Source organism: Diceros bicornis, chromosome 30 (genome assembly GCF_020826845.1).
Source record: "Diceros bicornis minor isolate mBicDic1 chromosome 30, mDicBic1.mat.cur, whole genome shotgun sequence".
NCBI classification, from domain to species: Eukaryota; Metazoa; Chordata; class Mammalia; order Perissodactyla; family Rhinocerotidae; genus Diceros; species Diceros bicornis.
This window is the reverse complement of record NC_080769.1, coordinates 11,921,905-11,993,993: the sequence shown is the minus strand read 5'-3', so window position 1 is coordinate 11,993,993 and position 72,089 is coordinate 11,921,905. Positions and strand designations below refer to the sequence as shown.

The following is a 72,089-nucleotide window of genomic DNA, read 5'->3' as shown; positions in this document are numbered from 1 at the left end:
CTATTTCTTAATATACATTTAAGGATTTCCATCCTGCTAGGTTGAGTCCCGGTAGTCTCTCCTCATTCATTAATCTATCATCTTAACCTTGTTCGCTACTTGTCATTTTAGCACAAGTGTTTCCTTTGATATTGGCCCGGAGACAAGCAGCTGTACCTCAGACCAGCCTATATCCAAACTCAGCCCAGCATCAGGATCAGCCCCAACTTCTCCAGCCTTTTGGGACACCTCACGAAGAACCCAATTTGGTTTTACACCACTCAGGCTGGCAAAGCTGAGATATATAGAGGTGGCTAGGAATAAGGAAGAAAAGCAGAGGCTACTAGTAGTAGCCACACATCAGAAGCGATCATAGTTCTGTAAGGGAGGAAGATAATTCCTCCACCCACTCTAGGTCTTTCTGGCTGAACTATGAATTAAATTGACATGAGACAGAATAACAGGAGAAAATCAAACAAAGCCTTACAACTTGTATACATAGGAGAAACCCAAAAAAACTGAATAACTCGTCAAAATGGTGGAGGCTGTTACTTTAAATACTACCTTCAGCTAGGACAAAGGAGGATGTTGGGGGTGTGGAGAGTCAGTTATGGGAGATTACCAGAAAAGCACAGTAAACAAGAGTAAGGTTATTATGCAGATTTAAGTCCTTGCCTTCCACATTGATAAGAGTTTCTAGACATAAGGTCATCCCCCCTTCTTCCTGCTGCAGAGAGGGAGACATCTTTACAACAAGAGATTTCCCTTACCAAAGAAAATGTCTCTTACAAAGGGCAACTTCCACTTCTGCTTGGTTTTCAGAGCTTTTCCCATGTCGGCAGTTTTTAAAAGTAACCAGCCCAAAATAATCCTTATACCAAAGAGACACATTTTGGGGCGGCCAATTCTGATCCACCACAGTTCCCAGTGACCTTGTCTGCAGATGAACTCAGGAGGTTTCAGCACTGAAGAAGGAACCAACAGTCAGTACAACTGCTGAGACCACATCCCTGCCCCCACAACTTCATGGGCAGCCAGGTCAGACCGCTGGTGCTGCATGAGTGTAAGATGCCTGCTAGACACCACTACCGCCGCCACCACCACCACCACAACCACAACCAACACCACCGTGCACATGCTCAGGGCTAGCCACTCCAACTGTGCACCTGCATGGTCCCTGGCCAAACGCTTGTTATTAGCCTCCAGTCCAGTGCACACACTTCAGGGGAGAGTGAGCAGCCACACGAAGGCATGCCAACAGCCTGGGCCCCTGCAGCTCCTTGGGGCCTCAGATCAGACCCTGTCTTTTGTCATTGGCCAGCACCACCGTGCTCACCTGTAGCTAGCACACCCAACTGTGCACCTGCACACCCCTGGCCTGACCCCTGTCACTGGCCTCCATTGCAGTGCACTCACCCAGGGGGAGATTGTGCAGCCATGAGAGAGCATGCTGATAGGCAGGGCCCTCACTTCTGTCAATGAGTCCCTGTCAGCCCCAGCCCTTGCAGCTGTGAGTCTGCAACAGGCCCCTACCACTACATAGGCACCTTTAGCTGGTCCTCCCTGCCAAGTGTGTGCACACCACCAACTCCAGCCACCACTACTGCCTGCCCTGGTCCCTAGCCGATGGACCCGGAGGCACCACTGATGACCCCAACAACCCTCGCAGCCACTATGGACCCCTGCAGTGCTCACCAAGAAACGCATAGTTATCAATGCTGTGCATCCCAGCAGCGTGACCCAAGAGACATCACATCCGCCTGGGCCTGGTGCCACCATAAGCCTCTGCACTTGGTGCCCTGCACCACTAGCCAAGGGGTCACAGCATGCTCTAGCATGCCCCCACCCACAAGTGAAAGTCTTTCCTTACCGTAATTAGTCCATCAAGTCTGGAAGAGGTGACTGCTTTTTCCAAGCAATAGGCACTTATGCAAATCTATACTTCTTGCTTTATTTACTACTGCCATCCTATAGTATGTTTTATACCAAATTTTTGGGGAAATATGCCAATCCTCCCCACAACCCATCCTTCTCTGTCATTTCCTGTCTCAGTGCTTCTTCATACTTCATATTCCTTAATAAATTCCTAGTATGTGCCAAGTGACATAATAGACACTTTACATATATGACATATGATCCTAACAACACATTGTGAGGTAGGGTTATAATTCTCGTTTTACAGATGAGATGACTGAGGCTCAAAAAGGAGAAAGGATGTATAGCTCCCACAGCCATTAAATGGTGAGCTTGGTTCCAAATGCGTGCCTTGCCTGAGTCCAAAGCTCACAGCCTTTTCACTGAGACATGCTGCTCTTCTGCATTCTCTCTTTCTGGAGCTCCCTGGCCCCCTTACCAGCCTCCACCTAATTCCACCTCTACAGACCCCCCGTGTCAAAGGCGGTTTCTTACTCTGTGTCCCGACATCAGATTAGAGGTTTATGTCACTCTGTGGCACTGACAACATTCTACCTCATAGTACCATAATTTGGCCAAAAGACTCAGATTTTTTTTTTTAACCCAAAAGGAGCTGGTGAGTGTCCTATTGATTAAATTACTAACTGAATCAATGAGCTTGTTTCAAACATCCTCTTGCCTTGAACACCTAAACTTCCACTCACTTATTTTCTCACTCCTTATCCTATCACAGCTCTTGGGAAAAGTTTAAGTCTCAGCAACTGAGCAAGTCATGTTCCCTTAATCTTCTTGGTCAGGCTGTGCTAAAAGAAGCACAACTCCTACCCTAGATGAATCTCTGGACTCTGTTTCTTGGTCTCTCAGCTTGAAAAGATCAGGAAATCCAAGGGCTTCAGGGAATCCACAGTGGGAATTATCCAAACTTATTGGGGGGAACACCTTTGTTCTTTGAGGTGCTCAAGTGGGCTTGGAAAAGCAAGTCCAGATACTCAGAACTGTGATATAAATCATGGGCTTTGCAAAGGGCTTGGTGGCATCACATTTGGACTAGGTTGAACTAGGTAGATAAGTGTGGTTATTAGATTCTGGTCTGGGAACTGAGTGCTGAATTGAGCCAGGTAGAATCTCCCAGTGTCTCCAAGAACATAAAGGCTGCCACCTACTTATTTTGCCAACATTAATCCTCTCTCTACCTCTCTCCTTCTTTCCCTCCTTCTCTCCTTGTCCTCAAAGTCCGCTTACTGGGCTATCTTTCCTCTTCTTGACTGCATTGCTGGGACATGAGTCTAACTCGAGGCTCAGTTCTCCTCCTGGAGATGGACAATAAAGATGCCCGCTCTACTTCCAAGAAAAGACAAGAATGATGAAGTTAGATGTTAGAGACAGAAGGATGCCTCACAGAGGTACAGGTAGGTATCCTCCAGGCCCAAAGAAGAAAATCTGGAGTGAAGGATAAATTGTAGGAACAGAGGGAATATTTACAATTTCTGGGCCAATAAGAAATCAATTCCCAAGTCTCCTTGTTAGACAAATTGTCCAACTTCACCTCTATTCCCTGAATAGTTCAGTTTCATATGAGGGATGGGCCATGGCAGTAAGAAACCTGTATTGACTGTTTTAGGTCTTCAGGAGGCAACTTGGGGTAAGTTGTATGTTTCCCAAATTGCTCTGTGCCCTCTCCTTGGGGAACAAACTTCTTACTCTCCTAAATTCTGTCTCTTGAAGGTCCAGGACTTCTCATGGAGGAAGTTTCTGTTCTTCTTTGAAGCCAATGTTCCCCATCACTTTAAGAGCCAAGAAATATCTCCCTCCATTCACCCAGTGATGTCACACCAGGAAACGAGGCTGCTTCCAACCCCAATTACTCTCAAGAGAGCCACTCTCTGTAAAGACATCATGGCTTCCTTCTGGTTCTGCTAATGGAGAATCTAACCTGATGGGCATACACAAAGAGAGAGGCTAGATGAATGGATCTGCAGCCAGATCCTTGCTCTGAGTATTGGTACCAAGGTGGCATCAGTGAGAGTCCCTACCTTTGCATTTTTAGGAATTCAATTTTATGAAGTGACTGCCAGAGTATCAGGTCATACATCTACCCAATAAACACTCATGGAACTGATTGACATGTTAAGTGCCATTTTTTTTGAAAACTTTTAAAAAAAGTCAGCCTGGCTCTGGTGCCCAGCCAATGCTGGAGTACATGGTAAAGCTGGGCACTCACTTCACTCTCCCTCTGCCACATGGAGGGTGTCTGTTCAGGCTGAGATGCCTGGTCTTCAGGCAACATTGATAGGGGTAATGCAAAACTGTCTTTGCCACGTTCTTCAATGCATCTTTTCTTATCTCTGTGCTCTACTTCAGTGCTGTAATCCCTCACCTGGAATCCTTAGCTCTCATGAGGGTATTTTTGTGCATGGATAGTTGTTTAAACAAATGTTTCTAGGAAGGGACAAGTGCTGGAAATTCTTATACCGCCATCTTGCTGACATCATTCCCTGCTATGAGGATTTTTTTTAAATTATTTTATTGAGGTTACATTGGACTACAACATTGCGTAAATTTCAGGTGTACATCACTATATTTCAGTTTCTGCATAGACTGCATTGTGTTCACAGCCAACAGTCCAGTTTTTGTCTGTCACCTTACATGTGTGCCCGTTTATCCCTTGCACCATCCCCCTACTCTCTTCTCTGGCAACCACTAATCTGTTCTCTTTATCTATATGTTTGTTTGCTTATCTTCCACATATGAGTGAAATCATATGGTGTCTTTCTCTGTCTGACTTAGCTCAAAATAATACTCTCAATGTCCACCCATGTTGTCACAAATGGCACAATTTTGTCTTTTTTTATGGCTGAGTAGTATTCTATTGTGTATATATACCAATTACTCTTTATCCATTCATCTGTTAATGGGCACTTGGGTTGCTTTGATGTATTGGCTATTGTGAATAATGCTGCAATGAACACAGGGGTGCATATATCTTTTTGAATTGTTGATTTCATGTTTTGGATAAATACCCAGTAATGGAATAGCCGGATCATATGGTATTTGTGTTTTTAATTTTTAAAGGAATCTCCATACTGTTTTCCATAGTGCTGCACCAGTTTGCACTCCCACCAGTAGTGTATGAGGGTTCCCTTCTCTCCACATCTTCTCCAACACTTGTTGTTTCATGTCTTGTTAATTATAGCCATTTTGATAGGAGTGAGGTGACATCTCATTGTAGTTTTGATCTGCAATTCTCCTGAAAGTTAATGACGTTGAACATTTTTTCATGTGCCTGTTGGCCAGCTGTATATCTTCTTTGGAGAATGTCTGTTCATATCTTTTTCCCATTTTTAAATTGGATTGTCAGTTTTTTTGTTGTTAAGATATATAAGTTCTTTATATATTTTGGATATTAACTTCTTATCAGATATATGGTTTGCAAATATATTTTCCCAATTTTCAGATTGTCTTTGCATTTTTTGATGGTTTCCTTTGCTGTGCAGAAGCTTTTTAGTTTGATGTAGTCCCATTTGGTTATTTTTTCTATTGTTTCCCTTGCCCAGTCAGACATGGTACTTGAAAATATGTTGCTAAGACCGATGTCAAAGAACATACTGCCTATGTTTTCTTCTAGAAGTTTCAGGTTTTCAGGCCTTACATTCAAGTCTTTAAGCCATTTTGAGTCAATTTTTGTGTATAGTGTAAGATAATGATTTACTTTCATTCTTTTGTGTGTGGCTGTCCAGTTTTCCCAACACCATTTATTGAAGATACTTTCCTTTCTCCATTGTATGTTCTTGCATCCCTTGTCAAAAATTAGCTGTCCATAGATGTGTGGGTTGGGTTGTTCATTTTGTTGTTGTTGAGTTGTATGAGTTCTTTATGTGTTTTGGAAACTAACCCCTTGTCAGATATATGATCTGCAAATATTTTCTCCCAGTTGGTGAGTTGTCTTTTTATTTTGCTCATGGTTTCTTTTGCTGTGCAGAAGCTTTTTAGTTTGATGAAGTCTCATTTGTTTATTTTTTCTTTTGTTTCCTTTGCCTAAGTAAGCACATCATTTAAAAAGATACTGCAAAAACAGATGTCAAAGAGTGTACTGCCTATATTTTCTTCTAAGAGTTTTATGGTTTCAGGTCTTGTATTCCAGTCTTTAATCCAGTTTGCATTAATTTTTGTATATGGTCTGAAATAATGGTCTACTTCTATCTTTTGCACATCACTGTCAAGTTTTCCCAATGCCACTTATTGAAGAGACTTTCCTTTCTCCATTGTATGTTCTTGGCTCCTTTGTTGAAGATTAGCTGTCTGTAGATGTGTGGTTTTATTTCTGGGCTCTCAATTCAGTTCTGATCTATCTGTCTGTTTTTGTATCATACCATGCTGTTTTGATTACTATAGGGTTGTAGTATATTTTGAAGTTGGAGAGTGTCATACCTCTAGTTTTTTCTTTTTTTCAGGATTGCTTTGGCTATTTGGGGTCTTTTGTCATTCCATACAAATTTTAGTATTCTTTGTTCAGTTTCCACGAAGAATGCAATTGGGATTCTGATTGAGATTGCATTGAATCTGTAGATGGCTTTACATAACATGGACATCTTAACTATGCTTATTCTTCCAATCCATTTGCATGGAATATCATTCCTTTATGTCTTTTTCGGTTTCTTTCAATATTTTATAGTTTTCAGTGTATAGGTCTTTCACCTCCTTGGTTAAATTTATTCCTAGATATTTTATTCTTTTTGTTGCGATTGTAAATGGCATTGTGTTTTTGATTTCTCTTTTCTGTGAGTTCGTTATTAATGCATAGAAATGCAAAATATTTTTGTATGTTGATTTTGTACCCTGCAACTTTATTGTATTCATTGATTATTTCTAATGTTTATTTTGTGGATTCTTTAGGGTTTTCTATAGATAGAATCATGTTATTCACAAATAGTGACAGTTTTACTTCTTTGTTTCCAATTTGAATTCCTTTTATTTATTTTTCTTGCCTAATTGCGCTGGCTAAAGCTTCCAGTACTATGCTGAATAAGAGTGGTGAGAGTGGGCATCCTTGTCGTGTTCCTGTTTTCAGAGGAATAGTTTTCAGTTTTTCACCATTGAGTATAATGTTGACTGTGGGTTTGTCATATATGGCCTTTACTATGTTGAGGTACTTTCCTTTCATAGCCATTTTACTGAGAGTTTTTACCATAAATCATTGTTGGATCTTGTCAAATGCTTTCTTTGCAACAATTGAGATTATTGTGTGTTTGCTATTCTTCATTTTGTTAATGTGATGTATCATATTGGTTGATTTGTGGATTTTGAACCATCCCTGCATGCCTGGAATAAATCCCACTTGATCATGGTGTTTTATCCTTTTAATGTATCGTTGTACTCAATTTGCTAATACTGTGGTGAGGTTTTTTGCTTCTATGTTCATCAGCAACATGGACCTGTAATTTTCCTTTTTTTGTGTTGTCCTTGTCTGACTTTGGTATCAAGGCAATGTGGGCCTTGTAAGATGAGTTAGGAAGCATCCTATCCTCTTCAATTTTTTGCAATAGTTTGAGAAGTTTAGGTGTTAAATCTTCTTTGAATGTTTGGTAGACTTCACCAGAACACCATCTTGTCTGGAATTTTTGTTTTTTGGGAGGTTTTTTGTTACTGCTTCAATCTCTTTACTTGTGATTGGTCTGTTCAGATTCTCTATTTCTTCTTGATTTATTTTTGGGAGGTTTTAGGAGTCTAAGAATTTATCCTTTTCTTCTAGGTTGCCCAGTTTGTTGGCATATAGCTTTTCATAGTATTCTCTTATACTCCTTTGCATTTCTGTGGTGTCAATTGTAATTTCTCCTCTTTCATTTCCGATTTTATTTACTTGAGTCTTCTCTCTTTTTTTCTTAGTGGGTTCTGGCTAAGGGTTTGTCAATTTTATTTGTCTTCTCAAAGAACCACCTCTTAGTTTCATTGATACATTCTATTGTTTTTCAGTCTCTATTCCATTTATTTCTACTCTGATTTTTATCATTTCCTTCCTTCTATTGACTTTGGGCTTTGTTTGTTCTTTTTATACCTCTTTTAGGTGTAGTATAAGCTTGTTTATTTGAGATGTTTCTTGTTTGTTGAGGTAGGGCTGTGCTGCTATAAATTTTCCTCTCAGTACCACTTTTGCTGCATCCCATAAGAGTTGGTTTGCTGTGTTTTCGTTTTATTTATTTATTTATTTTTGTGAGGAAGATCAGCCCTGAGCCATCATCTGCCAATCTTCCTCTTTTTGCAGAGGAAGACTGGCCCTGGGCTAACATCTGTGCCCATCTTCCTCCACTTTATATGGGACGCCGCCGCAGCATGGCTTGACAAGTGGTGCATTGGTGCACACCCGGAATCTGAACCGGCAAACCCCGGGCCGCTGCAGCGGAGTGTGCACACTTAACCGTTTTTGCCACTGAGCCAACCCCATGTTTTGTTTTCATTTTCATTTGTCTCCAGGTATTTTTTTGTTTTCTCCATTGATCCAATAATTGTTCAGTAGCATGTTGTTTAATCTCCATGTATTTGTGACTTTTACAGCTTTTTTCTTGTATTTGATTTCTAGTTTCATAGCATTGTGGTCAGAAAAGGTGCTTGATATTATTTCAAACTTCTTTAATTTATTCAGGCTTGCTTTGTTTCCCAACATATGGTCTATCTTTGAGAATGTTCCATGTGCATTTGAGAATAATGTGTATACTGCTGTTTTTGGATAGAATGTTCTATATATGTCTATTATGCCCATCTAGTCTAGTGTTTCACTTAAGGGCACTGTTTCTTTGTTGACTTTCTGTCTGGAGGATCTACCCATTGACGTAAGTGGGGTGTTAATGTCCCTTAGTGTTATTGTGTGGCTGTCAATTTCTCCCTTTAGATCAGTTAATAGTTTCTTTGTATACTTTGGTGCTCCTATGTGAGGTGCATATATATATTAATAAGTATTATGTCTTCTTGGTGGAATGTTGCTTTTATCTTTATATAAAGGTCATCTTTGTCTCTTATCTTTCTTATCTTGAAGTCTGTTTTAGCTGATACCAGTATGACTACATCTATTTTCTTTTGCTTGCCATTTACTTGGAATATTGTCTTCCATCCCTTTGCTCTGAGCCTATGTTTGTCTTTAGAGCTGATATGTGTTTCCTGGAGGCCACATATTGTTGGGTCTTATTTTTTAATCCATCCAGCCACTCTATATCTTCTGATTGGTGAATTCAATCCACTTGCGTTTGGATTGATTATTAATATGTGAGGGCTTGACACTGCCATTTTATTTTTTGTTTTCCAGTTGTTCTACATTTCCAGTGTTTCTTTTTTCTTATATTTCTCTCTGCCATTTCCGTTTGATGATTTTCTGTGATGATTTTCTCAGTTTTCTCTTTATTTATGATTTGTGACTCTGCTTTGATTTTTTTTGTTTTGTGGTTACCATGAAGTTTGTATAAAAGATCTCATAGATGAGATAGTCCTTTTGCTATTAGCTTCTTATCTCCATTAGCCTATGCAGGTTCTGGGCCTGTGCTCTTCCTCTTCTATTTTTTGTTACCACAAACTATCCTTTTTTTGTGTTGTAATTTTGTGATGAAATTGTAATGGTTAATGTAATAGTTATTTTTGTTGTTTTCTTTCCTCTTATCTTTTTTGTTATAATTGTTTACTTACCTATTCTGATATAGAGCTGTAATTTTCTGATTCTATCTATCTGTTTATTGCCTTGCTCAAGGTTTTATAAACCTTTGCTTTTTTGTTTCAGATAAGAGGGCTGTTTTCAATGTTTCTTATGAGGCAGGTCTAGTGGCAATGAAATCCCTCAGTTTTTGTTTCTCTGAGAAAGTTTTTATTTCCCCATCTTATCTGAAGGGTAGCTTTGCTGGATAGAGTATATTCTTGGCTGATAGTTTTTGTTTTCAGTATTTTGAATACATCATTCCTCTCTCTCCTAACCTGTAGGGTTTCTGCTGAGAAATCCACTGAAAGCCTGATGGGGATTCTTTTGTAGATTATTTTCTTCTGTCTTGTTGCTATTAATATTTTTCCTTTGTCATTGACTTTTGAAAGTTTTAATATTGTACACCTTGGAGAAAGTCTTTTTATCTTGAGGTAATTAGGAGTTCTTATTTGCTTCATGTACTTGCATGCCCAGTTCCTCCTCCAGGTTTGGGATGTTCTCAGCTATTATTTCTTTGAATAAGCCCTCTGCTCCTTTCTCCCTCTGTTCTCCTTCTGGGATACTTATAATCCTTGAGTTACTTTTCCTAATTGGGTAGGGTATTTCTCACAAATTCCTTCATTTTTAAAATATCTTAGTTCTCAGTTCTCCTCCACCTGAATTATTTCTAGGTTTCTATCTTTGAGCTTGCTAATTCTCTCCACCTTATGGTCTATTTTTAATGCTTTGTACATTACTTTTCTTCTTGTTAATTGTTTTATTCATCTCCAGAGTTTCCACTTTTTTTTTAAGAGTTTCAATATCTTTGATGACATACTCCTTCTGTTCATTAATTTTATTCCTGAGATCATTGACCTGTATTTCGGAGTTTTCTTTTAAGTCATTGAGTTTCTTTATGACAGCTATTTTGAATTCTCTATCAGTTAGATTGTAGTCTTCTGTGGCTTCAAGTTTGGTTTTTGGAGAGCTGTCCTTCTCCTTCTGTTCTGCCATGTTACTGTAGTTCTTCATGGTGTATGATGAATTGATCCTCTCCAGGTGCATTTGTCGTAGGAACTACCTTTCTTATCTGGGTATGGCTTTGGTTGCTTTGGTTCTGAGATGATCCTGGTTTTATTTGAGAGCCTGCATTTTCCACCCTCCATTGCTTCTTCCAGGGGCATTGTCAGTGACCTCCTTGTGTCACTTGTGTCTCTGAGATTCCTGTTGCCTTGCTGCTTATGATGTCACTGCTGTCTCATGTGTTGCCAGCATGGTCACCAGCTGCAAGCACTTCTGCTTCTTCCATGGTCGCCTGGGTCTCATGTTCCTCCACTGGCTCTCCATGGGCTCTCTATGGGCTTGGATGATGCTGTCCTGTGCAGCAACTGCGTTGCTGCTCCTGGATTTTCTGGGGGTTCCGGTTCACTGATGCCAGGGATACTGGGTTGATGGCCCCCTTTAATTCTTTTTTATTAAGAACAATATATATGTGTATATATGTAAACTAGAGAGCACAGATTCTAAATCACATTTGGAAAGATATTATGATAGATGTAAAATTACCTGGTAGAAACTACTTCCTCTTAATCTGATTACTCGAAGTTTTATTCTAACAGTGTTGTGATAAAAAATACATTTTAATAAAATTAAATATAAAATATTGGGTATTCCATATATATTTCTCTCCATTTAAATTGTCAACTCACCTGTGGGACTCATGGTTGTCATCTTAAATTTGAAATTCCAGTCTCCAAATTCTAGGCACCCATTTTTCTCCTGACACAACTTGTCATTTGAAAACAGTCCCTCCTCCAGCAATCTATTCCTCTAATTGTGACTGTGATTTTAACTTTTATAAACTCTGGAAACTAAACAAAGCATGTGGCATTATTAAAGAAGATAGCAAAAAGGATATCAGAACTTACCATTTGCAGAGCTGTTCAAATCCATCTTAGGAAGAAGTAGCTGCATTCTGCAGAGATGAGTGGACAGCTCATCAATTCCCCAAGACACATGGCTTATCAATGCCCAGGGTAACTCATCCATTTCTTAAATATTTTTCTATTTAATCTCTTCATTAATTATTTAACACTCCATAATTTTTATGAAACGTTCATGCATACAAAAAATCACAGAGAAAGCAATAAAGTCCTTGATATCCACTACTAAGCACCATCAAATTAAAATATATTGCCATATTTGCATTAAATTTCTTGAAAGAAATAAAGTAATATGTATTTATTTCTCCATAACCTCAATCACTTTTCCTTCCTCAAAGAAATCACTATACTGAACTTGCTATGCATTATTCCCCTGTGGTTGTAGTAATTGAGCATGATTATATCCATAAACCATGTTCTTGTTTTGCATTTTAAACTTATTGTACATGGCATTTTGCATTTCATGTTTAAAAGTAATTCATTTGAATTAGTAGGGAGGCGGAGTCAAGATGGCTGCGTAGGCAGACTCTGAACTCACCTCCTCCCGTGGACACAGCCAATTTACAACTACTCGTGGAAAAATTACCCCTGAGACAGAACTGAAAACTGGATAAGAGGAACTCCTGCAACAATGGACAATCCTAACTGGGGTAGAAGAGGCAGAGACTCCCTTCCAGAGAGGAAAATGCCGCCTTCACAAGCCGTCAGCTTCACGGCCGCCGGGAGCAGCTCACAGGTGCGCACCCTCCCTGGAGGCGCGGGGTCCTGAGCCGGGGAGCGCCCCCACTGTGGGCATTTTGTGGACCCAGCACAATCAACACCAGTGGCATAATATCTGACTTTGCCTGGTACTAAAGCATTGGGGAGCACCCCCAGAAAACCCGGTTCACAAAGAAACTAAAACTGGCTCTTAAAGGTCCCACGCACAAACTCACCCGTTCCAGAAAGCATCCTAAAATCACCAGAAAGAAAGGTGCACAGTGCTTTGGTGACAAGAGACTCACCTAATAGGCCCTGAGTGCATCTCGGTGAGGGGTGAGACCTCTCCAGGGACTGGGACATTGGCGGTGGCCATTGTTGTGGCCTGGTGTGAGCGTGCTGACACAGACGCTATTGGAGTTCTCCCTGAGGCCTGCTAGCCCAGGGTCTGCTCCACCCGCTAGAGCACTGATTTAATCCAGCTCAGCCAGGGCAGGCAGCCCACCCTAGAGACTGGCCCCACCCAACAACAAGCCCTCAGGCAACGTGTGGGCCTGCATAGATTGGTGACTGGATTCTCTGCAGCCTGGCAACTGAGCCGACTTAAGCGGGCAGGGTGTGCACAAGGAGCAGGTGGAGAGTGTGGGGCGGTGGCAGAGTGTGTGGGGCTCCCGCCGTGGAGAGACTGGGTCCGCTTGGGGAGGTCGGGGCACTCACACGGGGCAGGACTGTGTTGACTGTGTGTGTGGACCTGTGGGCAACAGGGCTTGTCAGCTGCAGAAGACTTGTGCTTCTCAAAGACACACATAGGAGGTTTGCCCCACCTTCCAAAGCCTGAAACAATTGGGTGCTCCTGTGCCTGAGGCCAGCCCCACCCAGCTGCAATCCTAAGAGAGCTGACAAGAGACCTAATAGGCTAGAGGCTTACAGCAATTGTAAGGCCCTGAACCTAACAACCTGCCACGCTGGGGGCCTACTCAGTTAAAAGAAATACTGCAACACAAATGTGGTATTAGAACTTACAGCCAACCGTGCTGGGGCTCCCCACACCTGATAAAGAGACGGAAGGGCCCACAACAACTACAAGCAGCTGAGCATAACAACAGCTGGCCAGGAGCATAACTCAGCCTCCCTCGGTGCCTATAGGGAGAGCTAATAGGCCACAATAGAAGGACACACGTAGCCCACATAGGGGTCACCCCTGGAACGTTGAGAACTGAGGGAAGCACACTGGAAGCCTCCTAAGGCATCACTTACATAAGGTCACCTATCCAAGAGCAGGAGACGTAGCTGACCTACCTAATACGTAGACACAAGCACAGGGAAAGAGGCAAAACGAGGAGGCAAAAGAATACATTCCAAGTAAGGGAACAGGACAAAACCCCAGAAAAGGAACTAAGTGAAACAGAAATGAGCAACCTACCCGACAGAGAGTTCAAACTAAGAGTGTTAAGGATGCTCACTGATCTGGGGAGAAGAATAGATGAACTCAGTGAGAATGTCAACAAAGAAATGGAAGATATAAAAAAGAACCAATCAGAAATGACGAATACAATACTGGAAATGAAAAATTCATTAGAGGGACTCAAAAGCAGAGTAGAGGATACAGAAGAACGGATCTGTGAGCTGGAAGAAAGACTAGAAGAAATTACCCAAAGTGAACAGGTAAAAGAGAAAAGAATTAAAAAGAGTGAGGACAGTCTAAGGGACCTCTGGGACAACATCAAGCGCACTAACATCCGTGTTATAGGTGTCCCGGAAGGAGAAGAGCGAGACAAGGGGGCAGAGAATCTATTTCAAGAAATAATAGATGAAAACTTCCCTAACCTAAGGAAGGAAACAGACATCCAGGTACAGGAATCACAGAGAGCCCCAAACAAGATAAACCCAAAGAGGCCCACACCAAGACACATCATAATCAAAATGTCCAGAATTAAAGATAAAGAGAGAATCCTAAAAGCCGCAAGAGAATGTCAAGTTACATACAAAGGAAACCCCATAAGGCTATCAGCTGACTTCTCAGCAGAAACCTGACAGGCTAGAAGAGAATGGCACGATATATTTAAAATGCTAAAAGGAAAAACCTTACAGCCAAGAATACTCTACCCAGCAAGGTTATCATTCAAAATGGAAGGAGAGATCAAAATTTTCCCAGATAAGCAAAAATTAAAGGAGTTTGTCACCAAGAAACCAATGCTACAAGAAATGTTAAAGGGACTGATTTAAGGGGAAAAGAGAAGACCACAAATAGGAAAAATTATCTGTTTCCATGATTAGAACGTAATGGATACAAATGCACAAAAAAGAGGTTAGATATGATATCAAAAACATAAAAGGAGGGAGGAGGGGAGTTAAAGAGTACAGCTTTCAGACAGAGGTCAAACTAAAGTGACCATCAATTCTGTATAGAAGAAGTAAGGAACAGAGAAGGACTACTAAAACACTGAGAAAAAAAAAAGTTAAAAAATGGCAGTAAGTACATACTTATCAATAGCTACTTTAAACGCCAATGGACTAAATGCTCCAATTAAAAGGCATAGGGTGGCTGACTGGGTAAAAAAACAAGACCCATATATATGCTGCATACAAGAGACACACTTCAGACCTAAAGACACTCACAAACTGAAAGTGAAGGGATGGAAAAAGATACTCCACGCAAATGTCAATGAAAAGAAAGCTGGGGTAGCAGTACTCATCTCAGACAAAATAGACTTTAAAACAAAAACTGTAAAAAGAGACAAAGAAGGGCGTTACATAATGATCAAGGGAACAATCCAACAAGAGGATACAACACTTGTAAATATCTACGCACCCAATGTAGGTGCACCTAAATATATAAAGCAATTATTAACAGGCATAAAAACAGAAATAGACAGTAACACAATAATAGTAGGGGACTTTAACACTTCATTTACACCAACGGATAGATCATCCAAACAGAAGATCAATAAGGAAACATTGGCCTTAAACGACACACTAGAACAGATGGACCTAGTAGATATATACAGAGCATTCCATCCAAAAACCGAAGAATACACATTCTTTTCAAATGCACATGGAACATTCTCCAGGATTGCTCACATATTAGGCCACAAAACAAGTCTTCATAAATTTAAGAAGATTGAAATAATACCAAGCATCTTTTCTGACCACAACGGTATGAAACTAGAAATCAACTATAGGAAGAAAATCAGAAAAGCCACAAATACATGGAGATTAAACAAAATGCTACTGAACAACGACTGGGTTAACGAAGAAATCAAAGAAGAAATCAAAAAATACCTGGAGAGAAATGAAAATGAAAATACAAGACGCCAGAATTTATGGGATACAGCAAAACCTGTTCTAAGGGGGAAGTTTAGAGCGATACAGGCCTATCTCAACAAACAAGAAAAATCTCAAATAAACAATCTAACGATGCACCTAAAGGAACTGGAAAAAGAAGAACAAACAAAGCCCAAAATCAGTAGAAGAAGGGAAATAACAAAAATCAGAGCAGAAATAAATGAAATAGAGACCAAAAAAACAATAGAAAAAATTAGTAAAACCAAGAGCTGGTTCTTTGAAAAGATCAACAAAATACACAAACCTTTAGCTAGACTCACCAAGAAAAAAAGAGAGAAGGCACAAATAAGTAAAATCAGAAATGAAAGAGGAGAGGTTACAACAGACACCTCAGAAATACAAAAGATTATAAGAGAATACTATGAAAAGCTATATACCAACCAATTCGACAATCTGGAAGAAATGGATAAATTCTTAGAATCATACAACCTTTCAAAACTGGATCAAGAAGAAGTAGAGAATTTGAATAGATCAATCACCAGTAAGGAGATCGAAACAGTAATCAAAAACCTCCCCAAAAATAAAAGTCCAGGACCAGACGGCTTCCCTGGTGAATTCTACCAAACATTCAAAGAAGACTTAATACCTATCCTTCTCAAACTCTTCCAAAAAATTGAGGAGAGGGGGAAGCTCCCTAACTCATTCTACGAAGCTGACATTACCCTGAGACCAAAACCAGACAAGAACAACACAAAAAAAGAAAATTACAGGCCAATATCAATGATGAACATCGATGCGAAAATCCTCAACAAAATACTAGCAAATCGCATACAACAATACGTTAAAAAGATTATACACCATGATCAAGTGGGATTTATTCCAGGTATGCAGGGATGGTTTAACATTCGCAAATCAATCAACGTAATACACCACGTTAATAAAATGAAGAACAAAAATCACATGATCATCTCAATAGATGCAGAGAAAGCATTTGACAAGATACAGCATCCATTTATGATAAAAACTCTGAATAAAATGCGTATAGAAGGAAAGTACCTCAACATAATAAAGACCATATATGAGAAACCCACAGCTAATATCATCCTCAATGGTGAAAAACTGAAAGCTATCCCTCTAAGAACAGGAACCAGACAAGGATGCCCACTGTCACCACTCCTATTTAACATAGTGTTGGAAGTCCTAGCCAGAGCAATCAGGCAAGAGAAAGAAATAAAAGGGATCCAAATTGGAAAGGAAGAAGTGAAACTGTCACTATTTGCAGATGACATGATTTTATATATAGAAAACCCTAAAGAATCCACCAGAAAACTTTTAGAAGTAATAAACGAATATGGTAAAGTTGCAGGATACAAAATCAACATACAAAAATCAGTTGCATTTCTGTACACTAACAACGAAGTAGCAGAAAGAGAAATTAAGAATACCATCCCATTTACAATTGCAACAAAAAGAATAAAATACCTAGGAATAAACTTAACCAAAGAGGTGAAAGATCTGTACACCGAAAACTATAAAACATTTCTGAAAGAAATTGAAGAAGACACAAAGAAATGGAAAGATATTCCGTGCTCTTGGATTGGAAGAATTAACATAGTTAAGATGTCCATACTTCCTAAAGCCATCTATAGATTCAATGCAATCCCTATCAAAGTTCCAACAACATTTTTCACAGAAATAGAACAAAGAATCCTAAAATTTATATGGAACAACAAAAGACCCCGAATAGCTAAAGGAATCCTGAGAAAAAAGAACAAAGCTGGAGGTATCACACTCCCTGATTTCAAAATATACTACAAAGCTATAGTAACCAAAACAGCATGGTACTGGCACAAAAACAGACACACAGATCAATGGAATAGAATCGAAAGCCCAGAAATAAACCCACACATCTATGGACAGCTAATCTTTGACAAAGGAGCCAAGAACATACAATGGGGAAAAGAAAGTCTCTTCAACAAATGGTGTTGGGAAAACTGGATAGCCACATGCAAAAAAATGAAAGTAGACCCTTACCTTACACCATGCACAAAAATTAACTCCAAATGGATTAAAGACTTGAATGTAAGACCTGAAACTATGAAACTTCTAGAAGAAAACATAGGCAATACGCTCTTCCACATCGGTCTTAGCAACATCTTTTCAAACACCACATCTGACCGGGCAAGAGAAACAATAGAAAAAATAAACAAATGGGACTACATCAAACTAAAAGGCTTCTGCACAGCAAAGGAAACCATCAACAAAACGAAAAGACAACCTAACAATTGGGAGAAGATATTTGCAAACCATACATCTGATAAGGGCTTAATCTCCAAAATATATAAAGAACTCATGCATCTCAACAACAAAAAAAACTACCAACCCAATTAAAAAATGGGAAAAAGACCTGAACAGACATTTCTCCAAAGAAGATAGACAGATGGCCAACAGGCACATGAAAAGATGTTCAAAATCACTAACTATCAGGGAAATGCAAATCAAAACTACAATGAGATATCACCTCACGCCCGTCAGAATGGCTATAATTAACAAGACAGGAAACAACATGTGTTGGAAAGGATGTGGAGAAAAGGGAACTCTCATACACTGCTGGTGGGAGTGCAAACTGGTGCAGCCACTATGGAAAACAGTATGGAGATTCCTCAAAAAATCAAGGATAGAACTACCATATGATCCAGCTATTCCACTGTTGGGTATTTATCCACAGAACTTGAAAACACCAATTTGCAAAGGTATATGCACCCCTGTGTTCATTGCAGCGTTATTGACAATAGCCAAGACTTGGAAGCAACCTAAGTGCCCATCAAGGGACGAATGGATAAAGAAGCTGTGGTATATATACACAATGGAATACTACTCAGCCATAAGAAACGATGAAATCCAGCCATTTGTGACAACGTGGATGGACATTGAAGGTATAATGCAAAGTGAAATAAGTCAGAGGGAGAAGGTCAAATACCGTATGATTTCCTTCATTAAGTAGTAGATAATAACAACAATAAACAAACACATAGAGACAGAGATTGGATTGGTGGTTACCAGGGGGGAGGGGGAAGGGAGGAGGGCGAAAGGGGTAATTCAGCACATGTGTGTGGTGAGAGGTTGTGATTAGTATTTTGGTGGTGAACATGAATCTATGCAGAAATAGAAGTATAATGACGTACACCTGAAATTTATATAATGTTATAAACCAATGTTACTGCAATACACAAAAAATTTAAAAAAAAAAGAATTCTATGGAAGGCTTGATAAAACACAAATTGGCTGACACCCACGATTTCCACATCTGTAGGTCTAAGGTCTGCAGGGATTTGGTATTTTGGACAAGTTTTCAAATGACGCTGCTGTGCTGACTTGGGGACCCATTTTTGAGAACTACTAACTTAAAATTAAAATTAAAAAAATTTAAATTAAATTGGATGAGATGATAAGAGAATGATTAGCTAAAGCACTACTATAGCTAAGAGTCAAGCTTCTTCCTGAAGAAGTGGTATCTTAGTGGTCCTTTAGAAGCCCCATAACGTGATGGGGAAAGCATATACCAGGCAGGGCTATACTTAACGCAAAGACCTTGAGGTGTAAACCAGCTTGGCTTTTGTGAGAAATAGGAAGAAGGTCAGTATTCTGGGTGAGTGAGCAAATGGTAAGAGACAAATTTTAGAGTGGCAGGCAGAGCCAGATCATTTAGAGTCTTAAAGGCCACGATAAGAACTTGGAGGTCTTTAAGCAGAGAAAGGCACAACCTGAGTCAGGCTAAAATGACTCGCTCGTTCCATAGGTATTGAATAAGTATATAAAAGTGAGCATACACACACATAAACACCAATTTCAAAAATTTTGACCTTTAAATAAGTGTTTTCACCTAGTTTATTTAGCATATGAGTGAGAACATACAAATTAATACACCGGCCAAAATTGTGCCTTTACCACTGATACTTTAAGGATATTACTATGTATTATAAACATGGGCAACTCAATTAATAATTCGGGGGAAAATCATATGGAAATTGCTAACAAACTCATTAGAGTGTGCTTAATTATTGCAGTGAAGGGGTAGCAAGAGGATTGGAGCTTACCAAATAAATCTGTTTGCACATGGGAAAAAATAATATTTCATAGATAACTAAGGAGAGACAGGTAGACTAGGGTGTGCTTTTGGGATCTGCCTCATTCTCTACCTCCTCTCTTTCAGAATGCTCATAACCAGGACACAGTGTCAAAATCAGAGATCTCTTCTAGAAAGTGGAATCATGAGCCAGGAATTGAAAGGAAAGGAGAAGATGACAACACACCTCTGCCCCTTGCCAAAGAAATTAAAGAAAATGTTAGGGAATTCTAAAATATTCTTCAAAATTGAGCAAGAGTGGATTGCTCTTGAGGATGGAAAAAGTCTCAGGACTTTAGGATCAGAGTAGGAGATTAATAGCATGAGAGATGCTGAAGTATTGCTACAAAAGTACAAGCAAAGAAGTTCAGGAGAAGATGATGAACCATTGGGCATGCACCTCAAAGATGACCTAGTTCTGCTCATCTTCTGCATGCCCTCTCCTCACAGCTGCCCCCAGAAGGACTGGTCAAAAAGACATGTCCCTATTTGCAAAACATAAACTAGGGGGACTTCAGATTACCAGGGAACCAACACTAAGGAATGACATTCTGTTCCTCCCCGGATGCAAAGGAAAAAAAAAAGAAAGTTCTGAACTCAGAGAGCACAGAAAAACAGTAAAACACTGGGCTTCAGTGCAGAAATGATGGTCCCTGGGATGAGGCTTAGGTGTGCTGCATACTGATCTGGGCATACGTAGTTGTTGAGGAGGGTGGTCACAAGCAGATTATTTACAGTCTCTGTGTACCCTGGGGGTTCAATATCCTGAGCTCCTCATTAGTAAAACTCTTTTCCTCTCCCATGATCACAGGGCAGCAAAAATCCTTGTGGAGTAAGGTTCAGAAATGACGAATTTTGCTTTGGCTGATTCTCTCACCTTGAGACATCAAAAGTGTGACATTTTCTTCCCTACATCTTTTTGGCTAACATCCATTTCAAGTACCTTGTACATCTCAACACATCATCCTTTTGTTATTGGTTTCTAGGCTTCTTTTTTTAGATATATTTAAAGGCAATCATATCCTAACAACAATATCAGGAAGACTGATAGATACTACATTTAAGCTCATAAATACAGTTTCTCTAGTATAAATACATGTGATAAGATATGAATGTACTCTAAAAACGCAACACGGAGGGATAATTTTGTGTATAGCTCATTGAATGTTGATGCTTGTGTATATTATATTTAGCAGCTTCTAATATATTCCGCATACCCAAGTGTAGCAGACATTTATTTTCTTTATAGAATTTCACTACCAACTTTTCTCAGTTTAATATTAGTAGCTTCAAAATCCTTTTTTTCACATTCTTGGCCATGGCTTGAAATTATGGTTCTTGGATATCAATATTGTTTCAGTAAATTACAAATGATCAGAGTAGCATTCAATCTGTGACACAACATACCTTTGAGGATGTAACCATATATTTGGGGCTTGTTTGTTATAACAACAAATTTTATTTTATCTGACTGTTATGATGCAACTATTAAGACAAGGACAGATACACTAGACTTATTTATCAGAAAGAGGAGCCCAGAGAAAAAGCAAGACATAAATGGACAGTTTATTTATTGCAGAAGTGGGATTACAATGACTGGATAGACTAATAAAAAGGTACATGGACATGAAATGAATTTAAATTCCTATCTCTTATCATAGTCAAAATTAAACTTCATGTGGGTTTATGCCTCAAATGTACTAGGTAAAAGTATAAATCCTTTATTTCAAGGAAATTATGGGTTACAGAAACAAGATCTATTGGGAACAAACCCCTAAAATATTCACAAATTCAATTCTATTAAAACTAAGCATCTATGTTCACTCAAAACAGATTACAAATGATAAGCAAAACAAATCACACACCTATTAAATAAATTTCAATGCACATAACTGACAAAACATTATGATCCCAATTAAGTAAAGAACCGTTATGAAGTGGCAGCTCAATAGAAATACCATAAACAGATATTTCACAAAAGAGGAAAAATAAATGTTGATAATATGTGGGAAGACTCTCAATCTCATAATAAGAGAAATGTAATTTTTTTCTTTCTTCATTTTTTCATTGAAGTATTATTGACATACAATATTACATTAGTTTCAGGTGTATAACTTCGTGATTCAATATTTATAAACATTACGAAATGATCATCACAATAAATCTAGTTGCCTTCTGTCCCCCTATAAAGTTTTTACAATATTATTGACTATATTCCCTGTGCTTTATATTACGTCCCATGGCATATTTGTTTTATAACTGGAAGTTTGTACCTCTTAATCCCCTTCACCTATTTTGCCCGACCCCCACCCCCTCTCCTCTGGTGACTGCCAGTTTCTTCTCAGTATCTATGAGTCTGTTTCTGTTTTGTGTGTTCATTTGTTTTGTTTTTTAGATTCCACATATAAGTGGAATTATACAGTATTTGTCTTTATCTGACAGAGCAATGCAAATTATTTAAATGATATTTTATACCCATTCAGTTGTCAGAGTAAATGAAAATATGTTGGAGATGATGTGGATCTGAGAAAACTTCGTATGGGAATGAAAATTGGTAAAACCACTTTGGAAAACTCTTTGGAACTACTCAAAGGAGTTTTGGCACTCCCTTATACCAGTAACTCAATTCTCAATCTAAAATTTTCCCTCATTTCTGCCAGGAGACATGTATGAGATTATTCAAACAACTGTATTCATAGTAGCACAAAACTAGCTATCAAAAGTTCCATCCACATCAGAAAGAATAACTATTTTGTGATATCACCATACACCATATAAAATCACACGGCATAGAAAGTGAATGAATTAGTGCTACACCCAATAGCAGATTTAAATTCCAAAAACACAATGCCGCAAAAAATAACCCAGGCATAGAATTCATATATTAAGATTAAACTTTTAGCAAGTTCAAAAACAAGCAAATTTAAGAAATACATACAGTTAATAAATCGTATAGGGACACATACAGTGGTGACAAAAGGATGCAAATAAATCCTGTTAAAATGCCAGTGTGTAGAGCAAACATGATCAAATACTGGCAATTTCATAGTACTCAACATAAGAACATCAAAATGATTGATAAATATAGAACTCAGGTTACCAGTTACCACTGGGATGAGAGATGTGATGTGAGTGGGACACTCTTCCAGCATAATTATACTTTATTCTTACCTGGTAACAGATATATGTGTTTTCATCATATTATTACTCTTTAAGAACTGCACATACAATTTATACACCATTTATTCCATGATATTTTAACAAGTAAAATTGAGGTAAGGACTTCCATATTCCAAAATACAAATACATTCTCCCATGTTCTTTAAATATAAAAGCCTTGTTGTTTTAGACTTCAGCGTGCATCAGAAACTCATAAAGTGCTTATTTATACAACCCTTCCTCGGAGTGTCTCCCGAAGATTCAAAGTCAGTAGTTCCCAGTTGAGATTCAGAAATTTGCAGTATGGGCCGGCCCCGTGGCTTAGCGGTTAAGTGCGCGCGCTCCGCTGCTGGCGGCCTGGGTTCGGATCCCGGGCGCGCACCGACGCACCGCTTCTCCGGCCATGCTGAGGCCGCGTCCCACATACAGCAACTAGAAGGATGTGCAACTATGACGTACAACAATCTATTGGGGCTTTGGGGGGAAAAAATAAATAAATAAAATCTTTAAAAAAAAAAAAAGAAATTTGCAGTATGAACAAGGGCCTCCGGTGATCCATGTCTGCGAGTGTTCTGTGGACTTCAATGGAGGATGCTCTACATAGAAGGCACCATGGGAAGCGGGCAGGGAGCTGTCCTCCAGTTGTGGTGCTGACACAATACATTCCCTCCAAGCTGATGAAGGACACTTCCTTGATTCTCCTGTGAGACCTCCATCGTTCCCCCCAACACACACGTCCAAATAGATTCTTTTGTCTGATGACCCCACATTTTTGTACTTGTGGAGAAAGTGATGGCCCTTAACCCTATCAGCTTCTCTTTTCTCCTATTTTATTTTACACTATACCTGTCCTCCCCAGAAACACTGTTTCCTTTATAAAGCCACATTATAAAGTGTTGCATAAGAACCCTAATTATGCAGACAACTCTTTAAGACTTCAGCCAATCAATAAATTGGCTGTTTCTCTGTGTGGACCCCACCTAAGATGAGTAAGAAATAATAGCAAGAAGAGGTAACTAAAGAGATAAGTAAAAACTCAGAATCATTCTAGTCAATAAATTAATGAGAAGGAATCATAGCAATGAAGTGTCAGAAAAGATTAAGGGCCATTACTCCGTTTACCTAATAATTGTGATTTGATTCTATTACTCAGATCAGAAGAAGCTGCTGATAGATATTACAATAAAGGTAAACAAATATAAATGCTAAGCAGGTGGTAAAAATATGTGAGTGCAAAAGGATTATAAGACTTATGAGTATATGCAAGATGTGGAATATTATGATACCAGTTAAATGTTATTGAGTACTAATATATGTCAGACATTGTATTAAGTGTTTGTAGTGCTTATGAGAATTGACTGCCCAATGGGAATTAACTCTAAATGGTCAGTCTAAGGCTTTTATAGTAATCATTTTACCCACATAAGTAATTAGATTAAGAAGGGGCATACGATCCTATTCTCAGTGATGAGAGTAAGGAGATATATTCTGGATGACACCATGAAAAGGCCAATTACCAGCCTATCAAGCGAAGAACAGTCAATTCTTGGTCTCTGGGAATGATGACCAAGTATGATACCTGCATCTGCTGCAGCCACCTGTCCTAGGGCGAATAAATCCCCATTCCCTTATCCACATACATTATCTACCTCTGCAGTCCCTATAGTGAAAGACAACTCTCTTTCCTGTTTGAGACTATAAGAGGCAGAATTTTATTTTCTTATATAATCTATAACTTCTTCAAATTCAAGTTCACATATCTCAAGATCATCTCAAACCACTCGGATAATCTAATTATGCCAATATTATAGATGATGAAACTGAGCATGGTGGATTCCAATATTGCTCCAGAGAGATACACTTTACTAAAGACAGCTCTCAGCAATTACCATGTTGGAATGAGAAAGGTCAGCTTCTTTTCCTCACAGGAGGCCTAAGGCTGGGGTAAAAGTCACATGGTCCTAACCAACGGACAAAGTGGGAGCTAGTCTCTACCTATAACCATGGACTTGCTTAACTTCTTTTCCTGCCACATCCACCTTCTCCAGCTTTGTTCTGAGAATCCCATGCTCCAAAATCACTCAAAAAAAATCCCAGGGGTCAGGTTCTCCTTCTATGGAACATGACCCCAAAAAGCTGAGGTGAGACAGTTGAAATCATTTGTCAAACATCCCAAATTTAGACAAACAGCAAAATCAGATTTCAAGCCCATGTTGAAATGCACTTAGCCATCAGGTTATCTAGTCATTTTAGAAGACCTTGATGATGGAAGAGTTAGGTATTCTGAAACAACAGAACACTTTTCACTTTGCTTCATTCTAGAAACCTGATCCAAATTTGATGACAAATTCATTAAAGAAAAGTTATTCTACTGATTATTTTTCTCAAGGCTCCCTTCATGTCCCTGTTCCTCAGGCTATAGATAAAAGGGTTCACCATTTGAGGAACAACAGTGTACATCACCGAAGCTACTGCAGTCTTCCTGGAAGAGTCAGTAACTGCAGAACTAATGTACACACCAACAGCTGTCCCGTAGAACAAGGAAACAACAGAGAGGTGAGACCCACAAGTGGAAAAAGCTTTATATTTTCTGCCAACTGTTGGCATTCGCAAAAGAGAAGAGACAATTTGAATATAAGAAAAAATAATTCCAGAGAGAGAAATACCACTCAATACACTAGCCATAAAATTAGCCAGGAAGGTATTGATGAAGGAATCAGAACAAGCGAGCTTGATGACCTCAGCAAGTTCACAGAAGAAGTGCAGGATTTCCAGGTCAGTGCAGAAGGACAGCTGCAAAGCCATCAGACTGTGGAGCAGGGCATCCACAATGCTAATGCTCAAGGAGAGTAGAATCAACAGTCCACAGAGACGGGGGTTCATGATGTTTGTGTACATCAGGGGGTGACAAATGGCCACATAGCGGTCATAGGCCATTGCTGCAAGCAGACCATTTTCAAAACAAGCAAAAACCAGGACAAAGCAGACCTGGCTGAGGCAGCCTGTGTAAGTGATGTGTTGATCCTGTGCTTGGATATTCATCAGCATCTTTGGGATTGTGGTTGTGCTCAAACAGATGTCAGTAAAGGACAGATTGCAGAGAAAGAAGTACATTGGAGTGTGGAGGTGGGAATCAGAGAGGACAGTCAGGATGATGAGAAGGTTTCCCAGGATGGTGACAAGGTACATGGACAGGAACAGGCAGAAGAGGAGAGGCTGCAATTCTGGATCATCTGTCAATCCCAGGAGAAGGAATTCTGAAACATCTGTTTGGTTTCTGTTGTTTATGAATCTGATGGAAAACACGGATGACAAGAAAATAAAATGAGTGGTCCCAGGACCAGCAGCATCAGTATCTGTGAACTTGTTAGAAATGCCTATTCTGGCTCCCTAGTCCAGACTTCCTGATGGTAAAAGCCCCAGGAGTAATTACCACCGATCTTTTTCAACAAGCTCTCCAGATGATTGTGATCTACACTAAAGTGTGAAAACTGCTGCACTAGAAAAACGCTCATCTATATTGTGAACCCAAGTGAATATCCAAATCTTTCCCTCTGCTTATTTCTCCCTCCATCCTTCTTCTCTCCGAACTCCTCTTCCCTCTTCTCATTTAATCAGCTCGTATTTTATTGAGCAATGCCTTTCTAACACATTAGGCAAACCCTGAGAATGAAATAAAGAAGACACGGCTTTAGTCCTTCAAAATTATTCCACGTCTTCAAACAATCAGAAATATAAGAATAAAATTACTATATCTTTCTCATCTTTAGGGATGTTCTTCCTCTATTGTGAAAAGTGACATATGATCGAAAATAAAATATCAAACAAACAAAAATCCCAGCTGAATGGGAGAAAGGATGAAATGCATTGGATAGTTAAAAGACAGGTAAACGTAACAATTTATTTGTCTTCAGAAGACAGAGACTTGTAAGATAACACCAAAACGATGTGTCCTAACAGATGTGTCTATACGCAGTCGTGGTCTTCCCTCCCTCAAGGGACTAACAAATGGCCATCAGAGGATCAATTATTTGGTGTAATACTAGACTCAGACACTCTGAATTTAGTCCAGGCTACAGCACTTGCTTTATGAATGGGGAAACTCTTTAACTGTATGGGACGCCCAGTGTTCTTGTTTGCATATTGGGAACTATCATAAAACTTGATGTGTTGTTGCAATGATGAGAAAAGAATAGGTTTAAAGCAGCCAGCACAATGTTCAGCATATGGGAACCTCATTGTGACATTTCCCAGTGTGATTTTTTTTCTGCCATGAACAACAGTTTCTGCCACATTTCACTCCTAGGAGTGAAGTGGTTCAGTGGGGTAAGTTGATCAAAGAGGAAAGAATATCCTTAGCATGATAATTGCAAATTTCAGGGATCTTAGAAAGACCGATGATATCAATATTCATTTGGCATGGATGTAAAGCAATTAAAATGAATTAAATAATAAAATAAATTAGATATGTGAATCAATACAAGCGATGAAAACCTATGGGAGAAAATATTGTTTGATATAAAGTCTACAGCATGAGAAATTTTAAATTACTTTTTAACCTACATAGGTATATTTATTTTTATTATGGATTATTCTAGCATAAGAAAAGCATGGAGAACAATAATGAAGGACTGGGTAGCCCCCAGTTAATATTATCAAATTCACACCCCTCGCCATCCTTTCTTTAAGTATTTTCATTGAGATAATACATATTACTGAAGACTCCATCAGATATTTGTACAATTTTGATTCTTTTAGTTCCCTGAGGAAACCACTACATTGACTTCACATACATTATCTACTTGAATTTTTTTTGTGTGTGTGAGGAAGATTAGCCCTGAGCTAACATCCGATGCCAATCCTCCTCTTTTTGCTGAGGAATATTGGCCCTGGGCTAACATCCATGCCCATTTTCCTCTATTTTATATGGGACACCACCACTGCATGGCTTGACAAACGGTGCAGCAATGTGCGCCCAGGATCTGAACCTGTGAATCCCGGGGCGCCGAAGTGGAGTGCGCGCACCTAACTGCTATACTACCCGGCTGGCCCCTGCAATTTTCTTATATTTGCTGTTATGCTTTCATAAACAAATGATTGCTTTTCATTTCAAAATTGGCATATATAAGCGCAATCATACTGTGCAAGGCATTTTACAAATGGATTTGGTACTTCATATATTTTTGTTAATGTTGATCATTCAGTTCTGCTTCATTCATTTTAACTACCATAATCTGTTTCACTATATGTTACATCACGGTTTATTTCTCCATTTACTAGCTGATAGATATTTATCAATACAAATACAATATGAAACCATGCCTGGAGGACACCATCACATTGGTGTTGCCTCTGTGAAGAGAATGCGGGGAATGAAGGTGAATACAAAAAAAGCAGCTTTCTGCATGTATACTATTTTGGAACTTTATACAAAAAATGTATAGTAGAATGCCAATATGTGTTAATTTTGGAAATGGGTTGATGGTGGCAATTTAAAATTATTATTACTATATTTATACTCTTCTTATAATTTAAAATATTCATTTTTTTTATAAATAGATATACATAGATAAAGGAAGCAGTCTGCTCTGTCTGTCTAGGGCTACAACTCCTTCTCCAGAGGCCTTACAGCCAGGCAAGAAAGAGGACATTAAATCTCTTCTGTATAAAGATATATGGGAAGATGATGGTAAGATGTATGGGAAGATAGGGTGAAGCTGACTAACACCTTTCCCCTCCACCATCACAAGGATACAAGTAAGTGTCAGAGAATTTTATAGCGGTCATCATACTTGAGAAGGAGAGGATTTAAGCTCAAAAGTAAAAGATTCCTCCCATTATACAGACAGAATAGAAGACTAAAAATAGCTGTGTGAATATTGTTGCAAAGGTACAAAAGGACATGACAAGTGATGACATTCAGGTAAGAATCCCATGGGGGACTCAGTGAGCATCTTAGGAATGGATTCTTTTCACAGCTGTGCAGGGATGATACTGTAGTAAACACCTGCGCTCAAGTCCAAAGCATCGTCTAAGGGACGTTAGGTTACCTGGCTGACATCATTGTGGGACGATACTTGGAATTTTCCCTGGATATTCAATGATGGAGACAGCAGGCCTGTGTCTGAGAAGAGCAGAGAGACTGAGTGAAGTCCCAGGCTTCTAGGCAAGAGGGATCATCTCTGGGCGGTGGCTCAACTGTTGCTTCCTGACTAGGCAGGGCTGTTGAGTGAGGTGGAGACTCACAGACTCTTTGCAGTCTCTGTATCCCTGGAGGTTCAACATCCAAATCTCCTCATTAGACAAACACTTTTATTGTTATTTGGATCCCAAGGCAGTGTAAATCCTTACAGACCAAGACTATAGAGGGAGGAATTCAGATGGCTGATTCCCTGAACGTGCAAGGCCAGGTGTACGCCATCCAGCTCTCTCCAAGTGTTTCTGCTCACCTCCATGTCACATACCTTACACACATGGACACACCATTCTTCTCTAATTGGATACCAATCTTCATTTTTTAGATATAAGCAATAGCATGTCTATGTAATTAATGATATCAGGAAATTGGATTCTAACTTTCAGTGTGAAAACATAGTTTATATATTTGGATATAAAAATATATTTATAAATACAGCTAAGCTATTGTAAAATGCAAACACTCAAAGATGTTTCTTTCTAAGTGTCAATGAATGTTTTCTGAACCTTAATCTTCATTCTGTATATTTTATACAGCAGATTCTAATCTATAATCTATAATTAATTCTGTGATCAATATAGACAGACTTTAGAATTTTATAAATATCTTTTCTGATGTCATCACGATAGTTTCAGTGTACATTTTAATTTCACATTAGCTGATCATAGGTTGAAATTATGACACTTAATTTTTAATAGAGTTATGAGAAATTACAACATCACTGCTAAAGTAATAGTATACTGGTTCATCCATACTCTCAGTAGAATAAGTGAAATTTCACTCCTGCAACATAACTGACAAAATCTCACAAAATTAAATCTAACCAAGAAGGAAAACGGGTAATGGATTCTGCCAAATTCAGTTTTACTCCAGGAATGAAAAGTTGAGTTTTGTTCCACATAACCACGTTGTTCACTCCCATACTTATATCAAGCCTTTATTAGAATGTCAATTTCTCACTGACTCTTCTTGTCCTGCTGTGTAAAATTGAAAACCTTTACATATTCTTGCCTCTTGGAGAGGTATATTCACAATCTATCAGTCAATATTTTTCTTATGGCATCAGATTGGGCCACTGGGAGGTAGACATGGAGGCAGAGATTAGCATGCTGGGGTTAATGAGGGGATATCCCTGGATTAACCCCTGTGGAAGAGGAGAATGTAGGACTGGGCAGAGAGAAAGTGAAATACAATGGAATCCCATTGTCAAACTCCAGTGATCCTGCAGGGGTTCTATAAGCTGGAACGTTTTTCAGAGTTGTTCCAAGTTGGAGCAAGAAGTCCAGGTCTTTAAATACCTGCTCTGATCAGTCACTAGATGTAACTCTGGGAAGGGGGAGTGACCTTAGGTGCAGTGACTCTCATCTAAGAGGTCACCCCAAAGGGGGCTCCCAGTGAGGGGCTGTCTGCCAGCAGCACTCCTAGAAGCTGGGGGTAACAATTTCCTCCTTTCTGAAAAAGATTAGAGATGATGAATCACAGTGTCCCCCAAACCTATCTCTCTTGTATATCACCTGCTTTTCTCACGGATGAGCACTTTCAGAGCACTGGGATTTCTCTGTGCACACTTTCATCAATAGCACTTATGACAGGGCCTGGCAACAGTGTTCTCTCAATTAATATTTGTTGAATAAATAAATGAATGTGTTAGAACTCCTGAATATGATTTGACACTTTTACAGAGTAAAGAGCAAAACATGATTGTTTTCAATAGATGAAGAAAAAGCATTTGCATAAAATGCAACATCCTTTCATGATGATAAAAATCACGATATAAGAATAGAAGAGGCTACCTTCACTCCAAAAAGGATATTTCAGAAATAATCTACAGTAAATGAAATACTCAATGGTCAAATACTCATAACATTCTCTTTAAAATCAAGAACAATACATAATAGTTGCTAACACTGCTTTCATTCAAACAACATAGTGCAGGTTTGAGCTGCATTGAGAACAAATAAACATTAACAGATAATATTAGCATCTAGGTAGAAAATGCCAAAGAATCTATAGATCATATTTTAAAAGAAAAACAGAATGTAGCAAGGTTGCTGGAATCAAAACACTACACAAATATCAATTACGTGTCTCTACAAACAAAAGTTCATTTAGAAAGTGTAATTTCTAAAAGACACTTTTAACAAAACATCAGATAAATACCTGGCAAGAGTTCTAAGAAAGAATGTGAAAGCACATTGTGGAAAAATCTATAATATTTTACTGAACTCTAAAAGACCAAAAAATGGGAAGAATATTCTAATTTTGGACAGATATACACAATATCATAGAGATGTCAATTTTCCCCAAATAGTTTTATTGATTTAAGGCAAATCTGGGATTTTATTGTATTTGAGAAGCTGATTTTAAAATTCATATGAGAGTAATGGAGAAAAATTATTTGACTTGATGGCAAATAAGAACAAAGTGAAGTACTTTCTTTATCGAATATCAGGACATTATGGAGCTATATTAACTAAAACAGTATGGTTCTAAAACACATAGAAAAATAGTACTAATTAAAGCCACACCTATATGAAAATTTTACTGAGGACTGAGCAGGCATTGGACACTTCCTTTATGACAATGTGCCATGTGATTCAGTAATCTTACTTCTGTGTATACATCCAAAGGAATTGAAATCAGGATCTTGTAGAGATACCTGCATTACCATGTTCGTTGCAGCATTATTCACAATAACCAAGTTATGGAAACAAACTAAGCATCTGTCAACACATGAATAGATAAAGAAGATGTGGTATATACACAATGGAATATTATTCAGCCATGGAAAAGAAGGAAATCCTGCCATTTGTGGCAACTTGGATGAAACTTGAAATTATGTTAAGTGAAGTAAATCAGACAGAGAAAGACAAATACTGTATGATATCATTTATATATGGAATCTAAAAGAGACAAACTCATAGAAGCAGAGAGTAGAGTAGTAGTTACTAGGGGTATGATGTGGAGGAAATGGAGAGATGCTGGTCAAAGGGTACAAACTTCCAATTAATAAGATTAAATTCAGAGGATCTAATGTATTACATGATGTTTATAACTAATAAGGCTGTATTATACACTTGAATATTGCTAAGAGAGTAGATCTTAAATGGTCTCACCACTAAAAAGAAAAAGTAAGTACTTAATAGGATGGAGGTTTTAGCTAATGCTATGGTGTTAATGATTTTGCAATATATAAATGTATCAAATCAACATGTTGTACATCTTAATCTTACACAATTTTATATGTCAATTATATTTCAATAAAGCTGGGAAAAATGATCAAATACTGGAAATCAAATACTGGCTGCATTAATCCAATTACTGTTGTCGTGGTTACATTGCCGCCTCCTTTTTTCTGTGTCATTTCCACTTCTGTATATTTTATAAGCATGCATGTGATTATATCTAGGGCCTACCCAGATAATCTGACACAAGTTCATCCTCTACGAAGACCCTAATCCCAACTAAGTAACATTGACTCTTTTATCATATAATATTAATAAGTTAGGGGAAATAGGATATGGACAAATCGTTTCAAGGGCCACTATTCACCCACTACAGAGATATCTTCTGGTTGACACCATGGAAAATTTATAATCATCTGACTCAAAGGACAGTCAGAGTTCTGTCACTGAGAATCATGTCCTGGTATGACATCTCCATCTGGCACCACCACTTTGTGACTCTTATGAGACCCAGTCTAGGACAAGACAACACATGGAAGATTGAATCAATCTCTATTCACCTGTTTCTATACATTCCTTATCTCTCAAGTCTTGTAATGAAAGATAACTCTATTTACTGTTTGGGCATATTAGAATTAGAGATTATTTTTCTTATTAGAACTAAAGCATCCTCACCAATGAAGCTCAAATACCTCAAACCACTGAGATAATCTAATTATGCAAATGTTACAGATAATGAAACTGAGTATGGTAGATGGTAATGTTCTTTAGAAGGATATGGTTTACCAGTGAACAATCTAATTAATTGCTAAATAGCTATGTAAAGGGTTAGTTCCTGTACTCTACTATAGGCCTAATTCCAGGGTGCAATTGACATGGCGCCACCATGGGATCAGGTGGAAGCTAGTCTCTAGATATGAGTGCAGCCTTGCTTCAATACTTTCCCTGTCCAATCCACCTTCTATAACTTTCGTTCTTTTGAACATGATCAAAAAAATCATTAAAACTAGAAACCTTGACTCAGGCTCTGCCTGTATAGAACCTGAGCAAACAAACTGAATTTAGAGAATTGAAATCATGTGTCAAACACTATAGATTTAGACAAAAAGTCTAAAGTCAGATTTCAACCCCAAGTTAAAATTAACTTGGCTATAATGTTGTTCAGCCATTTTAGAAGAATTTGGTGATGAAAGAAACCCAGATTATGGCTCATCCAGGATTCCTATCATGTTGCTTTACTCTAGAAGCCCTAGCCCAAAGTAGATGGCATAATATCGGAAAAGAAGCTATCCCCTTGATGAGTTTCCTCAAGGCTCCCTTTATGTCCCTGTTCCTCAGGCTGTAGATGAAGGGGTTCAGCATTTGAGGAACCACAATGTACATCATTGAAGCCACTGCAGTCATCCTGGAAGAGTCAGTAACTGCAGAACTAATGTACACCCCAAAAACGGTCCCATAGAACAAGGAAACAACTGAAAGATGAGATCCACAGGTAGAAAAAGCTTTAAGCTTTCCCCCTGCTGATGGCATTCTCAAAACAGAGGAGACAATTTGAGTATAAGACAAAATGATCCCAGAGAGAGGAACACCCCCAAATAGACTACCCACAAAATATACCAGGATGTTATTGATGAGTATATCAGAACAGGCAAGCTTGAGGACCTGAGCAAGTTCACAGAAGAAGTGAGGAATTTCCAGGTCCTTGCAGAAGGACAGGTGTAACACCATCAGGCTGTGGAGCAAGGCAACTGTAATGCTAAGGAACAGAGAGAGAAGAATCAGTAGGGCACAGAGTTGCGGGTTCATGATAACTGTGTACCTCAAAGGGTGACAAATGGCTACATAGCGGTCATAGGCCATTGCTGCAAGGAGAAAATTTTCAAATCCACCAAACCCCAGGACAAAGCCAATCTGGGTGAGGCAGCCTATATAAGTGATGCCCTGATTCTGTGCTTGTATGTTCAGCAGCACCTTTGGGATTGTAATTGTGCTTATACAGATGTCAGTAAAGGATAGATTGGAGAGAAAAAAGTACATGGGAGTGTGGAGGTTGGAGTCAGAGATGACAGCCAGGAAGATGAACAGGTTTCCCAGGATGGTGACCAGGTACATTGACAGGAACAGGCAGAAGAGGAGAGGCTGTAGTTCTGGATCATCTGTCAATCCCAGTAGGAGGAATTCTGGAACATCTGTGTGATTTCTGGGTCCCATGTTATTGATGAATCTGATGGAAAAGATGGGGTGAAAATAAAATAAAATGAATGGTCCCTGGATAAGCAGCAGAAACATCAACCGGGAAATGGCTAGAAATAAATAACGGTGGTACCACTCCAGACCTACTGCTGATAAACTCTGGGGTGAGGACCAACAATGGGTTTTATCCAGCCCTCCAGATGAACTTGATATATGCTACAATTTTAGAACTAGTGCTTAAATAAAAAGAAAAAAAACTCTGTAAACTGTGAACCCAAGAAAATATTCAAGTCTTTCCTGCTGCTAATTTCTCCCTCGGTCATCATCTCTAACTCTTCCTCTTCCCCCCACTCCCTTTGTTGGCTCAAATATTTGTTGATCACCAACTCTGCTTTCCATCTTGTGCCAAGTGCTGAGAATGAAACAAAGAGTAAGACATGATGTTTCCTTCAAAAATATTCCTTGCCTTCAAACAAACACAAAGACAAGAATGAAGTTATAAATCTTGTCGAGATGGTCTCTAATTTGGCATGGCTCAGAAACATCTGAAGGGCTTGTCAAGTTACAAATTAGTTAGATCATACCATCATTCCATTTGTTCATGGGAAAACTTAGGTAAGATGAGGTAACATCATGGATACAAAGTACATGGTTAGTTCATGGCAAAGACTAGGTTTGAGATCAGATCATCTAACAGCTGAGGTGACTTAACCAATCATTGTTCAAGTCTCTGTGTAACACAGAATTAGCATTCCAAAACCAGCACTCGGATTTCGTAATTTCACTTTAAAATTACAATACTTCATCCTGAACAGTGCCCCAAATATTTTCACTTCCAGACACAAGGTATGTCCACTTCTACCCATGAAGTATTGTGTGGCAGGTGTATGGCATCCATCCAAATATATGCTCTCCACCTGAGCAAAGATTAGAAAATGTTGCCTATAAACTTGAAGCTCATGAAACTCCTCCATGGAAATGCTAGTCGTCTGCATTAACAACTAATTCTAAGATAAGCTGGACAAATGTAAATGGCATTCTCTGTCTCACTAAGGGGAATTCTTCCCCTCAGGTTATAGGTGGCATATCTTTAAAAAAAAAAATTCTAGGGCTGGCCCCATGGCTTAACGGTTAAATGCATGCACTCTGCTACTGGTGGCCTGGGTACAGATCCCTGTCGCGCACCGACACACTGCTTGTCCGGCCTTGCTGAGGCGGCACCCCACACACAGCAAGTAGAAGGATGTGCAACTATGACATACAACTATCTACTGGGGCTTTGGGGAGAAAAAGGGAAAAAAAAAGGAGAAGGATTGGCAATAGATGTTAGCTCAGGGCCGATCTTCCTCAGCAAAATGAGGAGCATTGGCGTGGATGTTAGCTCAGGGCTGATCTTCCTCACACACACAAAAAAATTCTAAACGAGAGAAAGCAGGAAACGCATAGACTTCTAAAAAATAGATGAAAATAGCAGCAATTTTTGGTCCTTGGAAGACAGAGAATTACAAGATAAGACAGACTTGTATGATACTTAGAAGATTATCAGGTGTCCTAATAGGAGTGTCCCTGTAAAGCAGTGGTTCTCCATCACCTGGGGGAGACAGAAGTGGCCATGACAGCCTTTATCATTTGGTGCATTACTTAGACACAAACCATGAATTTAATCCAGGCCAGCACTTGTTTTGTGAGGGGGAGAAATTGTTCACCTGCGTGGAATTCTGGTGTCCTCATTTATAAAATGGGAATTATCATAAAACCTTATTGGGGTGTTGCAATGATGACAAATGAACGGAGAAAAGGGATCCAGCGCAGCACTGAGCAAATGGGACCCTCATCCTGACATTTCCTATTGTTTATTTTTTTCTACCACGAACAGCTCCTGGCATCTTTCTCTCCTCAGAAGAAAGCAATGGAATGGGGCAAGTTGAGGAAAAACAATAGAAATAGAGAACATCTCTAGAAGATAACTGCAATTTTCAGGGAAATGTTCTCCAGCTGGGAACCTTTTTCATGTAGAAAAGGAATGAAGGAAGCATCAATGATTTCACTATTCATTTGAAATGGACATATAATGGAATATATAACAATTAAAATGAATTAAATAGTAAAATAAATTAGATATACATATCAATGCAAATAATGAAGACCTATAAGAGGTATATTTACAAATGACATAAAGTATACATCAGTGGAAAAATTTTAAAATATTTTGAACCTACACAAGAAACCTGTGTAGGTTTATTTTTATTATGGAATAATACCTGTGTAGGTTAATAAAAATAAATTAATAAAAACACAGGTAAGTTTATTTTTATTATGGAATATTTAAGCAAAAAGATACAGAGATAACAATGAAGGACTAGGTATCCTCCAGGTAACAGTATAAAATTTACACACTTCACCATCTTCATTCTAGGTGTTTTTATTGCAATAAACAATACAGGTACACGCGAAAACCCACAGCATGTACTTGAACAATCTTGATTCTTTTCCTTCCCCAAGGGAACCACTACATGAACTTCATATAAATTATTCTCTTGCAATTTTTACTATAATTAGTATTATTTTTCCAGAAAGAGTTGCATTGTTTTGCATTTTGAAAGCTTTATATACACAGAAACATACAAGACATGGAATTCACATTTGGTATCCTTATGTGGTTTATCTTTTCTTTATTGTTGATATATTTAATATTGCTTTATTAATTTTAATTACTGGAGAGTATCCCACTATATTGTTACAACAGGTTTTATTTCCCCATTCCATAACTGATAGGTATTATGATTAATGCCTTTCGTCCTAAAGATGTTTATGAATACATAAACAATATAAAGCCATGCATGGGAGATACCATCACATTCTAGATGAGGTTGTCTCTAGGAAGGGGAGAACAAAAAATGAGGGGGATGCAAAAGAGATGTCTTCTATATGCATATTGTTACTTTGTAAAGAAGACTTCAAGTTGATATAGCAGAATATCAACATTTGTTAATTCTGGAACGAGTGAAGGGTGGTCATATTTTTTTTTTTTGTTATACTATCTCTGCTGTTCTTATATAAAATACATGGTCATTTCATAAAGAGAAACAGGTGTACCAGGAAGGCAGCCAGGTAAGTCTCTGGGTCTCTGCTTTCTCCCCAGCATCTTCACAGCCCAGCCACAGGGATAATACAAACACTTTTGTACAACATTGTATCAAGACCCAGGAATGGAAATAAATGCACAGCTGACCAAACCACTTCCCCATGGCCACACAAGAATTCAAGTAAATGTCGGAAAGATTGATAACAGTCATCATGCTTGAGAAGGGACATATTTCTGCCCAGGAGGATAATGCGTTCTTCCATTTTTTGGAGAAAATAGGAAACTAGCAGGTTGAGAACTGGCTGAGTATTGGCACAAACATATGTGGGAACTTGTCAACAGGAAGACAGTTAGGCTGAAGACCCATAGACACTTAGTTCTGATCATTTCATGCATGTCTTCTTCTCATTGCTTCCCATAGGTGAATTTGTAGTAAAACACCTATCCTCATTACTAAAGCATTAACTAAAGGACTTTAAGTTACCTGACTGGCATCACTGTGGAATGATGTTTGACATGTTAACTGGATATTGAAGACCGAAGATATGTCTTCAGGCAGGGCAGAGAGGCCAAGTCAGGCAATGGGTTCCCAGCCAAGAAAGATCATCCCTGGATGGAGCCTCAGGTGTGCTTCTTCTTCACCAAGCCAGGGTCATTGAATGAGGTTGTCACAGGCTGACTCTTTACAGTCTCTACATCCCTGGGGGCTCAATATCCAAAGCTCCTCATTAGACAAATATTTTTAGCGTCATTCTGATCCCTGGGCACTGCAAATCCTTAAAGACCAAGACTACAGAAGAAAGAAATTAATGACACTTAATCTCTGACCCTATGAGGCAAGGTAGACACCAGACATTCTCTCCACCTGTTCGTGTTCACCTCCATTTCACATACCTTGCACACATGTACACACACTCCATTGTTAATGAATTCTAGGGTTCTTTTTTTCTTTTTATTATTTTATTAGAGTCATATTGGCTTACAACGTTGTGTAAATTTCAGGTGTATATCACTATATTTCAGTTTCTGCATAGACTGTATTGTGTTCACCACCAACAGTCCAGTTTTTATCCGTTAACATACATATGTGCTCGTTTATCACTTTCTCCCTCCCCCCACCCTGTTCTCCTCTGGTAATCACCAATCTATGTGTTTTTTTTATCTTCCCCATGTGAATGAAGTCTTATGGTATTTGTCTTTCTCTGTCTGACTTATTTTGCTCAGGGTAGTACCCTCAAGGTACACCATGTTGTAGCAAATGGCACAATTTTGTCTTTTTTATGTCTGAGTATTATTCCATTATATATATATGCCACATCTTCTTTATCCATTCATCAGTTGATGAACACTTGGGTTGCTTCCACGTATTGGCTATTGTTAATAGTACTGAGATGAATAGGAGTGCATATATGTTCTTGAATTGCTGATTTTATGTTCTTTGCATAAATACTCGGTAGCGGGATAGCTGGATCATAAGGTATTTCTATTTTCAATTTTTTGAGGAATCTCCATATTCTTTAGCATAATGGCAGCACCAGTTTGCATTTCCACCAGCAGTATATGAGGGTTCCCTTTTCTCCACATCCACTCCAATGTTTATTTCTTTCTTTTTTTTTTTTGTGAGGAAGATCAGCCCTGAGCTAACATCCATGCTAATCCTCCTCTTTTTGCTGAGGAAGACCGGCTCTGAGCTAACATCTATTGCCAATCCTCCTCCTTTTTTCCCCCAAAGCCCCAGTACATAGTTATATATCATAGCTGCACATCCTCCTAGTTGCTGTATGTGGGACACGGCCTCAACATGGCTGGAGAAGCGGTGCATCGGTGCACGCCCGGGATTCGAACCCAGGCCACCAGTAGCGGAGCGTGCGCACTTAACCGCTAAGCCATGGGGCCGGCCCCTCCAATGCTTATTTCTTACCTTGTTAATTACAGCCATTCTGATGGCTGTGTAATGATATTTCATTGTAGTTTTAATTTGAATTTCCCTAATAATTAGTAATGCTGAATATCTTTTCATATGCCTGTTGGCTGTTTGTATATCTTCTTTGAAAAAATATCTGTCTATAACCTATGCCAATTTTTTGATCAGGTTGTTCATTTTCTTGTTGTTGAGTTGTGTGAGTTCCTCACATATTTTGGAAATTAATCCCTTGTCGATATATGATTTGCAAATTTTATCTCCCAATTGGTGGATTGTCTTTTCGTTTCGTTGATGGTTTCCTTTGCCTTGCAGAAGCTCTTTAACCTGACAAAGTCCCATTTGTTTATTTTTTCTTTTCTTTGCCTTACCTGAGGAGACATGGTATTTGAAAAGATTCTGCTAACAGTGATGTCAAAGAGTGTAATGCCTAAGTTTTCTTTCAGTATTTTTGTCATTTCAGGTCTTCTATTCAAATGTTTAATCCACTTTGAGTTAATTTCTGTGTAAGGTATAAGATAATGGTCTACTTTCATTCTTTTGTGTGTGGCTGTCCAGTTTTCCCAACACCATTTGTTAAAGGGACTTTCCTTTCTCCATTGTATATTCTTGGCTCTTTTGTCAAATATTAACTGTCCACAGATGTGTGGTTTTATTTCTGGGCTTTTAATTGTGTTCCATTGATCTGTGTGCCAGTACCATGCTGTTTTGATTACTATAGCTTTGTAGTATATTTTGAAGTCAGTAATTGTGATGCCTCCAACTTTGTTGTTTTTTCTCAGGATTGCTTTGGCTATTCGAGGTCATTTGTTGTTCCATATAAATTTTAGGATTCTTTGTTCTATTTCCATGAAGAATGTCATTGGGATTCTTACTGGGATTGCACTGTAGATCACTTTAGGTAATATGGTGATTTTAACTGTTTATTATTCCAACCGATGTCTTCTTTGACTTCTTTCAATAACGTCTTATAATTTTCAGTGTATAAGTCTTTCACCTCCTTGGTTAAATTTATTCCTAGATATTTTGTTCTTTTTGTTGTGATTGTAAAAGGGATTGTATTCTCGAGTTAGCTTTCTGTTAGTTTGTTATTAAAGTATAGAAATGCAACTGATTTTTGTAAGTTGATGTTGTACCCTGCAACTTTGCCATAGTTGCTGATTATTTCTTATAGTTTTCTGATAGATTCTTTAGGATTTTCAATATATAGAATCATGTCAACTGCAAAGAGTGAGAATTTTCACTTCTTCCTTGCCAATTTGGATTTCTTTTATTTCTTTTTCTTGCCTAATTGCTCTGGCCAAAACATTTAGTTTTATGTTGAGTAAGAGTGGCGAGAGTGGGAACTCTTGTCTTGTTCCTCTTCTCAGAGGGATGGCTTTCAGTTTTTCCCCATTGAGTATGATGCTGGCTGTGGGTTTGTCATATATGGCCTTTATTATGTTGAGGTACTTTACTTCTATACCCATTTTATTGAGAGTTTTTTTTTTTTTATCATAAATGGGTGTTGGATCTTGTGAAATGCTTTCTCTGCATCTACTGAGATGATTTTGTGGGTTTTTTTCCCCTCATTTAGTTAGTGTTGTGTATCACATTGATTGATTTGTGGATGTTGTACCATCCCTGCATCTCTGGTATAAATCCAACTTGATCATGGCGTATGAAACTTTTAACGTATTGTTATATTCAGTTTGCCAGTATTTTGTTGGGGATTTTTGCATCTATGTTCATCATCAATATTGGCCTATAATTTTCCTTTTTTGTGTTGTCCTTGTTTGGCTTTGGTATCAAGGTGATGTTGGCCTCACAGAATAAGTTAGGAAGTGTTCTATCTTCTTCATTTTTTTTCTTTCTTTTTTTTTTTGTGAGGAAGATCAGCCCTGAGCTAACATCCATGCCAAACCTCCTCTTTTTGCTGAGGAAGACCTGCCCTGAGCTAACATCTATTGTCAATCCTCCTCCATTTTTTTTCCCTTTTTCTCCCCAAAGCCCCAGTAGATATTTGAACGTCATAGCTGCACATCCTGCTAGTTGCTGTATGTGGGACGCGGTCTCAGCATGGCCCGACAAATGGTGGGTCAGTGTGCGCCCGGTATCCGAACCTGGGCTACCAGTGGCGGAGCTTGCGCACTTAACCACTATGCCGTGGGGCTGGCCACAATTTTTTGAAATAGTTTGAGAAGGGTAGGCATTAAATCTTCTTTGAATGTTTGGTAGAATTCTCCAGAGAAGCCATCTGGTCCTGGACTTTTATTTTTGGGTAGGTTTTTGATTACTGTTTAAATCTCCTTACTTGTGATTGGTCTATTCTGATTCTCTATTTATTTTTGGTTCAATTTTGGTAGGTTGTATGAGTCTAAGAATTTATCCACTTCTAGATTGTCCAATTTGTTGGAATATAGTTTTGCATAGTATTCTCTTATAATCGTCTATATTTCTGTTATAATTTCTTGTCTTTCATTTCTAATTTTATTTATTTGAGCCTTCTCTCTTTTCTTCTTAGTATGTCTGGCTAAGGGCTTGTCAATTTTGTTTATCTTCTCAAAGAGCCAGCTCTTAGTTTCATTGATCCTTTCTACTGTTTTTTCTTTTTTTCTGGTTTCTACTTTATTTATCTCCTCTCTAGTTTTTGTTATTGTTCTCCTTCTAGTGATTTTGGGCTTTGTCTGTTCTTCTTTTTCTAATTCTGTTAGGTGTAGTTTAAGGTTACTTATTTGAGATTTTTCTTGTTTGTTAACATGGGCTTATATTGTTATGAATTTCCTTCTCAGGACCATTTTTGTTGTATCTCATATGAGCTCATATGATGCATTTTCATTTTCATTTGTCTCCATATATTTTTTTGGTTTTTCCTTTAGTTTCATCCTTGATCCATTAGTTTTTCAGTAGCATGTTGTTTAGTCTCCACACTTTTGTCATTTTCCCAGTTTTTTTCTTGTAGTTGATCTCTAGTTTCATAGAATTATGGTCGGAAATGACGCTTGATATTATTTCAATCTTCTAAAATTTATTGAGGCTTGCCTTGTTTCCCAAAATATGGTCTATCCTTGAGAATATTCCATGTGCACTTGAGAAGAATGTGCATTATGCTGTTTTTGGATGGAGTGCTCCATATATATCTCTTAAGTCCATCTGGTCTAGTTTTTCCTTTAATTCCACTATTTCCTTGTTGACTTTCTGTCTGGATGATCTATCCATTGATAAGTGGGGTGTTGAGATCCCCTACTATTATTGTGTTGCTGTTAATTTCTCCTTTTAGGTCTGTTAATATTGCTTTACATATTTTGATGCTCCTGTGTTGGGTGCATATATATTTATAAGTGATAAGTCCTCTTGGTGGAGTGTCTCCTTTATCGTTATTTATTGCCCCTCTTTGCCTCTCATTGTCTTTTTCATCTTGAAGTCTACCTTGTCTGATATAAGTATAACAACACCTGCTGTATTTTGTTTGCCATTAGCTTGGAATATTGTCTTCTGTCCCTTCACTCTGAGCCTGTATTTGTTTTTAGAGCTGATATGTGTTTCCTAGAGGCAGCGTATTGTTGGGTCTTGTTTTTCTAATCTATCCTGCCACACTGTGTCTTTTGATTGGAGAATTCGATCTATTTACATTTAGAGTGATTATTGATATATTAGGGCTTTATAATGCCATTTTTATCTCTTGTTTTCCAGTTTTTCTGTATTCCCTTATTTCTCGTCCAATTTATTTCCAATTGCCAGTTCAGTTTGGTGATTCTCTATGATGGTTTTCTCCATTTTCTCTTTATTTATCATTTGTGTCTGTTCTGATTTTTTGTTTAGTGGTTATCATGGAGTGTGTATAAAAGATCTCGTAGATGAGATAGTCCATTTTCTGATAGCTTATCTCCTTAGTCTAAACAGGCGCCATCCCTTTCCTCTTCCCCGTCTAAGTTATTGTTGTCACAACTTATTCCGTTTTGTGTCGTGAGTTTGTGATTAAAATTAAATGATTACAATTACTTTTGATATTTTCCTTGCCTTTATTTTTAGTGGTATAATTAACTGGTTGCTAATCTGTTCTGATAGTGAGGTGCAATTTTCTGATTTTGTCCATCTACTTATCTCCTTGCTCAAGTCTTTGTAAATCCTTTTTTTTTTTTTCAGGTATGAGGGCTTTCTGACAGTTTACTGTAACAATATTGATAGCCATTGACCATAATTTCAACCAATTGTCCATAATATGGGAAAAATATATCATACCAAGTACTTTGAGATTGGGAAATATTGACAGTGATATTAAAATTCTAGCTACATGTTTAGTCTAATTTTTTACTGTAATAAAATATATAAAACATAAAATTTGCAATTTTCATAATTTTTAAGAGTGAAATTTTGGTTCAAAATTACATTTACAATGCTGGGCAACCATAGCCGCCATCTGTTTTTGTAACATTTTCATGAATCAAACAGAAAATCTGTGGCTATTTAGCAATAACTCCTCATTCTAATGCCACACAACTGGCCCTTGGGAACTTCTAGTCTACTTTCTCTCTCTAAGATTTTTTGTACTCTAGATATTTCACGTAAGTGGTATCGCAAAATATATGTTCTTTTGTTTCCAGCTTATTTCACTTAACATAATTTTTTCAAAGTTCATCCATGTTTTAGGATGTTTCAGAATGTCATTCTTTTTTGTGGTTGAATAATATTCCAATGTAAATATATACATACACCACACTTTGTTTACCCATTTAGTTCCCCAGACAGTTTTTCAAATAGGGAAAAGTGTTTGTCTACCACTCCATCTGTGGTTGAGTGGAAACACATTGTAGATGACTTGATCTTATTCATCTATGTAGGGCCTGCCTAAATGTCGATCATCTTAAATGTTTTCATGAACTTCACAACAATACTAATCAATATGCTAATCTTATGCTCTGACTCTAAAGATCTAGGGTCTCTTTGCATCCACAGGAGAAACAATCCCTTGCACAATTTTGAGGAATATTCTAGAATTCTCTAAAATATTCCTTAATTTTTGGGTAGGGGATTATGGTGGGTAGTTATCTTATATTTAAACTTACATGTCTGGTTCTTTATATTCCTTTGTAGGGAAGACCATTGGTCTTGACCCTGGTACCTGTCTATGAGGACTCTTGCACAGGAGGTGGAGGACTAGGCAAACTTTAAAGGCTAGATCCACTACCAATATCTCTTTAGTAATGTATGAGGTACTTTAATTTTATTTATTTATTTTTCCCCCAAAGCCCCAGTAGATAGTTGTACATCATAGCTGCACATCCTTCTAGTTGCTGTATGTGGGACACAGCCTCAGCATGGCCAGAGAAGCAGTGCATCGGTGAGCGCCCAGGATCCAAACTCGGGCCACCAGTAGTGGAGTGCGCGCACTTAACCACTAGGCCACGGGGCCAGCCCCTGCGGTACTTTAAAAGGTAGAGTCACACAGAATATCAGGACAAGTACTCAGGTATCTGATTCTAGAATTAATAAATTTTGATGTATGTCATAATAGTTTCACTTCTTAAACTAGAATGTAAACTGGTCATCCACTCTGGAAAACAGTATGGAGATTCCTCAAAAAATTAAGACTAGATCTACCATGTGATCCAGCCATTCCACTTTTGGGTATTTATTCAAATATTGTGAAAACACTAACGCAAAAAGATATATACACCCCTGTGATCATTGTAGCATTATTCACAATAGTTAAGACTTGGAAACAACATCAGTGCCCATCAATGGATGAATGGATAAAGAAGATGTGATATATATATACACAAAGGAAAACTACTCAGCCATAAAAAAAAAGATGAAATCTTGCCATTTGTAACAACATGGATGGACCTTGAGGGAATTATACTAAGTGAAATAGGTCAGACAAACTCAAATACTGTATGATTTCACTCATAAGTGGAAGACATAAACAGCAACAACAACAAATAAATACATAGATACAGAGATTATATTGGTGGTACTTGAGGGGAATTAGGAAGGGAAGAGGGAGAAAATGGTGACAGGGTACCTGTGTATGGTAATGGATGGTAATTAGACTTTGGGAGGTGAAAGCGATATAGTCTACACAGAAATTGAAACATAAGGATGTACACCTGAAATTTATATAAGGTCATAAAGCAATGTTACCTAAATAAAAATAAAAGCAGATTAGTTGATCATATACACATGAGTTTATTTCTGGGATCTCTATTTGTTCCACTGGTCTATGTGTCTGTTTTTATGCCAGTACTATACTTTTTTGATTACTATAGCTTCGTAATGTAATTTGATATCAGGAAGTGTGATGTCTCCAGCTCTGTTCTTCTTGCTCAAGACTGATTTGACTGTTTGGGGTCTCTTATAATTCCATATGCATTTTAGGATTGTTTATTCTATTTCTTTATAAATTGCATTGTAAATGGTGTCTAACTGACCTCAGAGTCAGGAAAGCAGCCATCCTGAATTTCTCCCTCTGGAGTCTTGGTCTTTAAGGATTTGCACTTCTCTGGGATCTCAAGGAAAATAAAATTGCTTGGCTAATGAGGAGCTTCGGAAATTGAGCCTCTAGGGATACAGAGATTGCAGTTTATCCGTAACCTCTTCTTTCAACAATCCTTCTGAAGAAGTAGCACACCTGTGCCTCCTCCCATAGATGATCCCTCTTGTTTCAGAGCCCAGTGGCTCACTCAAACTCGTTGCATTTCCTGAAGACAGATCTCCCAGATGGTACATTCAAAGGGGATGTCAAGCATCAATCTGCTACGATGCCAGCCAGGTAACTAAATGTCCCTTAGTCAATGTTTGGATATGAGGGCAGGTATTTTACTACAGGTTCACCCGGGGGAAGCTGTGAAGAGAGTACATACATCAGACGATTAGAACTAAGTCACACATGGTCTTCCTGCCTAACTATCTGTCATCTTCTTCTCATGTTTTCTTATACCTTTGCACCAAGATGCATGTACTTCTTATCTACTTAACTTGTACGGCGAGTACAATTTTCTTCCTGAGCAGATCTGCCTCTTCTAAAACAGGATGACTGTTAATAAAATTATCTCACATTTACTAGCATTCTTGTGGTGGTGGTAGCATGCAGAACAGTTGCTAAATTTCAATTCATTTACCTGTTCCTGGTCCTTGACACATCTTTGCATTATTTTTATTGCATGGAACAAAGGTTTTGGGGGATCCAGACAGAATCTTCAAGGTAGCTCCCTAGTCTATATGTTTCTTCTATAAAATTACCAAAATTTAAATAATCAGAATAATATAGATAGTGTAATTTTTGTGTGTGTGAGGAAGATTAGCCCTGAGCAAACATCTGTTGCCAATTCTCCTCTTTTTGCTGAGGAAGACTGGCCCTGAGCTAACATCAGTGCCCATGTACCTCTAATTTATATGTGGGACGCCTGCCACAGCATGGCTTGATAAGGTGTGTGTAGGTCTGCATCTGAACCTGTGAACCCCATGCCACCGAAACAGAATGCACGAACCCAACCACTACACCACTGGTCTGGTCTGTATATAGTGTAATTTTTTCAAAAACTGGCTACTTTTTACCCTTTCCTGAATTAACAAATGTTGACACTCTGCTATATCATGTTCAAGTCTTTTTACAAAGTAGCAATATACTTACAGAAGGCACCCTCTTTATGTTTCCATACACTCATCTCCTTCCCTTCTCAAGATGATGTTTGCCACTGGTGATGCTCCTGGTGTTGGATCACAGATTTGATTGTTTTGTTAACCTCTTTTTTCCATCAGATTTGTCAACAACAAGGAACCCAGAAACCAAACAGTTGTTTTAGGATTCCTTCTAACGGAAGTGACAGAGGATCCAGAACTGCAGTCTCTCATCTTCATTCTGTTTTTGTTCATGTACCTGGTCACCATCCTGGGAAACCTGCTGATCATCCTGGCTGTCATCTCTGACTCCAATCTGCACACCCCCATGTACTTCTTTCTCTCCAATCTGTCCTTATGTGACATCTGTTTAAGCACAACCACGATCCCCAAGATACTACTGAACATCCAAGCTCAGACTCAGAGCATCACTTATATAGGCTGCCTCACACAGGCCTACTTTGTCCTGATTTTTGCTAATTTAGAAAATTTTCTCCTTGTGGTTATGGCCTATGATCGCTATGTAGCCATTTGCCACCCACTGAGGTATGTGGTAATCATGAAACCCCACCTCTGCGGACTGCTGATTCTACTTTGTCTGTTCATCAGCATTTTGAATGCCCTTCTCCACAGTCTGATGGTATTGAGACTATCCTTCTGCACAGACCTGGAAATACCCCTTTTTTTCTGTGAAATTGCTCAAGTCATCAAGCTTGCCTGTTCTGACACCTTCATCAACAGTATCCTGGTTTATTTTGCAGCTAGCATATTTGGCGGTGTTCCTCCCTCTGGAATAATTTTCTCTTATACACAAATTGCTTCCTCTATTTTGAGAATGCCGCCAGAGGGAGGAAAGTATAGAGCTTTCTCAACCTGTGGGTCTCACCTCTTGGTTGTGTCATTATTCTATGGGACAGGTCTAGGGGTGTACATTAGTCCTGCTATTACACACTCTTCCAGGAAGACGGCAATAGCTTCGGTGATGTACACTGTGGTCACTCCCATGTTGAACCCCTTCATCTATAGCCTGAGGAACAGGGACATGAAAGGAGCCTTGAGAAAAATCATTGGGAGGGCACCTTCTTTTCAATGATTGTGTCATCTGCTTTAGGTGAGGTTTCTAGAATGATTATCTTGAAAGGAATACTGTGTGAGCCAGAAAGTTTGATTTCCATTACCTTCCTCTCCAAAATGACCAGAAAGCATAATGGCCAAGTGCATTTTAACTTGGGATGGAAATCTAATTTGCACTTTATCTCTATGATGTTTGTCAAGTGATTTCCAATCTGTAACCTCAGTTTCTGAGTCAGATTCCTTAGAAGGAGCACCTGAGTCAGATTGCAATAGTGATTTTGCAAGGAATGTTTTTATAAGAAGAGAACTGGATATGTTGGATATGGCAGGGAAAGAATCTAATCAAGATTGTGGTGATTGTTAGAGGCTGCTACTCCCTTATTCCATGGTTCTGGCCATGAGAATTTCTCTTCAGAGTTAGAACTTCTATGAGGAAAGGAAGCTGATATTTCATACCTCGATTCAGTAACCATTGAGCCCAGTCACTGGGAAACTGTAACTGGGTGAGGAAATGTCAACATCAACTATACTTAATTTCATTTTGTATAAAATCACATTATAAGATTATCTTAGTGGTTTGATGTGATAGGAGGTAATTGAACTTTATCAGTTAGGAGACTTTTGGTTGTATTAAAAAAAAGAAACTCTGACTCTAATATACTCAGACAATAAAGAGAGTTATGAGGTCATGGATGTGTGAACTAAATTTCTTGTGGTAATCAATGCACAATATATACATATATCAGATCACCACACTGAACTCCTTAAATTTATACAATTTTGTTATACCTCAGTAAATCTGGCAAAAAGTAGAGTTGTCTTTCATTGTAAGGGTTTCAGAGGTAGGGAGCACACAGGAACTGGACATTGAGGCTTCGTTCATTTCTCAATGTGGTGGCTTCTAGGAACAAGATCCTAGGTCTTGTTCTCCTCATTGTTTAGATGGTTGCAACAGTTGGAGCTGTCATATCCAGATGTGATCTCTGGAAGCAGAAAACTGACTGTCCTTCCCAGGGCCTATTGTTAATAGATGACCTGTTGTTAATAGATCTTTCTATGGAATCAGTTTCTTCATTTCATCGCTAAGAGTAGAATCATCAGCTCCTTCTCAATGTAATTATCTGAATGGGAAAAATTATTACTATGAGAGGCTTTGACTAACTCACCCTCTGGAATGTAATTCATGTTAAGAATTCAACCCCATAACCACGACAGACATTCACAACAATGCCTGGCACATAAAATGTACTCAGAAAAATTTAAGCATATCCATATCCATATGTTTTCCATATCTTGCTGATATTCATTAATCTAGTTACTATTTTGCTCACATATTTTTTTCATGTTGACTTCAGTATGAGATTTATTTACTATATTAGTAATATTTATCAGCAGCATTTTCAGGTTTGAATAACATAATCATATGCATAATTATTGTCTTGGAAGAGCAAAGACTGGTAATATTTTCCTCACACTTTGCTATGATTCATTCTTATTGATTTATTTGTAATAAATTAGTTTTTACTTTCTCCTTGGTCACCTCATCTTGCGGTGTTTCTCTGGTTGGAATCTCTACCGGATTCCAACCGGTAGAGATTCCGGTAGAGATTCCAACCAGAGAACATGGTTGGGTAACAAATTAATTGAATCATTGAATTTTTAGAGGATTGGCTGCAATCTTTGGGCTCTCCTGCAAAAATTTTCAATGTGTCTCTATCAATAAAATAGTTTTTCTATGGAAATGGACTTTATTTTTAGAAGGAAATGTTGAGTGTAAAATAGCACAGGAGAAAATGAAAGCTGCCAGGATTCGGAGGATCATTTCTTCCCAAATCAGAAAAAAGCAGGACCGTTAGTCAGAATCATTTCTCTGCATTGGTGGGTGAAAATTCTGGAAGTCTCCAAGGAGAATCAAGTGTCCAGAGAGCTTTCTGTTGTGGTCATCATGGAGGGGAGAGAGAGATAGACATTATGTTCAGCACCACAATTTGAGGTCAGCTCCCTTACTGGTGTCATTGTGTCCTGTGTTGCAGAGATTCCTGTATTAACTTCCACAGAGCACTCACAAAGATGATTCAGCTGTGGCTTTCGTACATGATGAAGGTTCCTAGACCTCACATAAGAACTAAAGACTTTGAAACTCTGCAGAGACATCAAAGGATTCACACTTTTAGTAAACACTTTCTGAGATTCTGCTGCACTTTGAAGTTTGAAATGCGTACCTTTAATACTAGAAACCTATGGAGAATGTATATTGAATCTGGAATACGAAGCCTTTTCCTAAATTTTTCCTGTTAACTTATATACAAAGTAGTGTATAAAATGTATCTATAGTTCTTAAAGAGCAGTAACATAATGGAACACATATACCTATGACCTGGGTGAAGAAATAAAGCTATGCCATCACCAGAGAATCCACTTGAAGTGTGTTCCAGCCATATTACACTCTCTCTCCCTAATGGCAAATGCAATACTGAATTCTGAATTTACAATTTATTTGGTGTTCTTCTATGAGGTTGAATCCTATGAAATTGCCTGTATTTGATCTTATTTACCCTCCAAAATGGCATTAGGAGTCAATGCTATTGTTTTATCACCCCAAATGTATTTCTCTCCAATTTGTAAATTGCCTTTCTTTCTGAACAAGTTGAATCTTAATATATGCATTTTGCGTCTTGACTGTTTTTCCATCTTTGTTCCTTTTTCTTTTTTGCTTGAGGAAGATTAGCCCTGAGCTAACATCTATGTCAATCTTCCTCTATTTTGTATATGGGTCACTGCCACGGCATGCCTGTCAAGTGGTGTAGGTTTGCACCGGGGAACTGAACCCATGAACCTGTGCTGCCAAAGCAGAGTGCACCAAACTTAACCATTAGGCCACAGGGCTGACCCCCATCTTTGCTCTTTTGAGGTTCAAAAGTGTTGTTGGTTTTAGCAGTAATTTATTTATTTTCAGTGCTCTCTATTATTGTATTATATAAGATGACATTACAAAATAAGTATCCCTGTGAAGTTGAAAGATATTTTGGTTGGTAGTTTTCTGCATTATGAATATATAAATCAGTTTAAATATGTCAAACCTGTTTCCCAGTGGGAAGAAGAGTGTTTTATTCCTGGGACAAAATTACTGGTTATATGGGAGTATGTGTTCTATGGATATTTCCAAAGACTCCTAACTGGTTGAACCACTTTTAACACTCATTAGAATTTTTTGGTGATCCATATCATCATCAACACATTTTCATTTATATTCATAATCTGGTGAGCATAAAAGTTATTTAAGTATTTGACATTTCTCTTATAATTAATGACAGTGAGTGTCTTTTCACAAATTTATGTGCTATTCAGTTTTACTCTCTGTTAAATATCTGTTTATAGTTTTTCTACCAAGCTGTTTATTTTTTTCTTATTAATTCTAAGCGTTCTTTATATAACCAGGATTTTAATCCTTGTCAGGGATACCCATTGCTAATTTATTCTTTATCTATATGGCTTTGTTTTTCATATCATTTACAGCATTTCATGAATGAACACAAGGGCTTTGTTTTAATTGAATTGATTTTTTTCTATGCTTTCCATAATGCCTTGTGCTCCATAAGTCTTGTTTATGAAAGCCTTACTCACTTGAATCTGAAGAATGTAGTTTTGGTTTTTACATTTGTGACATGAACCCACCTGGAATTTAGTTTTGTCTTTGAGTTGAGGCAGGAATCAAATTCATTTTTATGGTTCTGCATTTTTAATTAATAGTCTATTCAGTCGCTGAAATCCTGCTTCCACAATGAATAAACTGAATATATATGTGGTCAGTAGGCAGCACAACTGAGCCACATCCCCAGGAAAATTACTTTTACGTAGAAAACTAGTGGTTCACTCTGTCTTTCTGTGTCCCTGAGTAGAAAGTCTGATTTTTGCTCATCAACATCCAGAAAAGAACTGAATGTCATTCCTTGGTATTGGCACTCAAGTATCTAAAGTCCACTTGTTTATGTTTTGCAAATAGGGAGAGTTCTTTGTCTACCAGTGAAAGTTAAACTGGTAAGTTTCTACTTATTTTCCATTTTTCCCCCTAATATAACTAGGTAGGGGAGATGAGGAGACTGAGAAAGTGAATAACCAAGTCAATTTTACAGGCTACATCTGCAGTCTACTGGTGTCTCTACTCCTGTATGAAATATTTTAAAAGGCAAAGTAGTACAGAGAATAGGACAGATTCTAGAATTTACACTTGTGACCATATTACCATTACAATTATATTCTTAAAGTAAAAATAGTGTACATAAAGATGATATACACTTATTATTCTACTCCATTCCCCTCCTTTGCTTCCCAGGCGAGCAGTCTTGATGGTGGACAGTTTGAAGGTGTTATTTTAAACTGTCTTTACACATATGTATGTGTGTGTGTATGGGTGTATATATGTATATATTGTATGTATATTTATATACATACATATATATGCCATAATCAAATGCCCATAAAAATGAGAAGAGAAAATTAATTGTTATGTTATAAGACAGAGAAATATGTAAGATAGTTAAATTTAATGAACCAGAATGAAATGTATCAGGAGTAGTAAATCATGAAATGTATTTTTTTAAACACCAGTTTGTAAAGAATTCAACACAGAACAATAATGTTGTTTATGAATAGTATTGCAGGGGAGGAAAAAGTTTTTCCTGACCCTCTTTGAGTCACTAACTGGGTCTGCAAGTTAAACAGGCCAAGGAAGATTAACAGGAGAAAAGGATACACATTTATTTAATATAAGATTTATGTGACACAGGAGACTTCATAAGGAAATGAAGACCTGAAGAGACAGTAAGACATGAATATTTTTATGATAGGTTTGATGAAGAGTGGGGAAAAAGATGATAGGTCAGAGAATATGTGGTAAATGTAGTATAAACTAGAGAGAACTTAGCAAGGCTTGTTTGTTCGAATTCCTCTTGGTGCTCCTTTGTTTTTGGAGGTAAGGACGCTCCTTTCCTACGGATATGAGGAGGGCTTGCATGAAAGTTTTATGACCTATTTCAGGGAAAAAAGGTGTAAGAAAGTTAGAGTAATCTTCTTGCTTCTGCTGTTTTCTCTAACTCCTTCAGATTAAAATATTCAATAAACCAAGATGCCATAATTTGGGGTAGCATGTCCTGAACCCCATCAGTATCATACTAAATGTACTGAAAACCCAGAAAAGTAATATATATCAAGTTCAATACAGGGGTTCCATCTGAGGAGTGAAAAATGGTCAAGAATGTGGAAAATAAAATGAAGAGGAAGGAGGGACTTCAAATATGCATGTATTATTTTATTTCTTTATAAAAACAATGTAAGATGACAATATATTTTAATTTGATGGTGTTGAGTTGTGAATACTCAGAACTTCCTTGTGTTTAGTGCAATTTCTGATACATTTAAATGTTTCATCATCAAAAATGAAAATTTATATCATCTGCGTAGTTATAAAACTCAATTAAATTTCTTGTATTATAGATATTTTGTTAGCCAAATTACTTTTCTCTTTTAAATTTTCATGATTTGTTTTGATATACTTAAGTTATTTATTTTAATTGCTATATATTTCATCATGTATCCATGCCAAATTACCATTGATATTATTGACATTCATTTATGTGGTTCCTTCCCTCAGCTTCTCTACACAAGCAGGACTCTCACTGAGACTGTCAACACATCCATCCTTCCTTGAAATTTACTGTTGTCAAGCAAATAATGTTCTTTCTCTTCTCTTCCTTCACCTTGCTCCTCCCATCACTTTCCTCCCTATGATGAATCATGCCAGGTGATCCTGTCCTGTCCATGGGACAAAAAATAACTGCAGGAAGCATTGAGAGGGTCGCAGATGTCAGGCACTGTGCTGTGCTATTTATTCATTTCTCATCCTTGCAGCATTCCCACAAGGATTTACGATGGTTCCTATTTTACAAATGAGTATAGTGTAAATCTTCTTGCACAGTCGTTACAATTTCCTTGTTTACAAAGCAAGTGCTGGAGCCTGGATTCAACTCAGATGTGTCTGAGTCACACCAAATGATTGATGTTGCTGTGATGACTCCATGCTCAGGGCACAGAATTTCTCACTGGTGAAACCAAATTTTCCCAAGGCCATTCAACTCTAAATATTAGGGTATTAAAGAGCTGGTCACACCTTTGGAGACCTTTTCTAAACATTGGTTCATAAGAATAATGGACATATATATTGATGCAGCCAGAACTTAGCCAATCAACTCTTGTTGCTGAACAAAATTGGGGTTCTCTGCTCGATGAGGATAAACAAGCCAATTAATTATGGCATCAACCTGAAACTGGCAAACAGTTCACCATTGATGATTAAACAGCTAGTAAATACAGGGGATCAGAATTGGCCCCCACACGCACTAACTAACCAAAGTAGTTTGGGATGAAAGGCCATTACCATAGACATCTCTGGGTATCTGGGTGGGTCCATGCTAAGCCCATCCTTAGTTCTTATTGCCCTTTATAAAAGACAGTTACATTTGTAAAGAAAATCTCCATTTGTAAAGGCATCTTCTTCCCCATACCAGGAGGAGATGGCCTTACCTAGAAACTTATCAGAAGTTAAGGCGAGGACTTAAATCTGAATGATAAAATTACCCATGGTTAACTGTGCTGATTCTTACTAGGTTCCTATAGATGACGTCTCTCTGGAGCCTGGGTCACCATGGTAATGGGTGTTTAAGCTAATTTTTTTCAGGAATTGGAACCCCTTGTCCACTTCAGTCCAGTTGAGACCACCAACCCATCAACTGTAGCCATGCAGACATATGTCCGATAGGTGACTTTTTGACATCGGGAGGTTAAAGCTCCACCCTCAGGGCATGCTGATGCCACCATTTTGTGAACATGCATCCTACGAAGATTCACAAGCCTGACTACGCTTGCGCAGATCATCAATTACCTCATCTCTCCTCACCTCCAATCATTTCAGACCACCTAGTCCCCTACCCCACAAATATCCCTGAGTCCTTATTTTTGGGGAGCAGATTTGAGATTCATTCTCCCGTTTCCACACTTGGCTGCCTTGTAATAAGAGTCCAACTTTCAAGTTCCAGTCATGTCCTTCTCCTTGGGTTCCATGGGAAGGAGGATCTTTGGTTCTGCAGTCACTTCAGGTCACCACTTTTTTGTTTTGCTCATGCCCTGGCTATGTGACTTTGCAGATTTTCTGAAATGCAATTCCTAATCACTCTGTTAATAACAAATGGGATGAGTTGAACTGGTCCTGGAAGGCCCATGATTACACTCTTGCTGGTTTGGGGAAATCAGTGACCATATTGAAACCGAAGACCAACTCGCTTTTACTATACTCAGTTAGTTGTTTGTTTGCAAAAGTAGTTAGTTAATGCATTACTAAAACCCACCCTATTGATAACATCTCTGAAGCTTGGGTAACCATTACAATGAGTGATTAAGTTTTTCAGGAACTGAGTCAACTCCTTGTCCAGTTCAGGCCTGTTAACACCACAGACTCATCGACTGGGCTTGCACAGGTGACCAATAGGTGATCCTTTGGAATCAAGGGGCCGAAAACTCTGCCTTCAGATCCTGCTGACACCACCATTTTGTGAACATGTGTCCTGTGAAGAGCCATGAAACTTGACTATGCTTGCGCAGTTTATCAACTGCCTCACTTCTCCTTAACTCCAATCACCTGTTCCCACACTTCAGACCACTCCACCCCTTTAGCTCATAAATATACCTAATCCCCATTTTTTAAGTAGGCAGATGTGAGATTTGTTCTCCCACCTTCTGGCATTGCTGCCTTGTGAATAAACCTTTTCTCTACTGGAAACTCATTATCTCAGTGATTGGCATTTCATACAATAGGCAAAACAAACCTTGTTCGGTAGCAATTTTCTGGGTTATCTTATCTCAACGCAGGAAGTAGGCGTGCCATTGACTTCACCCTGGCTCATAAACTAGGGATTCTTGTAGGAGCCAGTACCCAAGCGACCCAGACTATGACGGGGCCTTACAGAAAAAAAAGGAAAAGGATCTGAATGTCATGATTGATTTTCAGTATTTATTTTTCTGACATTATCTGCTAATTTGGCAATTGAGACAGATGTGCCAAAACATGGAAGGAATAGGAAATGGATAAATGTACTGAGTATCGAAGGATTAATTTTTTCTATAATATGCCATAAAAACTCAGAAATAAAGGGTGGGTTGGGTCCCAGTGGGCTACATAGGAAGGAAATAAAGAAAAAGAAAAATAGATCTAGAAGTAATAACCTCTTAATGGAGATTAATTGTGACTCAAGTTAGTTTAAAGTTTAAAATAGTTTGGTGTCTGTTCCTACTACATTTCAAGTAAAAACGTGACTGGCAGCTAAACAGAAGAAAGAGTGCATGTGTTTATTTCGTAAAGTGCTGTGCATGGTAGGGAAGTAAGAAAATTCTAAAAATAAAGTCTAATTTTCTCATCTGTTGTGATGATCATCTTAAATACTTCACACTTAATAGGTGTTAGGGTCTCTGCTAAGCAAGTAGCAGATATTAAATTTTTTAAATCCCACAACTAACAAAATATTTGAAGTATCCACGTATACTTTGCTCAATTTCCGTTTTTTACTCTTAAGGCTGATTTAACAATATTCTCTGTTTTCCTAATGCTGAAACAACTTTCCTGTCAAGTAGCCTGGATGTTTGTGCTGTTTGTGTTTTTCTCTTTTTAGGATTCTGCTTAGGGCACACTAAAAAATCATTTCTGGGCTGGCCCTGTGGCTTAGTGGTTAAGGGTGCGCACTCCACTACTGGCAGCCCGGGTTCGGACCCTGGGCGTGCACTGACGCACCACTTCTTCGGCCATGCTGAGGCCGTGTCCCACATACAGCAACTAGAAAGATGTGCGACTATGACACACAAATATCTACTGGGGCTTTGGAGGGAAAAACAAGGAGGAGGATTGGCAATAGATGTTAGCTCAGAGCCGGTCTTCCTCAGCAAAAAGAGGAGGATTAGCATGGATGTTAGCTCAGGGCTGATCTTCCTCACAAAAAGAAAAAAAAAATCGTTTCTTTTTTTTCTTCATTTTTTTCAAAATTCTATGTATGTCACTCTTTCTCCAATGTTGTTTTTTGGAGTGAAAAAACGTGCTATTCATCACCTTTTGAGAAAAATATTTTTATCTTCAAGTAATTGGAGGGAAAACAGAGTCTCATCAACATAGTCATATATATTACATAGTGCACATATTTTAACGACCATAGTCGTAACAGGTTGGAGTTTCAAGTAGAATATTCAAATCTTGACGTCAGGTCCTGATTGTGAATCCTATTGAATGCTGTCAGCTCAATATCTCAATATCTGTGGGGTCAGAGATGAGATCTTGAAAATCAGAGAAATCATCTGAGGCTTTATTCAATTGGAAGTTTTCAAAAAGCAAGTGATGGAATCTGATTTACCCTTCAGGACACCTAATCATTTACTACTCAGAGTTCACATAGCGTGCCACATGGTAGTATGATGTCAACTCCAAAGTCTGGTAGCTCAAGTTCAAATCCTTTCACCACCTCTTTCAAGAATGCCATGAATCCATGTACCTATAACTTAAACTTATGTTAAGTAACATCATATTAAAGTGGGGTATGAGAAAACTACTCAACTCATCGATCTGTTGAGATCATAAACTTAGATAATATAAGTAAAGTGCTGAGATACATGCCTAGCAATAGTCACAGCTCCATCAGTTGTGGTGGCAAGAGTTTATAATAATGATTACTTTAGTGATATAATTTCTACTAATACTATTATTAATTGTAAAATTTAGAGAAAGAATCTTGTGATAAGAACCGCAACAGTGGGACATCAAAATGAAAACAGAAATTAAAAGAACAAGTCTTTGAACCCATTGGTAAAGACTTAACTGACTGCTGGCCTTGAACTCCCAGCCAGCCCTCTCTGCATAGCGCTGACGATTTGGGTCACTATCTGCTCAGGAAGTGTGCTGGGCATATACAAATTTTCATTTTTTTGCAAGAGTTTCAGGAGGGTTCTTGTTAGTTCTCCTTTAAATTTTGATAGAATTCTCCAGTGAAACCATCTGGGATTTTCTTTGTTGGGAGGTTTTGTATTACTGGTTCAATCTCTTTCCTAGTTATTGGTCTGCTCAGAATTTCTATTTCCTCATGATTCAGCCTTGGTATTTTGTGTGTTTCTAGGAATTTATCCATTTCTTCTACCTTATCCAATTTTTTGGTGTATTATTACAGGATTTTCTTATAACTCTTTTTATTCTGTGGCATCTGTTGTAAAATCTCCTATTTCTTTCATTTCTGATTTTAGTTATTGGAACCTCTCTTCTTTTTTCTAGTTAATCTTGCTAAGAGTTAGTTAATTTTGTTAATCTTTCAATAAACCAACTCTTAGTATTGTTGATTTATTATATTTTTTACTACTATCTATTTGATTGATCTCTTCTCTAATCTTCACTATTTTTTTCCTTCTGATAGCTTTGATTTAATTTTTCTTTTTCTAATTCCTTTGGGCATAAAGTTTGAATTTTGTTTTGAGATTTTTTCGTTTTTTAATATATGCAATGACCGCTATACACTTCTGTCTTAGCACTGCTTTCACTGAATCCTTCAGGTTTTGGTACGTTGCATTTTTATTTTCATTTTTCTTAAAGTATTTTCTTAATTTCTTTTTTGAGGTTTTTCTTTGACTCATCTGTTGTTTAAGAGCATTGTTAATGTCCACATATTTGTGAATTTTCCACTTTTCCTTCTGCTATTGATTTCTAGTTTTCTTCCACTATGATGAGAATGGATACTTTGCATGATGTACATCTTCTTGAATTTGTTAAGGCTTATTTTGTTGTGTAACATGTGGTCTGTTCACTTGGGAAGAATCTATTTTCTATTGTTGCTAGTTAGAGTGTTCTGTATCTGTGAGTTAGATTTAATTGTTCTATAGTTTAGTTTTATCTGCACCTAATGGAACCCAACACTTCCACTAGTGCATGGAATAGTTCATAGAACTAAAAAACTCTTGCCTAGTCTAGAACATAGCTCTGATAATTCCTCTACCACTCTCTTGCATCATCAATTTTCTTCTTTGATTACTTCATTTCAAATAGCATCTAGTATATTTGACCTATTAAAAAAAAACTCTGGACCCTGCTCCAGCTGTACCTTCAATTTTCTGCTCTCTTTATAAAAAAACTTCTCAAAAAGACTTTTTTATACTCACTCTACCCAATTGTTCTCCTCTAATTGTTTTTCAGGTCAATACAGTCAAGCACCTGCTCCTAGACCCTCACAATATCTACCCTTAAAGAGTCATCAATGTTCTTTCCCATAAGTCCACTGTTTAATTCTCCTTCCTTCCCTTAACTGACTTATCAGTAACATTGACTCATTCATTGCTTACTAAAAAGCTTTCTTTCATCACCTTTCAGCATCACATATTATTTTTGACTTACTCCTACCTCACTGGCTACTATTTCTCTGTTTCTTTTGATCATCTTCCCCATCTCTCCAACCCCCAACCCTGGAGGGCCTCTTGGATCAGTACTTAGTCCTATTCTTTACCTATCATCACTCCTTTGCAATAGCATCCTAGACTCATGATTGATAAGCCATCAATATACTAGGGACTTCCAAATTTATGTCTCTACAGAGATACTCTCCTTTGAATTCCAGAGGTGTATTCAACTTCCCTCTTGACATCCCCCTGTAGATGCCTAACAGGCAACTGAAACTCAACATTTTGGAAACCAGAATCCTGATATTAATCCACAAATATAATATGCACACAATTTTTCGTATCATCGTTGATGGCAACTCCAATTTTTATGGTGCTGAGTATTTTTCTCTCACTAAGCATCACCCCTGATTCCATTCTTTCTCTTACAACCTGTGTAGTCTTCCCCAAAATCTTGTTGTCTACACCATCAAAATATATCCAGAATCCAGCCAAATCTTATCTCCACCATTACCACCTTGATTGAACCCACTAGATATTTAGAATTATTCAAATGCCATCTTACCTGGGCTACCCTGTGTCTGTCCTTGTAGTCGGTAGGATGTTGATATAATATGTCTGACATTACCTCTTTGATATCATCTTTAATATTTTTCCCATTTCTTATCTGTTTCATCCCTGCTGGCTTCCTTGTGTACTGCTTATTATTCATTTTGTTGGTTTTCTGTTTCAGGATTATTTTTATTGCTACCTATTAGTATTTTGACTTGCAGATTTTATTTGAGTGAGAAAGTTTTTTCTTCTCTCTCTGTTGATGGTCTCACTCTTCCGTGTGCAGCAAGTTCACAATTACACTCACCAATCACAGTTCTCTAGTTCTGAATTCAGTTTACTGACTCTTGCTGCTCAGTGACATTGAGAATGTCATAAATCCAGCCATAAAAAGTCAACAGGTAGATCAGTTCAGTTCTTACCTGGAGGTTTTATTGAAATCTGAATATTCTATGTTCACAGACATATAGGCTCAATCACATCCATAACTTTACATCTTTGAGAAATACTTTCTCAAATAAAGAAGTTCCACTTCTGCCCTTGGATTTAAGTACTTAATCTTCTTCTATGACATTTAGTCCTCATTACCTGAAAGAGTAAATATCTTCTTACCTACGGACCTAAATCCATAAAATCCTTGCCTCCAGCCCAACTACCGCTTTATGCTTTGGTTCTCTTGTGGTACATGGAAAACCTAATTTTTTAAATTCAGCTAAGTCTTTGCATATTTTATTTATTTCTCACGTGTTTGAAGTGAATGAAGTTAAGATGGTGAAGAGTGACATTACTATGCCGTCTTGTCATAAATGTATTTTCAAATAATACATCTGGAAAAATATAGATTAAAAAACTTTATATAGAAAGAGTTAAAATGTAAAACAAATCAATGAACACACAAAAATACTAAAGTTCTTCAAAAAATGTTTTTAAGTGCATATTAACATGGAACATCATCCCCATCTATTGAATTACGGATGAAATCTCCTGAGATATACTAGTTAATGGACAAAATTTCACACTACTGCCTTTCATTGACATACTTTATCACAAAACAATTAAAAATGAAGAACCATATTGCAACCCAAAGTCTCCTAATGTGAAGAAAAATGTACATTGAATTTGTTGTAGAAATAGGGAGAAGTGGTTATGAAAGTTCAAACAGGGAGAATGAAGTCTATGTACATTGATCACACTCATATTGATCACAGAGATATTTCATATTCTTCTGTGTGATATACAAAGAACAGAAATTAATGTAAAGGAAACATTTAATGACTCTAAAAATGAAATACCTCTAAGTGTGTGAATTTTACAATGCCTTTGCTGTGTTTGTCTTATTTATACCAATACATAAACTATCTTTTCGCACTTAAAATTGGAATCAGGATCTAAGATGTTAGTAATTAGATGGAGATGCTTTTATATGTAACTTTAAAAAGAGGAGACTGGAATTCATTACAAGATGAGTGTGTGTACACGTGCACAATGTGTGTGAAATGGAGGTGAACATGAACAGGTGGAGAGAACTGGATGGTGTACACCAGGCCTATCAAGGTCAGGGGTTAGCCATCATGAATTCTTTTCTATAGTCTTGGTCTTTAAGGATTCGCAGTGCCCAGGGATCAGAAGGACTATAAAAATATTTCTCTAATGAGGAGCTTTGGATATTCATCCCCCAGGGATATAGAGACTGTGTAGTGCCAGCCTGTAGCAACCTCACTCAACAACCATTGCCTGGTCAGGAAGAAGCACACCTGAGGCTCCATGCAGGGATGATCTTTCTTGTCCAGAAGCCCATTTTCTCACTTGGTCTCTCTACCCTTCCTGAAGACATATCTTCTGTCTTCAATATCCAGGTGACATGTCAAGCATCATTCCACAGTGATGCCAGTCAGGTAATTTAAAGTCCCTTTGTTAGCATGTTGGTAATGATGTCAGGTGTTTTACTATGAATTCATCTGTGGGAAGAAATGAGGAGAGAACATGTGTGAAATCATCAGAACCAAGTGTCCACAGGATTGCAGCCTATCTGTCTTCTTGTTGACAGGTTCCCATGTGTACAAATATGTACCAATAATCAGTCAGTTCTCAATCTGCTAGTCTTCTATTTTCTCTAAAAAATTGAAGAACACCTTATCTTCCTCAGCAGAAATCACCCCATTCTCAAACATGATGACTGTTACAAATCTTTCTGACTTTTACTAGGATTCCTGTGTGAACATGGTGAAGGCATTTGGTTAGCTTCTCCTTCATTTCTGTTCCTGGTTCTTGATACACCATCGCAGAGAAGGGCATATTACCCCCGTAGCTGGCTTGTGAGAACACAGGCGAGAAAATGGAGACAGAGAGAGATTCCACCAGCTACCTTCCTGGTACACCTGTTTCTCTATATAAAATTGCCATGCATTTAATATAGGAACAGCAGTGATAGCATAATAAATAAAAAACATATGACCAACCTTCTCTCAACAAATGTTGATATTCTGCTATATAAGCTTCAAGTCTTTTTTACAAAGTAACAAAATAATATATATATACAGAAAGCACTTTTTTTTTAACATCCCCCTCAATTCTTGTTCTCCCTTTTGTAGAGACAAAACCATATAGAATGTGGTGGTATCCCCCATGCATAGCTTTATATTGTATGCATATTCATAAACACATATAGAATGTGTTTATAACCGTATACTATCAGTTTGGGAACAGAGAAATAAATTGTGAGGTAACAATATATTAGATTACTCTGTGATAATTAAAATTAATGAAGTAGGACTAAATACATAAACATTAATCAAAAATAAATTACATAAGAATGCTAATTGTAAATGACATGTACCATACAGATTGGTTTATGTAAAGCTTTCAAAATGCAAAACAATGCAATCATTTCTGGAATATTAACACTAACTATAGTAAAAGTTTCAGGGGAATAACATATATGAACTTCATGTAATGGTTCATCTGAGGAAGGAAAAGAATAAGATCGTGCAAATACACTATGTGGGCACTTCACATATACCTGTACTATTTATTGCAATAAAAATGCTTATGATGAGAAGAGTGAAATGTGTGGATTAGATAAATTTGACTTATGAGTACCAAGCTCTTCATTGTTGTCTCCATACTTTAGTTTCACTGGAATAATCCATAATAAAAATAATCACATCTATGTAGGATCAAAAATATTTAAAATTTTCTCATGCTGTAGACTTTTTGTTGTACAAAATTTTTTTTCTTTTGTAGGTTTTCGTTATTTGTGTTGATTCATTTACCTGATTATTTTTATTAATTGATTCATCTTAATTGCTATATATTTCATTATATTTCCATTTCAAATGAATAGTAATATTATTGATGTTTCTTTCACTCCTTTTCTACATGATAAATGTTCCCAGCTGGAGTTTCAGGTCTTAAAAGCTTCCTTAAAATTTGCAGAAACCATCGAAGGATGTTCTCTATTTCTGTTGCCTTTCCTCAATTTGCCCCATCCCATTGTTTTCTTGTAAGGAGGGAAATGTGCCAGGAGCTGTTGTTCACTGCAGAAAAATAACAATAGGAAATGTCAATACAAGGTTCCCAAATGCTGAGTGCTGCGCTGGATGCTTTCCTTCCATTTGTTTCTCATGATTTCAACATTCAAAACATAAGTTTTTAATTTTTGTGTGTGTGTGTGTGCAGAAGATTGGCCCTGGGCTAACATCTGTTGCCAATCCTCGGCCTTTTGGCTGAGGAATATTGGCCCTGGGCTAACATCCGTGCCCATCTTCTTTTACTTTATATCGTACGCCAACACAGCATGGCTTGATGAGCAGTACGTAGGTCCATGCCCCGGATCCATACCTGTGAACACCTGGGCTGCTGAAGCTGAGGGTGTGAACTTAACCACTATGCAACCAGGCCGGCCCCAACATCCCTGTAAGTTTTTATGATAATTTCCATTATACAAATGAGGACATCAGGCTTTTCATACAGGTGAACAATTTCCCCCTCAATGCTAAAGGCTGTCCTGGCCACTTCTTTTTCCCCCTTGAGAGGGAGGACCACCACTTTACAGAGACAATTCTGTTAAGACACTTGATTATTTTATAAGTATCATATAAGTCTCTCTTATCTTGTAAGTCTCTCTCTTCCAAGGACCAAAAACTGAAGCTATTTTAATTTGTTTTCTTAGGAGCCTATGAATTTCATTGTTTTTCTCATTTAGTTGTTTTTATTAATGATACGCCACCTATCACCTTAGGGGAAGAAATTCCCTTAGGATGAGACAGAGAATCTCATTGACATAGTTTTCCAGCTTATTTTAGAATCCACGACTAATGAAGTTGACCATCGTTTCCATGGAAGAGTCTTCTGAACTTCAATTTTATAGGCAATATTTTCTAATCTTTGCTCAGGTGCGGAGCATATACTCGGATGGATGCCATGCACCTGCCACACAATATTCATGGGTAGAGGTGGACATACCTTGTAGGAAAGTGAAAAGATTTGGGGCATTGTTCAGGATTTTGGTTAGTACTTAGTCTCAAACACTCTGAATTTAATCCAGTCTCTAACACTTGTTTTGTGAATGGGGATAATCTTTAACTGTATGGGAAGCCCAGCATTCTGTTTGTATGTTGGGGACTATCATAAAACTCTGTGGGCTTGTTGCAGTGATGAAAAATGAATAGGCTTAAAGCAGCCAGCACAGTGCTCAGTATATGGGAACCTCATAGTGACATTTCCTGTTGTGCTTTTTTTTTTCCAACATGAAAAAAAAAGTACCTGTCATGTTTCCCTCCTAGAAGGGAACTGGTTTGGTGGGGCAAGTTGAGGAAAGAGGAAAGAAAGAGAGAACACTCCTCACTGATAATTGCAAATTTCAGGAATGGGTTTACGTGCTGAAATTCCCTCTGAAAATCTTGGTCATGTACAGGGGAAAGGAAGAAAATATCAATGACATCAATACTTATTTGGCATGGACATAAAGCAATTAAAATGAATTAAATAATAAAGTAAATTAGACATATGAATCAATACAAGCAATGAAAACCTACAAGAGAAAAAAAATGTCTGATATAAATTCTACAGCATGAGAAGTGCTTAAATGTTTTTTTAACCTACATAGGTGTTTATATTTACTATGGATTATTCCAGCATAAAAAAGTATAGAGAATAAAAATGAATGACTGGGTACCCACCCACTAACATTATCAGATTCACACTCTTCACCATTCTTTCTTTGGGTATTTTCCTTGCAATAAACAGTAGGTATATTTGATGCCCCCAAATCAGGTATTTGCACAATTTTGATTCTTTTCTTTCCCTGAGGGAACCACTACACTAACTTGATATACATTATACACCTACACTTTTTCCTATATTTGGTATTATTCTTCCAAGATCAATTGCATTTTCTTTCTTTTCACAAAGGCAACTATAAGAAGAAACAAACTGTGCACGTCATTTTACAACTGACTTTCACACGTTATATGTTTTTATTAATGTTGATACATTCAGTTTTGCTTCATTCATTTTAACTACCATAGAGCATTCCACTGTATTGTTACATCACAATTTATTTCTCAATTTCCTCTCTGAGAGATATTATGATGTTTAACGCACACACACACACACACACACACATATATATATGTATCCATGGATACATATATAGTATTAAAAGATGCCAGGGGGGATACCATCACGTTGATGTTGACTTTGAAGGGAATGAGGGGAATGAAAGTGAATACAGAAACGGAGCTTTCCATATGTATACTATTTTGTTACTTTATTTAATAAAGGGCATAAACTTCTATAGTAGAATGCCAATATTTGTTAATCTTGGAAAGGGGTGGATGGTGTTATTTTTAAATTATTATTACTATATCTATGTTGTTTTTATAATTCAAGTATTCAGTAGTTTTATAAAGATGAACAAGTAGACAAAGGAAGTAGTCAGCTCTGTCTGTCTGGGTCTACACTCCCTTCTCCAGAGTCTTCATAGCCAGGCAGCAAAGATGACACCAAAGCCCTTCTGTATAAAGATGTGTGGGAACATGTATGGGAAGATGAAGTGAAGCTGACTAACACCTTTCCCTTCCACCACCACAAGGATGCAAGTGAATGTCAGAGAATTTTATAATGGTCATTGTGTTTGTGAAGGAGAGGATTTAAGCTCAAAAGTGAAATGGTTCCTCCCATTATATAGACAGAGTAGAAGACTAGCAGAGTGAGAGTTGTGTGAGTATTGTTGCAAAGGTACAAAAGAACGTGTCAGGATGATGACATACAGGCAAGAATTCCGTGGGGGACCTAGTATTGATCATCTTAGGAATGGGTTCTCTTCACAGCGGTACAGGGATGAAACTATAGCAAACACCTGCCCTCATGCTCAAAGTGTTGTCTAAGGGACTTTAGATTATCTGGCTGGCATCACTGTGGGATGATACTTGGTATCATCCCTGGATATTGAATGATGGAGACAGAAGATCTCTCTCTAAGAAGGGCAGAGGAACTGAGTGAAGCCACAGACTTCTGTGCAAAAGGGATCATCTTTGGGAGATGGCTCAGCTGTTGCTTCCTGACTGGGCAGGGCTGTTGAATGAGGTGGAGACTCACAGACTCTTCGTAGTCTCTGCATCCTTGGGAGTTTAATATTCAAAGCTCCTCATTAGACAAACTGTTTTATTGTTATTGAGATCCCAGGACAGTGTAAATCCTTACAGACCAAGACTACAAAAGGGAAGAATTCAGGATGGTTGATTCCCTGATCCCACAAGGCCATGTGCATGCCATCCAGCTTTCTCTGTTTGTTTCTGCTAGCCTCCGTGTCACATACCTTGCACATGAGGACAAATCATTTTTCTCTAATTGTATACCAGTGTTTATTTTTTAGGTACGATCAAAGACATCTCTATATAATAAATGATATCAGGAAACTGGACTCTAACATTAAGTGTGAAAACATAGTTTTTATATGTGGGTATAAAAAATATATTTATAAATACAGCTAAGCTATTGTAAAAATGGAAACACTCAGAGATGTTTCTTTCTAAGAGTCACTGAATGCTTTCCTGAACCTTAATCTTCATTCTTTATATTTTATATGGTAGATTATTATCTACAATCTGTAAACAATTCTGACTGTGATCAATATAGACAGACTTTAGAATTTTATAAACACCATTTTCAATTTCATCAAAATAGTTTCAGTGTACATTTATGTTTCACATTTGGGGATCATGGGTTGAAATTATGGCACTTGATTTTTAAAAGAATTATGAGAAATTACAATGTCATTGCCAAGGCAATAGTATGCTGCTTTATCCATACTCTCAGTAGAGTGAGTGAAATTTCAACCATAATTTAATAAGTGAAAATGGTGCTTCAGGTTAATACTTAATCACAAAATTTTCATCATTAATATATGCATGCATTTATCACTTTATTTTACCACATGTTAACCCTTTCCACAAAAACGTTGTTTTTTAATCAATAGAGTACTTGCTATAGTATTTGAAAGCAACATGGGACAAGAGGGTATTTGAATGTCATCCATTGACTTCAACACATTAAATAATAGGAAAAAATATAAAAAGACAAATCTGGTCTTATAAAACAAGAGAAAGCTTTCCATGTACCACAAAAGTAACTCAAACATAAAGAATGAATGGGCCAGGGGCCGGCCCGGTGGTGCAAGCGGTTAAGTGCGTGCACTCTGCTGCAGCGGCCCGGGGTTCACCGGTTCGGATCCTGGGTGTGCACCGACGCATTGCTTGGCAGGCCATGCTGTGGCAGCGTCCCATATAAAGTGGAGGAAGATGGGCACGGATGTTAGCCCAGGGCCAGTCTTACTCAGCGAAAAATGACGAAGATTGGCAGATGTTATCACAGGGCTGATCTCCTCACACACACAAAAAAAGAATGAATGGGCCAAAGACAAGGATTCTATGAATTTACTTCTATAAGGAAGAAGTTAATCTCTCCAGGTAATGAGTGTCGTGGAAGGTAAATGTCCTAGAAGACATTAGGTGCTGGAAGTCAAAGGCAAAAATGGAGCTTCAATATTTGAGAAATGTGGGTGAACACAAGAGTTGTGGACACTGCATGGGCTGATGAATGTGGACACGGAACAGCTGAAAGTTTCATAAAAACCCCAGGGAAGAACTGAACCAAGTTACCTGTTGATATGGTGAGTGGATTTGTGATATTCACAATATATCCAAGCAGAAGGAGTCAGGAAACTAAATTTTGGAGTAGAGAACAGATTGTGATCAGTGGGGGCAAATGTGAACCTACTAAATGAGAAAGAGTGAGCCTATAGGTAAAATAGAGAGAGGAAAAATCTTTCCCATCCAAATAGACTCTGAAAGTCAAAATATAAATGAGAAGAAAAATAATCCTGAAGCAGAGACTCACTGTTGAATGTAACGAACGTCAGGAGACCAGCATGGTTGAAATGGAACGAATAATAGGGTCAATAGTAAAGAGAAGATCAGACAGGTAGTGTCAGGAATATTATACAAAAGCCTTCTGACAAAGGCAGATGCAGAGTAGCCCAGGTATGGTAGAATTTGAAAAATCCTCTCAAGAAGATTTCTGACTGTTTGTGCTGAAATTCATCATCAGCATCTACAACAGGGCTTGACAACAGTGTGCTCTTGATTAATATTTATTGAATGAATGAATAAATAAATAAATGTGTGTATTAGAACTCGAATATGATTTAACACATTTGCAGAGTAAAAGTAAACATATCATTCATTATTCTCAACAGATTGGAAAAATGCATTTGAATAAAACACAACACCCTTCCATGATAATAAAAATAGTGAAGTAAGAATAGAAGAAACCATCTTAACTCAAAAAAGAGTATTTCAGAAATAATCAACAGTAAATGAGATACTCAGTGGTGAAACACTGAAAACATTCTGTTTAAAATCCAGAACAATATAACACATGTCAACCAGCACTACTTTCATTCAAACAATATAATGTAGGTTTGAGCTATTTAGAAGAAATAAATGTGTCAGAATTAACAGATAAAATTAGCATCTATGTAGAGAATGCCAAAGAACCTCTAAATAATTTATTGGAGACAACAATAGAATGTAGCAAAATTGCTGGAATCAAAATCACTATACAAATATCAATTGGGTGTCTGTACTAAGAAAAATTTATTTAGAAAGTGTGGTATGTAATAGATACCTTTACAAGATCATCAGATAAATACCTCTGAAGAGTTCCGTGAAAAGATTTGAAAGCACATTACGGAAAAATCTACAACATTTTACTGAAAGACACAAAAGAAGACCTAGAAATGGAAAAAAATTGTAATTTTAGATAGATATACCCAATATCATAGAGATGTCAATTTTCCTCAAACAGTTTTATACATTTAAGGCAAATATTGGGATTTTATTGTATTTGAGAAGCTGATTTTGAAATTTATATGAAAGAGCAATGGAGAAAGAATAGTTCACTTGATGGCAAATAACAACAAAGTGCAACATTTGCCTTAGAAGTTATATTATGGAGAAATAGTAACTAAAATGGTATGGTTCTATAACAGATAGAAAATTAGTACCAATAAAATCCTCATCTGTATGAAAATTTTTCAGGACAGAGGAGGCATTGGACACTTTCTTTACGACAATGTGGCATTGCAGGGAAAGGACAGTGCCATTTAGGAATAGTGCTGAAATTATTGTATCCATTTTGGAAAAAATGAAATGTGATTTTCTATTACAGCATCCACAAATATCATTCGAAAGTACCAAACCCTTCAATTTAAAGACAAAATGATGAAGTGTTTTGAAAATAATATAGGATAATATCCCTATGACTTGGAGAATAATCAATCCTTAAATAAGATTAAACAATCACAATAGAAAATGAAAAGAGTGATGAATTCAACCACTTTAAAATAAGATGATAATGGACTAATACCCTGCAAATATAATGAACTCCCACAACTCAACAACAAAAAACATACAAAAATGATTAAAAATGGGCAAAGAACTGCATAAACTTTTTCCAGAGAAAATATACAAATGGCCCAGAAGCACGTGAAAAGATACTCACCATCACTAATCATTAAAGAAATGCAAATCAAAGCTACAGTGAGATACCACCTGATATACATTAAGATGGCTACTATAAAAAAGAAAACAAAAAGAAAAAAGTGTTGGCAATGATGTGGAGAAATTGAGGCCCTTGTGCACTGTTGGTGGGAATGTAAAATAGTGCATCTGTTCTGAAAACAGTAGGGCACTTCCTCAAAAAATTAAAAATAGAATCACCATATGATGTAATAATTCCACTCCTGGATATATTTCCAAAATAAATGAAGGTAGGGAGTTGAACAGATATTTGTACATCCATGTTCATAACACCGTTATTCACGATAGTCAAAAGGTGGAAGCAATCCAAGTGTCCATTGATTGATGAATGGGCAAACAAATTATGGTATGTCCATACAATGCGATATTATTTAGCCTTAAAAAGAAAGGAAATTCTGATATACACGATCGTATGGTTGAACCTTGAAGACATTCAGATAAGTGGAACAAATCAGTCACAAAGGGACAGATAATTTATGATTTTACTTATATGAGTTTCCTGGAATAGTCAAATTCACAGTCACAGAAGTTAAAATGTGGTTTGCAGAGTCTGGTGGCAAGAAGGAATAGTTTTTTACTGTTTAACAGGTGCAGATTTTGGTTTTGTGAGATGACAAATTTTATTTATGGATGGTGGTGATTAAGCACAACAATGTGAATGTACTCAATGCCACTGAACTGAACATTTAAAAATGGTTAAAATGGTAAATTACATTTTTTTGTATTTTACTATAATTTAAAAAAATAAAAATAAATAATCAACCAATCAATAAGCCACCAAAACAAGTGACTCAAGAATAAAATTTCAAATTTTTCTCTCAATATAGCAAGGAGTACAGCAGGACAAAAAACTTTCAAATATGACCTAGACTACCCATCCATAATAACTTGATTTTATTACTCAGTGAAGACATAAAAGAACTGTGATAACAACTTACATTAAGGACAGAAGTCATTTGGATTTAGGGCCCATCCTAGTCTAGTATGACTTTATCTTTTTTTGTTAAAGCAACACAAATTTACTTTCTTACAATTATGGCAGTCACAAGTCTGAAATCGGAGTATTTCTCTGGGCCAAAGTCAGGCAGTTGGCGCGTCTGGGTCCTTCTGGAGTCTCTGAGGAGAGATTCTCATTCCTTGAGTTTTTCAGCTTCTACTGGCCCACCTGTATTTCTGGCATGTCGCCCTTCCTCCATTTTCAAAGCACATCAAGCCAATCTCTGCTTCCATTATCTTATCATCTTCTCCTCTTCTGTAGCCAAATTTTCCTTTACTTTTATTTTGAATTCGCAAGTGTTTTACTGGACAAAAGAAGTAAGATCAAAGAGAACACGTATCTCTTAATTCAATTTTTTAAAGATCAAAACCCATCAAAAGTAAAATACTTTTTTTCTGGTTTAGGTAGAGAAACTACCAAGAAAATCCAGGAGATTCTGACTTTAATAATTAGAATATTGGATCCTTCTTGTGGGAGAGGCAGAATGTTATTGGAATAGATTATTGCAGATACTGTAGAGTATTGGTACTCTTTTTTCAAGCTTAATTGCACTATAATTGACATATAACATTGTATAAGTTTAAGGTATACAATGTAATGATTTTATACATGAAGAAACATTCAAGTACAAAGTACAGTATTGTTAACTACAGTCACAACGTTGTATATTAGATGCCTGGAACTTTTTCACCTTATAACTGGAAGTTTGTACCCTTGGATCAACACATCTCCATTTCCGCCACCCCTCACCCTCTGGAACCATCATTCTACTCTCTTTTTTTTTGAGTTCAACTATTTCAGATTCCAGATATAAGTGAGATAATACAATATTTGTCTTTCTCTGACTTATAGACAAAATTCTATCACAGCACAATTTAAAGTAAAGAAACATAATTCGATCAAAATTCCTCCAAAAGGAAGAAAAATATGCACTGGGTCTATTGTATGGAAATTGGAAA

General features: G+C 37.7%; 3 protein-coding genes across 3 annotated transcripts; 1 reads left to right on the top strand and 2 right to left on the bottom strand.

The window, feature by feature from the left end:
• Positions 1-25,111: 25,111 nt before the first annotated feature.
• Positions 25,112-32,319, bottom strand: LOC131394230 (olfactory receptor 7G2-like). Its single transcript, XM_058525448.1, has 2 exons — positions 32,243-32,319; positions 25,112-26,051 (listed from the first exon to the last, which is right to left on the bottom strand). The coding sequence occupies exons 1-2, from the start codon at positions 32,317-32,319 to the stop codon at positions 25,112-25,114; spliced, it is 1,017 nt and encodes a 338-aa protein (XP_058381431.1).
• Positions 32,320-33,349: 1,030 nt separating this feature from the next.
• On the bottom strand, positions 33,350-34,351 carry LOC131394229 (olfactory receptor 7G1-like). The gene has a single exon (XM_058525445.1). It carries the CDS (start codon positions 34,349-34,351, stop codon positions 33,350-33,352), a length of 1,002 nt encoding a protein of 333 aa, XP_058381428.1.
• An 11,728-nt stretch (positions 34,352-46,079) lies between these two features.
• On the top strand, positions 46,080-48,031 carry LOC131394228 (olfactory receptor 7G2-like). Its single transcript, XM_058525444.1, has 2 exons — positions 46,080-46,090; positions 47,080-48,031. Exons 1-2 carry the CDS (start codon positions 46,080-46,082, stop codon positions 48,029-48,031), a joined length of 963 nt encoding a protein of 320 aa, XP_058381427.1.
• Positions 48,032-72,089: the final 24,058 nt, after the last annotated feature.

Excerpts from the sequence above, each read along its gene's own strand:
- LOC131394229 (XM_058525445.1), bottom strand. The coding sequence starts at position 34,351 with ATGGGACCCAGAAATCACACAGATGTTCCAGAATTCCTCCTACTGGGA.
- LOC131394230 (XM_058525448.1), bottom strand. The coding sequence starts at position 32,319 with ATGACACAGAAAAAAGGAGGCGGCAATGTAACCACGACAACAGTAATT. Across the intron at positions 26,052-32,242 it reads CAGCCAGTATTTGATTTCCA|ATTCATAAACAACAGAAACC; the intron begins GTATTTGATCAT and ends GTTTTCCATCAG.